The sequence below is a fragment of the Copidosoma floridanum genome, unplaced genomic scaffold (genome assembly GCF_036245765.1).
Source record: "Copidosoma floridanum isolate Cflo_tuat_1 unplaced genomic scaffold, Cflo_Japanese_pri ptg000030l, whole genome shotgun sequence".
Taxonomy (NCBI): Eukaryota; Metazoa; Arthropoda; class Insecta; order Hymenoptera; family Encyrtidae; genus Copidosoma; species Copidosoma floridanum.
This window is the reverse complement of record NW_028321907.1, coordinates 7,630,557-7,702,645: the sequence shown is the minus strand read 5'-3', so window position 1 is coordinate 7,702,645 and position 72,089 is coordinate 7,630,557. Positions and strand designations below refer to the sequence as shown.

Below are 72,089 nucleotides of genomic sequence, written 5' to 3'. Positions count from 1 at the left end.
TTACGCTACTTTACACACTTAATCTTTTGCCTCTCATACTTTGAACAAGATTAATTACAATAAATCTAAAGAAAAAGAACAGTATTTAATGGTTATAATAATAAAACTAACAGTGATGATAAAAATAATAATAATAATAATAATAATAATAATAATAATAATAATCCAAAATGACAAGAATTGGTATAGTATTAGTCTTATTAAAAAGTCAAAATTATTTAGTTTTACAAATGCCCATTTAATAATTATAATTAACATAAGCTTTTACAAAATACCAATAGTAGGTAAAATGTTTACAACCACTCTAAAAAAATTAAAATTTTTATCTAAAATTCGTTACCCTAAAAATAAATATCGATCCATCCTATTAGTTCACGAATGATTCATGAGATGGCAACGTATGATACTTCTCAAAGTCGTAGTATAATAAAACAATTATTTAAACAATTTCACGGTATTTCTTATAAATTTTAGCTTCTCATTAATGTTTAAGCATGAATTTTACAAAAAACCACGAAAATTCTTGAGTTTCTCATATATCGTCCTTCGTAATTATATAGCGATCATACAGTAATGCGGAGGTATCGTTCTTTTTCCAACTTAGCTAATAATGTAAAAAAGAAAAAGCATTGATAGTTCACATACAACTACACAATAAACATAACCTGACAAGTCAGACTTCCGTGAAATCCACATATTGCTAAGAGAACCCGAGTTTTTGCATAAAATGGAGCTTCAAAATAATCGTCTGCCAAGCACCAGTAAACCTAACAAAACTGTTCACAATCATCACAGAAAAACTCGAGAGGGTCCAGTGAATAATTTATTAAGTACCATACACAAGTCCTTCATGGCATCACACAAAAGCCGAAGTGCTCAAAAGTACTTGAGGAGTCACGCCTCGATCGATTACGAGCAGCGCTACCATTTGAGACATAACAGGCATATTATTCACCCGTTCAGTACGTTCAGGTAATTTTGTACCAAAAATAAGGAAAAATAAAAAAAATTTTTTTTAATATAAATATTAATGTTACATATACAGCCTATTTCTGTGCGCAGGTACTACTGGAATACCCTTATGGTGACGACAATGACAGTGGGCCTAATAATTTTCCCCTATCAGGCAGCTTTCGATATGACGAGAAACTACACGCTACCGTGGACTGTTGTCAAAAACACCTTTTTATCGATCTGCTGTGTCGACGTGGCCATTAATTTCATGACTGGGTAAGGTAAATACATTTCCACGCCCATTTCTCCCGTCAACCGATTTTTTCGCTAAAACACTCCCGTAAACCCATTTTTCCGCATTACGTAATCCAATCAATGTTCGTCCACACCAAAGGTTCTTCGACAAGACGCAGAGTCTCGTCGAGATGAAACCCAAGCGAATAGCTTCAAGGTACTCGAGGCAGAGGTTCACCGTTGATTTTCTAGGATCCTTCCCGACGGACCTGATCTTCGTGGACGACTGGGAACACCACATAGTCTCCCGCGAGCTCTGCTCGCTCCTCTTCATCTTCCGGATCTTCTCCCTGTCGACTTACAGCAACCAAATAGCCAAGGAGCTCGAGATCCGCCGTCCGTTCTACGACATTCTCAGCATGACCTTCTCCCTCGTGATGATCCTACACTGGCAAGCTTGTTTGTTCTGGATAGTCCCAGTGGCAGCCGTCTCTGTGACCCTGCCCCAGAAACCGGACGACGACAGTTGGATCAACTCTGTCGGTCTGATGGACAACGCGAGCGACATCAGCAAGTACGGCCACTGTCTGCTGCGAGCCGTCGCGACTTTCATGCACGCGGGCTTCCTGGCAAACTCGGAGCCCAAGACCATTGAGGATCAGTACTTGGTAAGTGCAATACAAACTATACCGAAAATGTCGATTGCAAGTGGTGGTAGATTTTCGATTCAGTTCCGATTTCGAATGCAAATTTCGCTCCCCAGGTGATTACCTTCCAGTTCATTGGCACCCTGATCTTCTGTTTCCTGATTGCAAGGATAATGCAATTTTTCAAGGGCTTCCGCGCCTCGAGACTCAAGTACCAATCGACAGTCGCCCACTTGTTGCAGTACATGAGCCACAAGCAGCTGCCCCGTCGCACGCAAAATCGCATAGTCAATTACTACCAGTTTCGCTTTCAAGGCCATTTTTACCGCAACCAAGAGATCCTGAACGTCCTGTCGCAACAGCTGCGCCAAGAAATTCGCATGTACTCGTGTCGCAAGCTCGTGGAAAACGTCACCTTCTTCAAAAGCCTGCCCAACGCCCTGCTCTCTCGGATAGTCACTCTGCTGAAGTCGGAATTTTTTCTCGTCAACGACATCATCGTCAAGGCCAACCAGACCGGTGACTGCATGTACTTCATAGCCAGCGGAACCGTGGCCGTGTACACGTTGACGGGCAGGGAGGTCTGCCATTTGGAGGACGGCGCGTACTTTGGGGAGATAGCCCTGGTGATGCCCGACGCCAAAAGGGTCGCCAGCGTCGTCGCCGTGGAAACTTGCAAGGTCTACAGGCTCGAGAGGGCGGATTTCGCGAGGACCATCCACCCCTATCCCTTGCTCTGGGATAGGATCAAGAAAATTGCTGTCGAGAGGCACGAGAAGACGACCATACTTAACGCGGAGTAGTTCATAGAACGGATGGATGTTTACTTGGGACGACGTGGCTCATTGGATGTGTATTTTGTATTTTAATATCAGGAAAGTAAATGTCCTTTGCTCGAGACATCGAATAGGTATTAAAAAAAAAAGTATTGTTCGTGTTTTTTTTACAGTCATTTTTCTCCCAAAAATCATTTAGTTGCGCACCTGCGAAAATCTCCCAAAAGTAAAAAAAAAAAAAAAAAAAATGGTATGAAACGAATCATGTTATGGGGTGAATATACGATGCAAGAAGTTAAGGACAACGACGACACAATGGCGTTCAGTACACGGCCGAGGAAGAGGCCGTCCCCGTTTGCGAAAACAATGGTTCGCGCGCATCGACGCATGGGCAGTGAGCGCCGAGCTTCCTCCTCTTCCACAGAGAGACAGGTCTGACAACGAAGAAAAAGAAGAACCAAACGGAGAAAGAGAAAGAGAGACAATACACCCACCGGCGCGATAGGAGGTGGGGCGCGGATGACAATGAGGGCTGCCTGAGAGGGGGTGGCCTTACAACCTCCTCTTCTCATTGTCGTGGGTCGGCGGCAATGCGCGTGCCTGGCTCTTCCCCCTGTATATTATAGGGTTGAAGCGCGGGCTCGTCTCTCCTACGCGGCTTTTGTTCGCGTATTCTCTCTTTCCTTCGGGTCGTGGTCCCTCGCACCTCGTCGCGTTTTGCGTGCTCTGGCGTTGCGCGCGCGCGAGCGGAACACCAGCAGGCCTCGCCTCTATTGTCACGGAGTCGCGAGCTTCAAGTATATATACGTATATGAGCGTGGCTTTCTCTCGGTACGTGGGAGGGACGACAATGCGGAGGCGAACGAGGAGAAAGGGCCTGCCTTGCTGATACGTATATACATACCTATTTGTATCTTATAGGTGTACCTCGTCTAAACGAGTGGGCGGCACCTTTTGCTGTTCTGCGATTTCAAAATTTGTTTGATGCAAACGGAAAGTAAAAAATTTAAGAAAAAAAAAAAATTAGCTGTGTTTGCCGTTGATGTACAATTAAAGTTGGACTTACTTTCCAAGTCGGATGCTACTTTATTGGATTCAAAATGAGCCGTGTTGCTTATGATACTTGTTGAACTTTACAAAGGCAACTTGGAATTGGTTGTCAAAAAATCTTTCCTCAAGCCTACATTGAACAAACTATATAGTCCTTGAGCTGTAGAAAATTTTGTAACAAATTACCATAAAAAGTGTTTGTAAAAATGTTTTGAAAACGTTAATTTGGTTTTAGGAGAGCTAGGGGACAGTTGTGACAATGAAAAAAAAAAAAAAAAAAAAAAAAAAAACTCTATATAATAACTTTTACCGTTGCTGTTTTGATATTAAAACCTGTTGATAACTAAATTATTTTTGTATTACACTCAAACCCTACAATTAATATTTTAACAGTTCAACTTCTTGCGTGATTTCTTTTGAGAATCATTAATTTCTGGCTATGTAACTAAAATTATTTAGTTAGACATTATCTAGTTAAAGGAGACAGAAGTTAATTATAACGTGTTTTCCAAAAAAGATGGTTATTTATGATTTGTTCATCCTTTTAATATACTAAAAGCACCTGTTGGTCGCTTAACTATTCCTTTATTGTAAAAAAATTTATTGTAAAAAAAAAAAAAAAAAAAAAAAGTATTGTATGTAATAGCTAATCTAGAAGTAGTTTGAATGTTGATAACAATATTCTGTCCATTCCACCGCAAACAAAGATAGATAAACGGCCAGTAAGGGTTACATAAAAGTGTATAGTGAAATAAAAATATTACGAAAAAATAAGTACAATAAAATTGAAATTCTTGGAAAAAAAGTATACAAACCTTACGAAAAAAAATACACGTCAAAACTACCATCATCAAATCAAACTCACTTGACAGAAGCAAAAAAATTAAGATAAAACAAAAAACAGAGATAGAAACAAACGAGGGCAGATAACGTGACTATAGAATTTTCTGAACAAGAAGGAGTCCCCCAGCAGGAGTAACACGAGTCTATACCTGCGTTAACGGCTGATGCGTGCTCCTCCCACATTATAGACGCATGTTTTCCGTATATACAAACGGCACTGCACCAACATTCCGCGCGAGTGAGTTAGCCTTGAAAAGAAGGACCCCGTGGATCGTTAATGCGTTTAACAGAGTGTGAGTGCAGATATTGAGGAATCAGCGATGCCCGTTCCCCGTTCGTCCTTTCACAGGAGTATCTCCTGTATCATCGTTTTCCCTTTTTTTTTTTTTTTTTTATTTTTTTATTTTTTAACTCTTCTCTATCATGCATTCGCGTGCGTATCTCTATAGCTGAGTTGCTACCTACATATACATACATGCGAATTGCTCAGCTCACTGGCACTAGTTACTTTAGTTTATTATGCATAAACACTCGGGGCAACGCTTTTAGCGAAGTTAACGATTTAGTTGCGTCATGCATGTCACTGGGCACTTTTTGTATCAACCCCTTTCGTTTACTGGAATCTAAAAAAAAAAAAGGCAATACTGCATTAGATAAAAAAAGTCAATATAGCGTTTCACATCGTGTTTTCGTATTTATTTATTTTTATTTTTATTTTTTTTAACAGAAAAAGAGAGAGATATCTTGGGAAAACTATAATCCTAACATCACTCAAGAATTGAAAATAATTAAATTTGGTCCATGAAAAAAAATATCTGCAGAATCTCATTTTCTGATTCAGAAAGTAGCCACATGCTTTTTTTAATCCCAAGGAGAATATAAATAGTTTTATATGATTACGTGACGGTACCAGAAATAGAAAAGTAGTGACGTCCATACTGTCTTATAAGGAAAGTTTTTTCATATGACGAGAATTCGTAAAAAAAAAAAAAAATTGACGTTGTATTACATCTATACATAAGCAACCATTCAAGTAGGTACCGTAAAACGACTGTCGAGTTTTCCATCAAGTGTGAATATATTTTCTAATTCACATTACACGTTATTCCAATTTTGCTATAAAATAAATCTCAGTAGAACCCTTAATTATTATTAAAAAATCTATAATAAGTATGAAATTCTGAAAATTCATATATATTTTAGAAAAACAGATTTATTTATTTTGTTTTCTACATCACATACGACTCTTTTAAGTACAAAATGAAATCTTCAAATTTAAAATGATTGAGGAAAATAAATTGGTTGGGCATCTGTATCTATTTTATATTTTTAATACTAAAGGTCAGCCATGTCATGAGTATGTACAGATAATGAGCTTCGCAATCAAAATGAAATAAGGTGTCGTTGTACATGAAAAAGAAAAAAAAAAAAAAAAAAAATCGTTTTAAATAAAAAATAAGAAACAAGCACACTCTAAACAATCTGCATAAACGCATCTCGGTGACCCGAGTGCCATTGAAAGAGAGTAGCCCGGAACACAGGGATCCTCGAGGCTAGCTCGAGAGGGTGGAAGGCAAGGCTCCGAGCACCGTACACCAGTGGCAGCAGCGCTTACCAACGCACACACACAAACTCGGGATAGACACACAAGCACAGCTCTTGGGGTAGAGAAGACAGAAGACGCAGAGGAGAAAAGGAGGGCCAGGGAGGGTTGAGGGAAGAGGGCGCGTCCCCTCTTTGACCCGGGGAATATCGGTCGTTGTGTCTCATCTTGGTCCTCCCCCTATCCCTCTGTCTCTCGGGTAAACGAATACGAGCCACAGCCTCGGAGCAGCCTAGGTGGGATGCCCGATGGTAACACAAAACCCCCTGAAGCGGAGGTTCCTCTCCCTCCGAGCACGAAAACTCGGGTCGATACACCGCGGGCCTGGCTTCTCCTTTCGCCCACCCTCCGCTGAGCCCCCTGCCCCTCTCTGTCTCTACCGACCCCGCCTTCCCACCTCCTTTTTCATCTCATCTCTGTCCCTTTCTCTCTCTCGTTTTTCCCTCCTCCCTCTAACAACTCTCCCACCCTCCTCACCTATACGCCCAGCCACCCCACGCCACCCTCCAGCCCTTTTCTTTCGCGCCGCGACTACTCGCGAGCGAGCTCGGCTTTTCCTCTTTTCTTTTTTTTTTCTTTTTTTTTTTTTTCCCCGTTTCCTCCTTTTTCACTCTCTTTACGGACCAAAGCACAGACAGACCCGTCCCATCCTACCAGGCCAACTCACCCCCCGGCCGTCCTCTCGTCGCCGCTACCTTTCCCTCTGTACTTTATCTCCGGCCTTTTTCTTTTCCGACTCGAGTTTGTTTTGCGTTCCATTTTACTCTGTCCGCCTTTTTCCCTATTACTCTGTCCCTCTCTCTCCCTCCCTCGCTCGCTCTTTGCCTAGCTCCAGTTCCCTGGCTCCGTGGCGTTGTTTTTCTCGCTTTGCCGAGTGCACCCGTGTGCTCCACTCTCGTGTTGCTTTCTATTTTGTGCTTCTCGTCTACATTATCCTCCTATCGGGGGAAGGAATCGTACGTCACGAAATAAAAATAAAGTCGTTTTCCCCGTTGCCGCTGGAAAAACGAGTGTGCAACTAAGAATTTGTTTTTAAATTATGCACGGTTAACAAAGTACGGTTGGTTACTGAGGGATGGAAAAAATTATTCCAACCATGCAATTTTTAGATACCTAAAGGAATTTGATTGTGATTAAATCATATTTTTTGACTCTCCTTATTTTACTTTTTTCATCAAACAGTATTATGTTAATAAAAGCATACATTTTCTTGGGGCGTGGCTCTTTAAAATTATTATAAGGAGCTCCAAACACGTACATACTTTATTCCAGGCTGCGGAGGGATGAGATTGAAAAATTTCTGAAACGCACGTGCTTTACGACAATAATTATTGTTCAATCGTTTTTACAATTCTTTTCCGATAATTTAAACACAATAATCATTATGCCACTGAAGCGAGAAAAAATTTGTGAAAGTAACTAAATTCAACTTGCAGGGATTTAACTGATGAACAATGTTACGCTTTTCGTTTTTTTAATTTTAGCAGATTAGATCGAGAAGTTGTTCGGCTTCGATCACTTAAATTAATGTTACAAAATTTCTCGTTTTTAGAAAAAAATCTTTGAAGTGATTTACTCGTACAGTTTAATCGTGTTAATGTACTGTTACCACAGAATATCGATCAGATGGTTTTCAAATGATCTAGTATTCACTGCTGAAGGTTACTTTGGATAAAAACACAAGTAATTTTTATCTATTTTCCTTTGTTAATATTTGTTTATTTTGTATTAACTTTAACAAGTACATGAAAACACTGAAATTTTTTTAGTTTGCAATCATGCCTTACACAAATGCAATTGTCTTTGTTATAGCTTTAATCACTGACTTTACGTTGTGATCAAGGGTTTTCCTCCGTTACTCGTCTCATCACCCTCTCGTCAAAAGATATTGTTGATGTATCTGCTTTGTAACATAGATGGGCCTAAAACCCTGTACTTTCTAAATTTCTATGAAAAAGAATATTTTGTGATCCTGAATGAGCCAAGAAAATTTGAAGCAACTGTTATAAATTCGCCAGCTTTACAAAAAAGAATGACAAAGTTCATCATTTTCTCGAGAATTATTTGTCCTTCTAGGATCACCTCTCCTCCCAGCCACATCTGGTTCACTCCCTACCATTCACCACTGTCCTCTCGGTCGCATCCTCCCCCTAAAACCCTATTCACCACCCCTTCTTTATCCACCACCCCGAACGTATCTCCCTCCTGGGCTGCACCTCATTCTCTCTCCCCCACTTCCACGACCATCTCTAGCATTCTCCTCCAGCCTCTTTTTCTCTCCTTCGCACCGAGCGACCTCCCTTACCCTCGCAGCCCTCCCTCAACCACCCTCAATGTGCTTTCTCGAGCAGGTATACGCCGCACGGGCTCTGATCGATCGTTTATCGATGTGCACATGCCCGAGCTGCCCTGGAATGCACGCCAATGTTCGGATTATGCATTTTATGCGGAGTATTCGGAGCAAGAAGAGGAGCATGGCTTTCGTTTTCAAAAAGTTTTTTAAATGCTCGAGGTATTTTTTTCGTACGGTTTGTAGGGTAAGTTTTCATTTTACTTCAATTTGATTGAAAGAATTTTCGTGTTTTTTTTTTACTTTTGCCCGAATGTTTGGTAATAAATAATAAAACGTGTAAGAATGTATAAGAAACATAACAAAAAATGAAGAAAAAAAAACACTCAAAGTATTACTCGTGGAATTTAAAAAACCGTGGAAACGTTGGAGTATTTTTCGGTGAGGCAAAGCTTTCTATTTCTGGGATTGCGATGGCCAAGAAGTGTGTGTACCTATCGAAGCCCCAAACCGACGCTGAATCCCAATGCACAAGAGATACTTATTGATATGGGTTTCCGCTTGCCATTGACTTTCATATACGTGAGGTAAAATGCGAGGGCCCCTCGCTTTTTTTCTTTTCCTCCCGCCCTGTACTACATCTCTCTCGTGTATTTCCGGGATCGGCGGTGTATCAATTTTTAACGGGACCGAACGGCAGATTTATCGCTACTTATATTCCAGCACTGCTGTACTTTCCTTAAAGTAAGAAAGTGCCTTTGAACTGGGAAATCCTTTTTTTTTATTTCATTCGCATTAAGATACTCCACTCATGTATACACATATACGAAGCTCGACGAAAAAAGTACCCAAAGTTGTATTGTGTCTGACGTAATTAACAAACTCATCATTTAAGTGATTTGTTCTCTCAAAAAATCGCGTATTCAGCAATGAGCCGTAGAAGTTATGAAACATCTCTTTTTTTTCAATGCAAAAGCACAGTTTTATACTTTGTCCGACCAAAAATAGGCGAGAAAAAAAATATTTCTAATCGTTACTTTATTTCTAATACAAACCAAATCTTTATCTTACATCATAAGGACGAATATGACCAGCATGAATCTTAAACGCTCGCTGCTTTGGCGTGACAAAGCATTTATTCAAATGGTCCCAAGTCAGACTTTTCCACCACGTTAGTGCTCGCACTATGTCATGCATCCACAAGGCAATGACAAGCCACTCTTTTTGTGTACACCATCCACGGAAGTGGAATCGTTTGTTGTGGCACTATACTACCCAGCGGGTGGTATCGCAATAGCTTTGAGATAAGCCGTGTAAGCCGAGCATGTCACGCCACATTTATCCTTCATTGTCGAAGCTTACCAAGGGATGAACGTTTTGTCGATCCCGATGATGATTTGTAGCCTTCGGGATGTATGTTCAGCTGCTGTGTGTTTTTTCGTGATTCAAAACACTCGTATTCAGAGCTTCACGGTATTTATTTCGAAATTCAGGCAAATGTTGTATTGCTTTTGGAAAACATCGAAAATAAATGTTGCCATCCATTACATTGTTTTGTCATATCATTGTCTTGAATTTTTTTCAAAGTTTTTCCTAATTTTCTTAAAATGGAGAAAAATGTCTAAAGCTTGATTTCTCAATTGGCTCTTGTAGACACATTTTTCTCGAAATATTCTTTACTAATGACCGACAGTTAAGCTTCTCTGATAAGTCAATCAGTGCCAGCATCAGTTTTATTTAACATGTGTTTGATCCGAAAGCTTATGAGCTCCATAATTTACGAATTTGATCCACAACGTGTGCACACTTTCAATTGTGCGAATGGAGAAAGAGTCGAAATGGATGAACAATAAAGGGTACTTGGAGTATTTACAATTTTGTATGCTTTAAGTGGATTGAACTAACCCATTTTGTTTTGTAGTGTAAGGACTGATCAATATTACTGCTTATCTTTGAGTTTTTCTTTAAAATCCACTTCGAGGGTGCCAATGCTCGGGCTCTCGAGATCTGTGTGAAACGTAAACAACACGAAAGTACATTGCAAAATGATCAATCAGAGACATTTCGTTGGCAAAAAACGTCACCAACAATAATTAATAAGTCGATTGAAACCCCATCACGAAACCATGATCATCCGTATGAATGATTAAAAGATCAGACGAGGAGCTGCAAAGGCCACGGAGAAAATCCTCGTTAGCGTCGGAGCAAAAGCCAGAGTCTGGGGCGCGTTACATACGCCGGGACAATTAACCGGAGCACTTATTCGCAATTTTCGCCGTAAAAACAGAAACTGTCGGGAAGAGGGGCAAGCTCGAGCCCAACCCGCGGGTGATCTGCATAATCCGAGTTTCCTCCCCCTCGCCGGTAGTATTAACGAAGCGACGCTCCCACGGAGGGGTCGTTTGTGCAATTCACCTCTCAGTCGCCCGATTATCTCCGGCTTGTTAAAGCTCGCGTCCCAAAGACCAGCAATGAGAAGGACGGAAAAAGGGAGGGAGGGAGGATCGGATGATTTGCACAAGCCGGCTGGAACGCATTTAGATACGGGCGCCCCGAGAAAGCGAGAGGGAAAAAAGTTTGACACGCGTCGCGTGCTCGCTCACTCGCTTTGACGAGGTGTGAGGCCGTGGAAATGGAAGCAAGTAGGACTATCGAGCCGTTTTTTTTTTCCCCCGTGCGCACCTTCGCTGCTGGGCTCCCGTTTATCTCGGAAGCCGCAGAGTCATCGCTCGATGACGAGCTCGAATTTTCCGTTCTCTTAGGCTTTCTTTTTTTCTTTTCTTTTTTTTCTCACCAGCAGTGGCACGACAAAATGATAAGCCGCTGTGATGAGCACGTACAATGTTTGCGGTGTATTGATTTCCCTAATGCCCGTAATAAATCTCCTTCGTTCACGACAGGTTTTGCTTGTTGTTTTGTTGGATGAACGTACGTTATGGTATATTACAGTTGAATCACTTGTGTTGCTTACGTTTTACAGGAGTCCGTCTATCTTTCTTTTCTTCCCTCTTTTTGTTAAATGGATAAACAATAAACTTATGTTTATGGGTAATCAAACTGTTTTGTTTATTACTGTCTTTTAATAATCAAAGGTGTATCAGGATCATAATCATAGGCCACGATTGTGACAATTTTTTTTATCAAACAGCTCATCCAATAATCTCACACTCTTATCTGTTCTGGCGAGCGACTCTTTGATTGTCATGATGGTAATAAGTTTTTTGCTCAATAATATACGACTTCAGAAGACAGACTCGTACCCGTACGGAGAAAAAACTATGTAAATGTAAAAACTGTTAAAAATTTTATGCTCAAAAATTAAATCGGAAAACGATCTAATAAGATATTGTGATACTCAATGTTCGTTATCATGATTTTTATGAATAGGGAACTGGCAATTGTAATTCAGAGTCAAAAAATTGTAATAATTTTAGTAAAAGTGTATCATCTTTACCGAAGGGTTACTTAAGGCATTTGTGACTGCAAATCTGTTTTTTTATTGGATGATACTGATTTTATTCTGCTATAAATATAGGGAGTTTAAATGATGATTAAACTGCAAGTATCTCCTTCTGTACGATTGTTACGCTTGTATAATGATATGTCATATCGTAAAAAAACTGAATTTTTACTGATATTTAAGACTATGCAAAAATATAAGAAAATAAGTAATTCAACAAATAAATGAGTATCTTAAATTATGGATAGTATTAATATTTACTAATATTATTTTGTCTTTGCAGTCATCTTGGAAACTATAATGCATGGATACGCATATCACAAAACTATGTCTCTAAAATGCCTAATACAAGCTTTTTTTAAAAAAAAAAAAAAAAAGACTTTCTCAAAAGCACGTAAGTATGAAGAGCTAGTACGATGACGCTAAAATAAGGTCAAGCACTTAGAAAATTCATAAGCTTTTGAAAGTGCAGCTCTTAGCATGCGCACAAGAGAGGAAAGGCTTGCGTATACGTGCAAGTACGTGAGTGAGCTGCAAACAAGAACCCGCGTACCTTTGGAAAACTATGACTTGGCAGTTCGCGAGAAATGAAACTAGATAGCCAAGGACGAAAGCGAAGACACTTCAGTGCATTTGCTGCTGAACAAACAATTTGCCTTTATAAATGAGCTGAGTTTCGAACGAGTTTTGGCTCTCGGCATTTAATATCATCAAGCTCGCTTCTTCAAGAGAGAACCGACGATGAAAGAGAAAAGAGTGAGAGAGGGGGAAAACTCCAGCGCTGGCATGATCGTTTGTCTTCACCAAGTTTTCAACTTCGACTTGCTTGCAGGGTGCCCTTTTTTTCGTCTTCTTCGGGGGAGCCTTATCTTGTGTTCTCTTGCTAATTGTGCGTGAAAAAAAAATTTTAAAGAAACCCCGCCAAAGACTTTACCTCGTTAGTGAGCGTAAAAAAAGTTAAAAAATTATTTTTGTCTATCAAATGGTACACTAGAAGCAGTCCATTGTCTTGGGAATATGTACTTTTTGCAACACAATTTTCACTATACTGGGCAATAATTCCTACTAAACTATCACACAACAATAAAAAAAAAAATCTGAGTTTAATACTTTTACATTTCGTTTTACTTTTTTAGATAGTTGATCAATTACCTAAAAGTATAACTAGTAATTCATTCATTTGAGCAGCGAGTTAGGACACGTTGAGCTAGTCTTTGTCAGAAGTTTCGAACAAGACAATTTTGCATGACAAGCTGACTTCTATTCGTAAGAAGCATCAGTATCATTCTGTCTCTTTGTACAAAAACAATTTTAATAAAATTTTTTTCTAGAAATCGAAAGGTAAATTTTAGTATAAAATAACTATTACATACTTTTCCAAATCGGATTCTCACGAAAAAGCAAAGCTAAAATTAGATGATTCTACGAGGAGTGTCAATACTCTTTATATTGCAAAATTCAATTGTTGAATCCATATTTTTTATTGAAACAAGGCTTGCATTAAATTTTAAACTTTGTGTTACATTTGTTTCACAAAATATTTAAATTATCATTTTGCCGATTTTCGAGTTTCAACGTGTTGATACATGTATTTCATAGATTTCCAAGAATTTCGATTAAAATGTAAAAGCATTGTGTCCACGCACCAATGCCAAGTCGAGGCCTCTACACTTATTACTGAGCAATTAAGTAGCTATTAGAGTGTGTTGAGGTGCCAACAGAAAAAGAATTCGCGCTGGCTTTTGATACATCGACAGTCACAGTAATAGCACGTAGAGTGTATTGATACGACTATAAAGTTACCGAGATGTCCGACAAGGTCGTGAGTTGAAACTGTTGCAGTGTAAATGCAGTATATAGTTCTTAGTGTCTAAGGTGTGTCTTGTATTGCTGTAGACAGTTACAGCTTCACGAGGATAACCACATTACAGAAGTAAACTTGAAAATTTTTATCTCACTGCTAAAAAAGAGGACCAAAGTTGATAAGTAACTATTTGCCTATTAAAAATTGTAATTTTATTATATTTTTAAAAATTTGAGCTCATACTATTAAAACAAATTGTTCAGTGCTGGAAGCATTCATATTTAATGATTTTGTAGTAATAATGAGTAATCTAATTTAAGTATCATGAATAGTAATTTGAAAATTTTTTTAGAATAATCACTGATACGTAGAAAAATGCAAGCCAACGTGTCATAACCAACAACTTCAAAAAAGGTTAGTTCAATACAATTCCATTTCTAAATTATAAGTGATATTGTTTATGATATTAATTCATGACAAAATTCCTGCATAAAGATATGAATTTTGAAAACTATGTTAAAGTAATGACTATTTAATAATTATTCAATGTAGATCAATTTATACTAAGAAAAAAAACTCCGTAAGTAACGAATTCCACGCTAATATAACTTGCTAAATATTGTATTTCTCTCGAAAAAAGTTGTCAAAAAAAATCTTTAAAATCTTTTCAATTTTTCTATCGTATATGAAAAAAAATCAAATAGGTAGCTTATCACTTAAGGCATGATTGAATTTTCATTTCTAGCCCTTACAGAGAAAAGGAGAAGGAAACTTTCTTTGTTGTAACAAAATATTTTGGAAGGAACTGGACTTCCAAGTACAGCAAAAGCTACATTACGACAACTAAAGTTTTTCCTCAAGTTTTGGTTGATTCTCACTTGTGACATTGAATAATAACACCTGCGATGGAGGTTACTCAGCATAACAATGGACAAATCTGGACGTGCAAAAATTGTAATGATATATTTGCTATTAAAGCACAATTTGATAAGCACATGCTTGTATACAAGTGCGGGCAACGCCATAAATGCAATTATTGCAATAAGTTTTTCAATCAAAAAAGTAATTTAACAAAGCACGCTCGTACTCACACAGGCGAAAAGCCCTACCAATGTGATGTCTGCGACAAAAATTTTACTCAGTCATACACTCTACACATGCACACTCATACCCATACACGTGAAAAGCCATATAAATGTGTGACCTGTAAAACATCTTTTTCCAATTCAAACAGCTTAAACATTCATAGCTGTGTTCATTCCGGTGAACGGACCTTCCAGTGCCATGATTGTAGTAAGTCTTTTGCTCGGAAAAGCGATCTTAGACGACACACTCGCACCCACATGAGTGAAAAACCATACAAGTGTGATATCTGTGGCACATCTTTTACCCAAAGTTTCAATCTAAAAACGCATACTCGCATCCATACTAGCAAAAAGCCGTACGAATGTAAAATCTGCAAAAAATCTTTTTCTGATTCAAACTCCTTGACGATTCATAGTAATGTTCATACGAGCGAACGAAATTTTAATTGTCATCATTGTAATAAGTCTTTTGCTCGAAAATACGATTTTAAAAGACACGCTCGTACTCATATGAACGAAAAGTCACATAAATGTGAAATCTGCAAAAAATCTTTTGCACACTCGTTTAATCTAAAAACGCACTCTCGCATCCATTTAGGCGAAAAGCCATATAAATGTAAAATCTGCGGCAAATCTTTCACTCAAAATTTTAGTCTCAAAAGGCACTCTGGTCTCCATGTCAGCAAAAAGCCGTAACAATAACAGATTTATTAAATTTTTTTTCCTGTATGTTTCCCTTAACACGGCACCATCGTGTTAGAAGAGCTTATCACTATATGATATTGAATAAATTTACAACTGAAAGGTGGCATACTAAAAAAGATTTGGTCTTATATCGACCAAAAACTCTTCAAACGTAAATAAATAATGTAAAAACGTTAGGCAATATTATAGCCAACTTTTCATTGCTGCTAGTGTCTTGCTCAAAAGATCAATGTTATAAGATAAACTAAAATATATGTAGGTAGAAGAGCCTATCACTCTATGATGTTAAATAAATTTATAACTGAAAGGAGGCATACTAAAAAAAATTGGTCTTATTTCGCCCAAGACTCCTTAAACGTAAACAAATAATGTAAAAACTATGGACAATATTATAGCCAACTTTTTAACGATGGAGTCCACATTTTGTTAACAGCTTATGAAATTGCAATAAACGTCAGTGAAAGTCTATATTATTGTGCCATGAGAAGTCTAGAGTTAGTTGAGAAATAACAACTACGACTATTCATGTATACCAACGCTTGTACGAAATGATGCTACCATTGATTCATAGAAGCAAAACAAAGTTTTTTAACTGGTGCGCTTAATTTTGATTTTCTTAAAAATAAAACTAACAACTTTATTTTAGAGTTAAACAATAGTAGAGTTGTATAGTAAGTACTAACTCGAATTTTATTTTTTTATAAATTCGTGAGTTGTAATTTTTTTTTTTTTTTTTTTTTTTTTTTTAACACATGAATGTTATTATGTATAGAAATATTTCTGATGAAATTGTTGTAACACTGTTCTTGTCTAACGCAGCAAGCATCCTATTATGAAACTTTACTTACTATTTTTAACAGCGTTTGTACTTATTTTTTAAACATGAAGTCTTCGACTTCAATGTATATTATGTTTTGCTTTTGATGGTAATAAAAAAAAAAAAATTCAAATAGTTTAAATAATATTTCTTGAAACCATAACTTTTTAATGCTAACAGAGAATTATAAAATTCTGTTGAATTTTTCAACTAATTTTTAATATTAAATTTTATTTTTCACACCAGTCTTAAAAAGTTGTCGAAATTATGCGTAAGGATTATTTTTTTAAACTTAATTTTGAATCTATTTCTTTTGTAGAGTTTTTATATGTAACGGCGATGTGTAAGTGCGTATATAGTCCCTCACCTTACTAACTGCTCAAAAATCTATCAACAAAATATGAAATGACGATTATCAAGTATTAATTAAATTATACTTATCGTGTGAGTTAAAATGGTTGCAACTTTCATGATCATTTGTTAGTGCGTTTGATTACATTTTTTAAAATAAATAAGTAATAATTTAGATGTAATAGATAAATCATAACGCTCGTACACTACTTTCTATTAAAATGATTTTTACGTTTTCTAAAAATTTTCTAAAGAAATAATATAACTACGTGTATTTTAATAATTTTTTTTTTTATATTAATGATAGTGATGTTTCAAATTAAAAAAAAAAAAATTGAAAAAATGCATTACTTTCAAAACCTCGTTTAATGTGAGCTCTTAATCAATCAATTTAAAAAAAAACTTGGCCATTTTTATGGTAAGAAAAAGTTTAAGATGTAACTTGTTGGAAAAACTTAGTATTAACAAGAAAATATACTTTGTTTGGATTTCAAAGTTTCCAGACATTAATTTATTTAGAAATTACATTTTTATAATATTTACTGCTTCATATTCTAACTCTAATATAAAACTAATTCAAGAATAAGCTGAAAAATTTTATCTACCATCCACCTAAAAGTGGAAGAGAAAGAAAAAGGGAAATTTCACTTCTTTTAAGAAAATTTGACTTTATGGCCGTTGGGAGTTGATGTTTCGTGATTTCCAACTTGAAACGAGACGCTCCAAGCCTCGTGTTCTTCGAGTTCAGTGATTCATCGAGCTCAGGCGCTCGTTACTGCCTACAGTTACACATCACAATTGTAAATAAGACGTTCCAGCTTATTCCTGAATTATTGTTCTACCAACATGGAATCAGTAGACATCTTAGCTCAAACAAGGCAAGACTAAAGTTAGTGCCACAGTTCTTAGTGCGCCTAGTAAGGCTGTAGACTACAACCTGTTCACAAGAAAACGTCCAAATTTTTCATTTAAAATTCAAGAATAAAACTGAAGCCAAAAATTACTTACTTAATCTTGAAAATTGTGGATTTAAGTGATTTTAGTTTTTATTATCAAAATTTATTTGTAAGTGCTGAAAGTTTCATGGTTGAAGCGATGTCTTAGACTGAGTGAATTATTTTGAAGTATCACAATAACGGATTTTAAAAATTTTTATAAAACCATGACTAGATGTTACTGGGAGAAATAGTAGCCAATTTCATAACTAACAACAAAACAAAAAGGTAAGTTTTATTTGAATGTTTCTGTAGCGTCAAGTTAGATGAGCATGATGTATTTTAACTGAATTTATTTTTTGAAAACTTTGATCTATTTCCGATGAAATTCAATAATAACAGTTTTCATGCATTGAATTATTGAACTTTCAAATTTTATAAATATAGTATCTATACAACAGTTAGTTAAAAAATTACTAACTTGTAAAAATGTTTTGCTAATCATTCATTCTGCACTCACTTCACTTCTCTTTTACTGTATTTCCTCAACAAAATGATTTAATTAATACTTTTTAAAGCTTGCACGTATACCTACTGTTAGTGTAAGCATTTATTCCTTCTACTTAACAGCTAATTACTTAACATTGGACTGAATTTTAATTTTTAGATTTTGCAGTGACAAGTGGATAATACTAACTTTTTCCGTGTCATCAAATATTTATATAAAATCGTACTCACCGAAAAGGCATTGGCTGTGTTTCTATCATCAGCGTTTACTTATATTTTTGGTCAACATTCACTGGAGATATTACATAATGACACGTGCAACAAAAGGTAATAAAGACGAACGACGCTGCATATGCAAATATTTTGGTAAAACATGTTCATGTAAGAACCGACTTGATGCACAAACACCGCGCAATACACGTATAGATGAGAGTAAAAAAAGATATGAATGCAAACAATGTGGCAAGTCTTTTTGTAGTAAATATGATTTGAAAAGGCATACTCGTATCCACACCGGCGAAAAGCCGTATAAATGTACTATTTGCGACAAATCTTTTGTTCTATCATTTCATCTACAAAGGCATAATCTCATACACACAAGAGACCAACTTTTTAAATGTCACTTTTGCGGCAGGTCTTTTACTCGCAGATTAAGTATTATATGCCATATTCGCATGCATACAGGTGGAAAGCCACTTAAATGCAAATTTTGCGACGAATCTTTCTCTCAAGCAATTCATCTGAAAGCGCACACTCGTGCCCATATAGCCAAAAAGCCCTGCAAAGATAATTTTCAAACGCACACTCCTTCGTCCACAAATGAGCAAAACTTCAATTGTCACGATTGTGATAAGTCTTTTATTCACAAATCTAATCTTGTAGATCACATTCGCACCCATACGGGTGAAAAGCCATACAAATGTAATTTTTGCGAAAAATCCTTTACTCAGTCCTCATCTCTAAAATCGCACACTCGTGTCCATACAGGCGAAAAGCCATACAAATGTAAAATCTGCGGCAAACGTTTCGCCAACTCCTCTGGTATACACTCGCATACTCGTAGCCATACAGGCGAAAGGCCATTTACATGTGATTTTTGTGACAAATCTTTTACTCAGCTAACTATTTTAAAATCGCACTCTCGCATCCATTTTGGTGAAAAACCATATGCATGTAAAGTCTGCAACAAAACTTTTACATATTCGTCTGGTCTACAAAAGCATGAACGTACCCATGACCCTATTAACCTTATAAAAGAACGACGTTTGAGATGCCATGATTGTGGTAAGACTTTTATTTTTAAAAATAATCTGATAATGCACATACGGGCTCATATGAAGGTGAGAGACCACTAGGGATCACTCAAGCTTCTCAACTGAAAGTAACCTTCTATTTACACAAGACAATGACGTTTCAATTGCAGTAAGTTTTTTCGCTCTAAAAAGCTAACTTACAAGGCATACTTATGGATATGTACAGGTAAAATGTTATTTAACTGTAATTTTTACGTCAAGTCATACTAAAAGTTAATTCTAAAAAGACTTTTGAGCACTTGTTCTACTAAAGTTAATATTATGTTGATATTTGAGGTCTTTGTAATGTTTAAAAAATTGATCCTATAGGGTATAACTACTCGTTGCCAATCTTGTTTTAAAGTGTAATGTAGAAGTAAAAAATTTAACTCATTCATTCATTTCATGGATATGAATAAATTCTTTCATTTAACACATTACTTTTAAGTTAGAAAGTGACATTTGAACATAAAATGACAGAGCATATTATTATGATGTGACGGATACATTAAACCACTGATACAAAAAATCATGTAAAAATATCTATGACCAAATAAATATTCACTGCAAAATTTTTTGTTAGCTTAACTCATTTCTGACACACCCAGCACATATTATTAGAAATTTGAATAAGAATGTCTTTAAAATTTTATTCAGATAGAATTTGTGTAAGTGTACAAGATCTTACATTAAAAAAGCCTAAATTAATTAAAATTGTTGGATAATATTTAATTATCAATACTACTTTATATCTCTCCTGTATCTGTTATGTTAGAAATTTCTAGTTAAACCATATCTATTCTGAACATAAGAGAAAAAATCACGTACTATGTATAGTACGCGGCATAGATACATCAGTCATTCCATATTATTTTATTTTATCAATGTTGACAGTATTTTTAATACATGGTAGATTATAATAATCTATTAATGTAAGATAGAGTTGATGTAAAATAAAAAAATAGTAAAGCATTTTTTCTGTGTTTATTACGTTTTTTTTGAAATAATTAAATCATTTATCTGTTTTCAAACATTATTTTTACCCATTAGGACACTGCTAACGTATAAATAATATTGTTGATACCTACAAATTGATAAGCCGTTCGAAAATACAAGTTGTAATATAAACAGTAGTACTTATCTTATAACACGTGAAATTGTTTTTGAGAATTTCTCCTTCAGGTTTCTACTTATACTTAACACTATCTGATTCTAGAATGTAAAAAAAAAAAAGTTTTTCGAGTACCTTAAATACCCCTTTCCTATATAATCAACTTGATATTAAATCTTAACGATAGAATTTATTAGTTTTTTTTTTTTTTTTTTTATGTATTCATGATAAAACTGACTGAAAAATCGTATTGTTTCCTTTCGTTCTTCTGCAGACTCTAAGTACGACGTCCAAATCTACAACGACATATGTACACACGTACTTACTTTACGGCTGTTTTGTCGTATATGTATATGTGAGCAAATATTTTTCACATCTTGTTTTTGTGAGCATAATTCTAGGAAATGCAGGTATACGTTAGTAGTTTATTGAGATTTTATATCCGGAATTGAGAATCAAGACGTAATTCTAAAGATTATTAGTGTAAATAAACAGTGAAAACTGTTTCAAGACGTCACTCATTTGAGAACCTCGTTTTAACCGGAAAATATTCCGTGTATACTTTTAATTTTCAGAACTGCTAGTCCACCATTAATTTGTTAATTAGATTGTTACAAAAGTTACTGCTACATATCAAAACTTTTCCATAATAACAATTTTTAAAAAAGCTGAAAAATTGTATCTACCATTTACCAAAAAATTCAGGAAGATAAAGAAAAACAGAAATTTGACTTCTTTTAAGAAAATTTCCATCGGAAATGATACTAATATAATTGAAATTTTTTAATTTACAGTTAACGAATAAAACTAAAGCCAAAAATTATCTACTTGCCCCAAAAAAATTGTAAGTACAAGCATCAGTTAATTCATAAAAAATACTTATGTACACAAACTCTTGGGGCCAAGGACTATTTTCTTAATTGTTAAACCTCGCAATCCTTGTATTCAAATATAATTTATAGTGCCAAAAATAGTAATTAAAATAGTGATCTTAACTATTTTTCTTAAATAAAATTTTTTTAGTGTGTTTTACTAGGATTTTTGGATTAAAAAAAAAAAAGAATAATATTTACAATGTAATGAATAATTTATTGCTACTTGATACCAATCCAAACCAATGACGTAACGAATAAAATGGCTTTAGTCAGCTGACAACAAAATAAATCATCCAAACAAAAATTCGCAAGCTCAACTCTGGCGTCTGCCAAGCTGATCACGAAAAAATGTCCACTTGGCGAGGTTGTACTTTTTCAAAGACTATGATTCTTCACTATACACTCGGAACATTAGAATCCTAAAAGATTGTCAGGAAAACCAGCTATAGTCCCTCGTATTTCATCCACCAATTAACTTTTCGTTATTTTCTTTAGTCTCCCTCATTCACCTAATTGATAGTACCTGCATATTCTTCTCTCCTCAAACAATTATTAATACAAAATCACGCGGTGGCCAGAGAGAGCGCGCGCGCATTAAAAAAAACTCGCGAGCCCAAAGATAAATGCTCGTGGGCATTAAAAAATTAATGCCCAACAATAACTCACGCGCTAAAAATTATCTCTCTCCTCCCGAGCTTGGGGCACGTACGTGCATAAACAGCCCGGCTTGTACACTTATCTCGATCGATAATTACTTTTTAGCCGTACCCCGGGTGTACGCAACGAAGATGCATGGTCCACGCGGGTTGTGCACGCAGACGCGCGCGCGTGGCATTATACGCTCGCACGGTATCCGCTTCCAGAAACCAAATGAAACGGTCAAGTGGCCCGATAAATCAGCCGCTAATGTGCGAGCGCGCCGTAAAAATTAAGAAAAAAAAAAAAGAAAAAAAAAAGAAAAAAATCTTGCCACAGTGTGCCCCGGAGAAAGGGATTCTGGGTTTCTTCCTTTCTTCCTTCCCCCCTACATTATGCGCAGTAAAATCTTCGTCACATCCAGTGCTTCATCATTCGCAGGGAGCTTCTGCATGTTTTTTTTCATACATATACACACAGGGAGATAGAAACTACACCTCTGATGCCCGTTCCGGAGTCAAGGCGCGCCACGACACCAGCGTGCGTGCCCCTTATTCCCATCCCTCTCGCAAGGGAAGACCCAGACCGTGCGTGACGGCGTATGCAGAGTAGCACAGTAGCATGCGAGAAACTTCAAACCACGTTAATTAGGAATGGTCGAGAAAAATTAGCCATTTCTGAAACCACAATCATTCTGGAGAGTCTATGTATGATACAGTGAGCAATTGAAAACGCTGATGGTGCATTGTACTTTGCATTGAGCATCGGATAACCATCGCGGCCAAGCTAAAAGCTCGCCTATACGCGCGTATGCTCGCGTCCCACCCCCCGTTCCCTCGTTCGCGGGCATACCTGAAAAGCCCAGCTCGTTACTCAGAAGCAACGGAGGAGACAGTGTCGCCGTAACAGTGGGGCGGCTATACAGATATCGCGCAGAGCCCTGGTACACACGCGCGGGATGATACGGTGCCAGCCGGAGGGGGTAGGCATATATATACGTGCTTTAAAACACAACGCACGGGAGCCGAACGCGAGGGACCACCCGTCGCGAGTCCCGTGCACCTGAATTAATTATTTGTTTTAATATATAATCCGCGTCCCGTGATTTAGTTGGCCCCAAGCTGGCGCTTCCCCCCTTTTTTCCCTCTCCCGTGTGCGTTTTTGTGTACACGAGCACGCGTGAGACTGTACTCCGTTGGTCCCTCGCGCGACCGAGCAACTTTGGCGTCGCCGTTGTTTGAGGTGTTGCAGCGCTGCAAAGGTTGCACGAGAGGAGACAAGTATACACCAACAAGTTATGCCCAGAGTGTGATAATGTCCCTCTCTCCTTTTCCATTTTTTTTTTTTTCTTTCTCGTGGGGCTGCGCCGCGTTTTTCGTCCTCTTTTGCGAGCTCGTTTGCGCCCCGAGACTGCAAATTGACTAATGAGACGGGCCAAGCCCTCTTTGATCTGACCTGCGGGCATGTGTTTGTGCAGGGCTTGAGGGGAGTGCGACGCGCCAAAACACTTGGTATATTTCATTCGCAAAGTTATACGCGACGGCTCGGGAGCTGCTGTTTCAACTCCCGCGGGAAGCTGAAACCGAAGCGCCGCTCCCGTTGTGCGGGCCACCGGAGTATTTATGAACTTTGGGACAGTGGGACCCTTTTTTCTCTGCAATAAACTCTTTCTCGTGGATTCTTTTTTTTTTCAACTCTTTATTTTTCTTTCGTTGTGTCCCTTTGATACGGACACACGATCTCTCGAGTACCTTGTAAATTTTCTGCCTCGTCTAAAGTTCAGAGATGACTTTTTGTGCTCAAAAAGAAGAAGAAGAAGAAGAAAAAACCGAGTAAAGGAGCTTTCAAATGCGAGAAAACGCGTGTATGGAAAAAATGAGGGATGTTTGTTTGTATATACCTTTGACTTTGCGATTTCTTCTTCCCACTCTGAATTTTTCTTAAAGATGCTTACGCGCGACAATTATATACAGCTCGTGTCTTTGGTTAGGCGTTTCCATACATCGAGTGTAAAAGGCATAATGAAGCTTGAATGCGAACAAATCAGGGCTTTTTGCGTCACGTTGGTGGTTGTGCACCCCTGAATGAGGAAGTACAATTTATCCGTTCTCTCGTGCAATTCAATTATTCACGAAAAGATGTTTTTTTTTATTACATAATTATACTTTTCAGCATAATTTGGGATTATATGTGTATATGGCCATCATTTTAAATGTCGGATAACAGCATCAAAGAGCGTAAGCTGCAAAAAGGTGTCGTTTTCTTTACTTGGTGCAAATTTACTACGAAACTGTCGTGAGTTTGCGTTTTTTAATTTTAGACTATTAGTTAACGGTTGGTGCCCAAGTGCCTTTTTGTGTCATTTTTTGGCTTGTCTGGAATATCGAGCTTTTATGAAAAGTACATGGTAATACATTCAAAAAGGACAAACTTCTATGCGATTGATAGTTGCAAAAAAAAAAAAAACACTTTGAGATCATTTTATGTTCGTAGAGCTCTCATACATTAATTCTCCATGATTTCTAGCTGCGAAAGAGAATGTGAAGAATGTGTGGTGAGTTATGAGAGTCCAAGTTTCCATTAAATAGCCGAAAATACGCACTTGAGGCAGATTAGTCTAGTCCATGGTTTATTACGAAAAAAAAAAAAAAAAAAAAAGAATATCTTTAAATTCTCCTCTTCTTTCTGTCCTCAAAGACGAAAAATCAGCAGGCATACCTACCACATAGACACATTAGTCCATTTAAAAACTCATACGTGGGTATGTAAATACCTCAGCTGATGGCGATAAGATCGAAAACAGCGTAAAATTGTCAGGATGACAAAGTAAAGCTTAAAGTCAAAAGTCAGCCGTCCAAACCGCCACGCACGGTCTCGTTTTTTTTTGTTTTTTTTTTTTTCCCCTCTTCCGCAAATCCCCGAGGCCTCGTCCCCCCTGAAATTCCAGAAGCCGCGAGAAATCCGAGAAAACGAAGAACGGAAATCCTCCTTCTTCTCCCCCGTCCACGCGCAAGAGTTCCCGAGTGTCCGCAGAATCTCGTTAATGAATGGTACGGGCGAGAAGAAGGAGAAGCGCGGCCGTGTCGGGGCTCAGCACACGCGGGCCTCGCTAATCACCACTAACGTTAATATTATGCAGGAGGCCACAATACGTGCTGCTCTGCTGCCGTTACCCGACGAGCCGTGTATACCCGCAGTCCATCCCCAACCCGCGTTACGTCCCTTTGCCCGCTTCTTTTCGCCAAAGGGGGAGTAGTCGAAGAGATGTATGTACCTCTCGCATGCAATCCTCTTGTAGAGGGACGCCTCGTGCCTAATAGCTAAAACTCCGTCGCGAGAGGAAGGCCTTTGGCTACTGCCGTCGCTGCGTCTCTCCCTGACACCCAGGGCTGTTGCTGTTCCTCATCCTCGCGAGAGGCACGTTCTCTTTGGCACAACATGGGACAACTTGTTATCCGTATACTGATTCAGCTTTTGGCTCCTCCCTCGTCTTTCTTCGCCGTATATGAGGTTTACATGGATACTGTGACATCATACCTTTGTGGATCGGTTTCCAAAGTAGTGTATTTATAGGAACATGACTGTTTGACATTGGATTGATGATAAATTTTTTATCTTATATGTATAAAAATTACATTAGGTCAAATCACGGAGAAAAAAATTTTTATTTTGGATATTACTGAGCCTAGGAAGATTTTTCGTTAATTGTCAAATAGAGATAATTTTTTTAATTTGTTGAATTTACGCAGCAATAATTTTATGCTCAAATATCAATTTGCTCTCAAATTATGAATAATTTAACGAGCATTTTGTGGTGTATTTTCCTTCAGTACATTAAAGGGCATTGCAGCTATTATTTAATTAAATGTGTGAAAAATGTAAGGGATTAAAAAACAATCCTTCTGACAGTTTGTCTTGGAGTACAGTTACAGCGGTTCTGTGCATACTTTTTTGCCTATAAAAAAGTTATTTTTTAAATACTTGCAAAACATGTGACCTATAAAAGTAATAAAAGAATTAAAAAAAAAAACTTAACTTCAGCACATTATTTTGTAATTACTTTATAATTCTTCTTTAAATAAAGCAAGCTTTAGCAGTTATTTTCTTATGTAATATGCTTCTTATCATAGAAAATTACGAGTCCTTTTTGTTTTCATATGATTTGTAAGTACTTATACCATTTGAATAAACCACATAATCTGAAGAATAATCGAGAAAATTTAAGAAATTCTTTGAAATCTTATTACACAAAAAACAAAACATTTGCTACTTAATGCACGTATAAAACTAATTTCAACCGTTTTGTCCAAAAAATATAATTTTTCAAAGAATTTTTTTCTGTCTCCATCTCTCTGCAGACCATTTATTAACTACAGGAGTAGCATAACATAGCTGGAAAAAACATTTTTTTTATTGTCATTACATGCATTGGGTATTACGTCAACAAACGAGGCGAATTGCAGTATAATCAATAGCCTAACTCTTTGCGATCAGTGCTAATGACAAGTCACTTGTTTTGTAACCAAGCGAATAATAAAACCAAAGTAGTTTGTGATTGAAAGCTCATAAACATTCCTAGCCACAAATTTACGCAATGCCACAACAAGTGAACTACAAGTGAGAATAATTATAGTAGAAGGTGAGAGCGTTCAAGGATTATGACTGCCAATGGAAAAAAAGACACGTGAGATATTATTGGAACGAATATCGTGTGGATGACGGATTGAAAGTTGCAACGACAATATCTAATTTTGAGATCATTTATAGTTACGTATCATGGAAAGATGCAATCTGAAATGTCCGTACAGTTACAGAGATGATATTACACAACATAGTTGCAACGAGTTAGACTCTAATATTTTATTTCTAAAATACAACCGATTGAAATGTAACTCCAGCTTTTAATAGATACGTTAAAAGTTATGGAATGTGTACCTCTCAAGGCAATCGAGGAGTCCTATACCTTGGATCTTTTTTAAATAAATATAGATTTTTTTTCTAAAATAAGAAACCATCATAAAGATCCGAAAAAATTTAGTGCCAAACACGGTAACGAGATATTATGTTAAAAGTTCAGCACGTGGAGAACTCAAAAACAAAATGAATCTCTAAACGAAAAGTCGAGCAACTCATTTTACAGCACAGCGAGTATTGTAAGCAATTCGTTTGAATGTGGATCACACGATACGGTAGCTAAAAGATTTCCACGCACGCAGTGGCAGTGGTAACGAGAAAAGAAGAACAAGGAGGGGAATGAGCAAAAGCAAAGAGTACCAATACACGTCGTCCGTTATCCGTTTGGCATCGAGCAAAAGCAGGTCTAGGGCTATAATCAGGGCGTGAATTCCAGGTATTTAAGTGTCCGCTGCAGGAATACGAAAGAGCTCGAGCTCCTCGCGCGCAGCACTGCTCTTTACAGTAATGATCTCTTTGTCCGGGCGGAGATGAGCGTTTGCTCGCGACTTCGATTCACAGCCGGCGCGGTGACAATACCTCGTGCCTGGAATATATATTGCCCTCCCCTTTTCTCCACCTTCTCGATTGTGACAGGGAGATAAGTGCGAGAACTGCCCTTTTACGCTTCCTTCCGTATACGTCTTGCTTTGACCATTCCAGAATATTCCGAAACGTTTCTTTCGTCCACCTTCTCTTGTATAGAAGTACAGTTTTGTGTGCTCTAAGCACAGAAGAGGAGGATCGAGATGTTTCCCACTTATTTTTCTGGTTGGGCCAATTTCAGAAAGCGACCAGAACTTACGACATTGTTGTCTTTCGAGGGTGTTTCGAAAGTGCACAAGTGTGTATCTCTAAGTTTTATCATTGAGGAATTCGTTGTTTCATACAGCTGTAAAATTAATTAGCAGATAAGTGCTTGAGAGTGGTGAGAAAGTCCAAAACAATTCGGACGAGGAATGGTGTGGGAATGCAAGGTAGGTGTTTATCTACTCGCAGTGTCCGACCAAGTAATGGCTGTGACTACTTACTACAGCTTTCATTGCATGAAAGTGCAATCATTTGGAAAATTCGTAATTTTTCCTAGTGGCAACGTACATAATTACGATTTGACTGTATGTATTTCAGGTGCAGGTTTTAACGCTTGGAAAAAATTTTTACTTTATCGTAAATTGTGCTTTTTTCTCAGTTATGTAAGTCTATAATGTAGGCTGGTTGAAGAATTTTATGAAATGAAAACTCATTTCCAGTACCATGCGCTTCGCAAAAGATCAGCCCATGTGGCTGTTTCTTATTAAAACTTTCTGTTAAAACGATTAAAAATATATTTTGTTATTTTGCACTGTGTTGAAAACCTTTCATCAACTTTAAACCTTAATGTCATCCCCATCATGTACTTATGAAACAAATACTAAAATGAAGTTTCAGTGCTCAGTACACTGAGTCATGATTTTATTTAAATAAACCACTCTTACAGTGCTTATCTACGGTCATAACGGTGCTTATCTAAATCATCTTCAAGAGTCATCAGCTCACCGATATCTTGGATTCAATCGCTGCTTTTTCTGCCTCTTGATCCGTGCGATGATTCCTGCATCGTACGCGCAAAAATGAATAGGAGGTGAGAAGAGATTCACTAGTTTTACTTTGTGTTTTTTGATATCTGCTGAGAATCTTGAAGCCTGTGAAACTTTTGGGAATAGCCAGACTTTTTGGCACGATTAATTTGAGTTTGATTTTTGGTGTCACTAAATAAAAACAATGTATATCCTTCGGTCACTTTCACAGACACTTAAACTTGAGATGTAACTTGCTCTAATTAACTTTGTGTTGATATCGAACTCATTGACTCATCAATAGTTCAATCCAAGTGAATGATAAAAAAAGCTTTCATTCGATTAAAATAAACATAAAAATTTAATTGTAATGATGAGTAAAAATTGTTTTGCCCACTCCAGAAAGTTGTTACCACACTCCAGGTTGATATTTCCTCCTCTTTATCTTTGATTTCACAGCGATGCATATTCAATTGAAATAATTCCTTAACCCTTTTGCTTTCACCCGAAAACCGTTACCATCAAGTAAGCTCGACTTCCTAATTTGTCTTATATTATTCGACCTCGAGTTTCTTCTTCGAGGGTTGGAGCGATGAGAAATGTGAAAGCGTGCCGCAAGTGATTAGTACAATGTATATGTGTACGTGTACACGGATGTTGTGAAAAATTATCCAAGTAATGAAGTCCTATTAAAAAGTGCGCTCGAGAAGAGAGTAGGAGCTTTGACGAGCGACCTGAAACATGCGATTGCGCTGCGAAAGGCGTCAAGTTGTTACTAATCGAGAGGGTGCCGTGTCGTCGCGATGAAGTGACTTTTTATTTCAAATGACGCTCTTTATGGAACACTTGAGAGAAAATATCGCTAGGGTCGTGTCTTCACGCTCAGCCGAGTGAAACGGGATGAGGTTTCGGGTATTTTTCGTTTCCGTGGACTGATGAGGGAGTTAAGAGTTCAAACGTGTGAGTGAAATTGCAACGCACCTTTTTAGTAAGTCCTTCAGGAGATGTATGGATGCAAGGAGATAAATGGAAGACTCAAATAGCGTATGCAGTGAAAATACTAAATTTAGTTAAACGTGATAAAACCTCACCATAGGAAAGTAATTTCAGCCTCACGGACTTTGTCCAATATGGAGCCTGAACTGAAAATGTGAAGCAGTGACAAACCTCAAGTCCAGTCTAATAAATAAAGCAACAGTTATGAGTGTTATGTTATTGGTTTCGTGATAATAATTTGCTCAACGAGATGTAGACCTACTCACCGCCAAAAACGCATGTATAATCAACTCGATCGATATTATCAGTAGACCCCTGATGGGCAATCGTAGCTTCGACTGAGCCACTGAAGCTGCATTATTTCCGCTTGATCCTTTTCCCGTGCGAGCAAAATTTCTGCAGCTGCAATACGCTCATATGCGCGGAGAATAGTGGCTCAGCAGGAACAGTCGGTTCATCGGGGTCGCTGACTTGAACGGTCGCCGATCCGTCAGTCGATTACTCGGCTTGGGCTCGCACTCGAGGGATCTTACGCGAACAGGTTCTTGGAATCCGGTTTTCGATTCTACATACGACTCTAATCAACGCCACGCGGCTAGATTGCTGCCACCACTGTACATCGCTGGCTATGTTCTTTCTTTTTTTTTTTTTTTTTTTTTTGTTCACCCCCTTCTTTCTTCCCTATCCTTCTTCGTTTCTTTTTGTTATTGGCTACTTGTCTGTCTTTAGTAAAATATACCTGTGCGAACTTTTTTTTTCTAAAAGTGCCAGTTACGGTAGGTACACAGGCGTGAAGCTGATTACGGTCTTTGCTTTTTTGGGAATCAACTTGTCACCTTTCGTGAAATAATATTCTTCCGATATAACAAAGCTACTCTTTTGTACTAAGTAAAGAATAATACATAAAAAACAAATATCTCATTTTTATGTGCTATGAGGCTTACGATATTTTTAAATTTTAAGAAATTCGTGTTTTTTAAGGAAGACCGTCAAATCTGAGAGCAAGGAGCTCCAAAATGAGGCTCACGTGAATGACCGAAACAATTATATTATCACATCAAATATCGAGAATCATTAAATGTATAACTACACTTTTAATATTTCTTAGTAAAATAAGATTTTAATCTATCAGGTTTCTTTTCCGGTGGCATGATCCAAAAAAAAAAATACCTAAAATACAGTATTTCATGCTGCAAGGTCAATAGCTCACGGCTATGATCACACCTCTGAATACGGAGCCTGAGACTAGCTTGTTTGAAAATCTTTTTTTAATATCATATATACTTATAAGTCTTTTTATTCACATTGAATTGCTAAAACATGCTAAAACATGATATTTTTATTACCTTTAATCTACATAGTGGCCCCCTAAAGCTTTGAGCTGGCAATCGATTTCTAATTTTTCAATAAAATGACTGACAATAAAAAATAAAAATAAAAACAAATCTTTGGTGCAAAAATCAAACATCTGTACAGTTTGGATGTCAATGATTCGCGTGCGTCTAAAATTCCAGGGAGATATTCCATCCACGCGAAGAAAAAAGTTTAGTTCTCACGCACAATCGAATGCAGTTGCATAGCTGTTTTTCGAAAACATCCATCAGCTCCTATTTCCCGCAGCCCGCTTTCAGATTAGGAAAGATGCCTAGCGCAAAGTGATAATCAGCAATCAATTAAGCTCCTCTACTCTCTGGCATACTACGTCTCTTTTTCCCTTGAGCAAGAGAATCAGCGATTTCTGTGTAAGCACCGTCACTCCGCGAATGCCCATAAGTACATTCCGCGAGAGCTTGAAGCTCGCTTTCTTTCCCTCTCATTCTCTCGCTTTTGCCGAGAGTTATCTCAATCGGGGCTTCGCGCGAGCCAACAGAAGCTGCTGCCGCCGCAGTGCACGGACGACAGAAAAGAGACGATCGGACACAAAGATCTCTTATTGAAATTCCAGCGGAACCATTTCTTTCGAGCCGCGGCTCGCCACTGTCGGCCGCTCCGCCGAGAAAGAAGCAAGGGAAGGAAGAGCCAACGGCACAACCGTGCACGTGTGCTCTTGTGCAGCCGCGGCTCTCGCTTTTCGGATCTCAATTAATGATAATTGGCAGCTACTGCCACTGCTCGATTGCGTCCCCCGTTCTTTCATATCCGCGCAAGTGGGCGCACAACCGCGTATGGCTCTGTGTACCTCAAGGTGACTTGGACCTTACACGTCCCTTACAGAGGCATACTTTTCTTTCTCTGTTTTGTGCACATCATATTTTGGTACTAAAAGTACGTGGAACATTGACATTTTTATTTTTAATTTTATTTTTACCAAAGAAGATGATGCGTTCCTTCATTTCTTCATTATATTCTCAACGAATCATATCTTGGGGTCAATTTATATTACCTTTTGTTACTGTCTTTCCTGCATCCCATTATTTTCGAACAAAAGACAGTAACCCTGTTTTTTAGCTGTCGTTCACGTACTTTTAATCCTCCAAAGAAAATAGTGCTTTACGTGTAACTTCCTATATGCAGTTAATTTTCTATAAAGAAGGCTCAGTACCTTTTAAACGAATGGAACATAATATCGAATTTTTCATGAATATCTCATCAACTACCGGGTACAATTTACCTATAATTTAAGTTTTAAAACAGCCTGTATACTAAATATCTAGGAAGTGTTATGTGAAGCTGGCTGATTGTTTCACATGTGCGACGAATTAGTACATGGTCGGTTTTGGAGTTTTTTTTTAATGAAATGTAGCTTAAACTTTTAGTTATTAAAACATTTTTACTGCAAAACACTACTTATGTGGAAAATTATGTATTTATTTCAGCTTTCCTGTTATAATATAAAAAAAGTAAACTCTGTGTTACAAGAGAATAGTCTATAAACATATATTTTTTGAATTTAGAATGAGTCTGATAATACAGTTGGTAGACCCATGGCTGATTAAATTAGTTTTTTTAGGCTATACAGCTCTTATACTTGCTTAAGTAGTAAAAGTAATTTTAATACAAAATGTTAATTTGTTTTTCATAATTGCGAACTGTTTTAATTGAAATTCCATTATCAGTATTTCCATCCGTATTAAATTAAGAGGTGTGTGCAAACAATTTTTTTTTTTCTTTTAAGCACTGAATGATTTTGTAATCCGTTTTGTAATTGATAATAAAAGTAACTATCGGTGTACCAGTCAGTTGCAATAATGTCTTCTTTTTAATATCAATGCCCAATGTTCTTAGGTTATACTGCAGATATAAAATTTTTTTTTAAATATTGTATTGTGAATAGTGAAGAAAATTAATTTTTTGTAGCGAAAAGTATGGATTGTATTCGAGAAAAAAATTTTTTTTTTCAAGTGTTTGAAAGTCCATTAAATAATTGTGCTCAAAACTGTTTAAAGGTAACGATGAAAAGTATAAGTCCTTAGGAGCTTATTTTTCTAATAAATTTATATTTAGTAATATTTGTTCAATAAAAGGCTTCTTTTTTCATAAACTTTAAAAAAAGGTAACATTTATACCATAACATACTTACCCTGTAAAAAGTAATAAATAGTGTCTTTTGTTTTTTGTGTTGATAATCTGATCTTTTATATATACTTTTAAAATTTTACTTCGGAATGTACGTTTTTTGTGGAAATTTCCACGATCGTTATACTTACTTGATTGAAATACAGTCGATTATCGAATGACAAATAGTTCCTCACACACCAACACACATATCTTAAGCATGAGCACAAAACTATACAGAAATAGATGACTATACTACAGACCACTCGATAAGCACTAGCTGGTAAGCTTTAGCAGTCAATACATGCAGCTCAACCTGTTAATAGTACAGAGCTCATTTAAGTATATTCAAAATGAACCTTGACAATGGTGAGAAAATCTATTACTTATTTTTTTAGATATTAAACCTACAAAGTATTGTAGTATTACATAAAATTGTTTTTGTAAAATTGAATACTGATTTTTTTCTTGGATGTAAGTCAAGTATAACTAGCTAGTAACGTGTAAATGATTGTAAGATATGAATCCGTTTGTTTCAAAAGGTCTTCTTAATTTCAAAAAGAGACAAACATTTACTCAATTTTTAATTTTTGTTAGTACAACGCACTATTTTAATATTCAAACGTAAATATTGAGTTTGCTTGATTTATTATAAAAATATATATCACCTGATAAGTAGTGTGCTAGTGATCTCAAAATAAAATTGCTGGAGTTCTACTTTTTATGAGAGTTTTACTATCTTCAATCGTTGTAAAATTAAAAAGTCGATAGTGCTTCTTTATGAAACTTTTGGTACATTGATATAACAAAAGCAAACGTTGATAATAGTATTTAGATTAGAAAAAAAAAAATAAAGTAAATAAATAAAACTTAAACGAAATAATAATAATTTATATAAATTGAACACTATATTAGTTCTTCCTTTAATTTATTTTCTGAAGTAGGTATCATTGTACGAAAACATTGCAGATTATACTTATTTAAAAAATAACTGTCACTGCAAGTTAACTATAATACATTAACTGTAGGCAAAGTATCTCTACCCCATTAAGTAATTAAAAATAAAATTAACAAAATATTTGATTGCACAAATATAGTGACAAACCGATTAAGACTCACAAAATTGTATGTTGCAATAGGACTGCTCATTATTACTCTGTTGATTTCTGTACTGGTTTCTTCGATTGCAATAGGTAAGAAAAATATTAAAGCTCAAAAATACTTATTTATTCATAGTGAGCTACTAAGCATTATTTCATCTGCTAATGCCACTCAGAAGTTTTTGAAGAGCTCCAAAAATATACATCTATGTTTCGATCGTTTTGCCTGCATGTAGAGTAGCTCTAAAAGGCATTGATTATTCACATAAAAATAAATCAGAAACACAAGTGCCATTTGTATTAAATATGAATAAAGTTTAAAACAAAAACTATGCAGTCATTAAATTACTATGTGAAATTTGTAGATCAGGCATTAAATAATCCACCTCACAAGGATGATTCAAGTGTCAGTTTTTATAATCAGCTTATTATTACCGATGGAAATAAAATAATCCTGTTTAACCCTGCAACCTATCAGCACTCGATTTTGCGAGAAGTAGATAAGAAGATTACAGCCTTAGATGTGAACATGGATCAATCAATATTTTGGAGCGAAGAGAATACCCCAACGATAAAATCACTTTCCAAAAATTACAAAAACATTATGCACACGGAAAAAATGGAATCTCAAGCAATGGCTGTAGATTTCATAACAGAAAAGCTGTACATCATTGATAAATCATCGGAAACACTTAACGTGTTTGATATGCAGGGAAAATATCATGGCATTATATTATCCGATCTTACTCGGCCACGTGATATAGTTTTAGATCCCCTCGAGGGTCTTATGTTTATTCATCAGGAACGCGATTCAGTAAGCAAAATTTTTTTTCTCAGAAATATCTCTGTTTCTGAAATTGTGTATACAGCTAACTAGCATTTTTTCAGATTATCAAGGCCAGTATGAATGGTATGAATCCAACAAAAATTGTTAACAGCAGAAAATTATCCGCAATTACCATTGATTGTAAAACAAAAACAATTTATTGGGCTAAGGTTGAAATTAATAATGGTTATAATATACAGCGTGCAAATTATATGGGAGAAAATGTAAAAACTCTAGTTAATTTCAAATCGGAAATAAATTCTAAAATAAAAAGCTTAGCTGTACTTGGCAGTCAGCTATTTTGGATTGAGCTAGATTCTGGAAATTATGGATCAGCTTTGAAATCATGTTTTATCGAGAAAGAAATGTGTAAGAATTTTATGTATTGGCCAACACATTTCTTAACAAATCCTGAATTAATTAAAGTCAACAATATTCAAAACTATAACGAGTTAAAGGAAAATCCGTGCCAAAAAAATAATTGCAACTGTCAGGAAATTTGTGTTCTAACTTCAACTGACACTTGCACTTGTGCTTGCGGCGTTGGTAAACAGATATCAGACGACTTGAAGACTTGTCAAAACGTAACAGAATATCTGATTTATATTCAAGAAGATTATATCAGAGGGAAACTCATTGATAATCTTCAAAATGAAACATTTACTGATGCTATTTTTCCTACAAAAATAGACAAGGAATCACTTCAAAAAAGTGCTATGGACTTTGATTACAACTACAAAAAAAACGTTGTATACTACAGTGATGACAACAAAATTTACCAAGTCAGTATAGGCCCTGAAAAAAAAACGGAAGTTATTTTCAGCAAAACTGAATCCTCATACAATATAGGAGATCTGGCATTTGACTGGTATACAGACCATCTGTATTTCATCCAACAATCAGAATCAATACACAAATATCATGAGGTACGAAAAATTAATACTAATGATAAAACATGGACTGCTTCAATCAAATTTTACAAGTATAATCATAACAATTGGGAAAACGAAAGTATATATTCCTTAGTACTTCATCCTAAATATAACTATCTTTACTACGTATTCGATGATGGAGACCATGACATACATAGGATTTCTCTAACTAGTGCTGTCACAGATGACTTATACACCCTGTCTTACATCGTAAGGAGCAAAATTATATATATTGATTATGAAACCAATTATATTTATTTTATGAATAAGGCTCCTGTACAAAAAGCCACAATTAAGAAAACTGATCTTAATTTTGCTGAGGTAACAAATTTTTACGAAACAGAGTTTGAACAGCAGTGGCCAGTAACATCTCTGTGCATACACAAGCAAAAAATTTATTTAAGCAATTACACTAGCGTTTGGCAGTTCGACAGACGAACTGGTGCTAACGGAATTAAAGTCATTCCAAAGTTTAACAAAGAATTAAATAAAAAAATATCAGGGGCCAAAATCTTCAGTTCATCAAGACAATCAAAAAATGTTTAGATTACACAGATGAAAAACAGAGTAGAATTTTTTAAAGATGTAATTTTTCTAGGTCTCCAATGACTCATAGCAAATAAAATGTTAAGGATTGATCATGCCTTACATGTGTATTTATCACAATATAATGTTGCTTATACAATTAGTTAAACAATTATGTTGATGGCTTTAATTAAATAAAAATATTACAATAATTATAAAAATGGCAAAGTGAGTTTTTTCATTAATTACCCACTGCTATTTCAACTGCACTAGTTTCATCATGTTTTCAACTATTTCTTCATAGCATTGAATTGTATCAAAAGAATGAAAGCAATCGCTACCAATTTTAACAAAATTTTTATTTGTCCACTAATATTAGTAATTCATTTTTCTAAATTTCGTACTCAGTTTTCATTATCATTTTTGTCAAACCCACCGAGAGTCGTATACTGTCACATTATTTAAAGCTGAAAATTTTTTTATTACTTAAATGAAGGTGTACCGTACAAAACAATAGAGTTTTAATTTTATGTACAATTTTCATTTCTATTCGTTCAATTTTCGTTTTTATTTCTGATCTCAAGAAAAGGGCTTGTTTTTTGCTTATTTCACAAAATATTTCTGAAAACAGATTTTAACATTTTACATTAAACAGACGAATGGATCTATAATCAGACAAAAGTTACTCGAAAATCACCCACATAATGCACCACATGCAATTAAGGGTGAAAATTCGTTTTTTTTCTCCAACTAGCCAGTTAACTAGTTAGTATTAAAAAACCGATTCTTGTGAATACGGATCCAGGATACGCACACACAATAAAGGTAATAACTGCATGTTCTACCACACATCTATACCACATTGTAAACTCACGTAGCAAGCGAAGCTGATGAACAAATAGAAAATTCAAGTGCGGAGAAAGAGGGAGGAAATATCGAGTTATGGATATTACAGAAGCACAGGCCAGGTCTTCGGAAAGCAAAAGATGCAAGGGCAGATGAGGACGCTTGCTTTCGTTGGCCAACTCCCCGCAAAAATTATACATCTCCACTTTATTCAATATGCACTTAATTACATTTACAGTCGGTGCAAGGAGTTGGAGGTTTGGAAGGGGGGGTGCCTTTTCTTTCCCTTTTTCATGTACGGGTGCATACGCTCCCTCTCTTTCTCTCTCTCTCTCTCTCTCTCTCTCTCTCTCGTTGTACATGCAGCTGGTATGCGAGACTTGGCTCTATCGCTTATACTTTATGGCTCGCTTCGCGAAAGTATAAAGAGAAGAGGTGTGCTGGTGTATATAGCCTCTTTCCTTTCTTCCTCCTCTTCCTCATCTTTTTTCAGAGAAGAGCCGTTGTATACGAATACTGCGTGGACACGAAGTGACTGCCCATGTACCCAAACGTGTACAGGCACGAATAACTTTTTGCTTTATTAGATACATACAGATACACCCAATATCAGCCTCTGTGGATACGCACGTATGACACTTTTCTTTGGAATACCGGTGACTCGCTGAGTACGTTTGTGGATTATTATTTAAATAAATTGACGCACAAGGTCGATTCGGGAGGAAGATTGTGAGAAGATATGATAAATTTTGCATACGGAGACGAGCTCGAATTGTGTTCGTATGTAAGAGAACAGAGAAAATTTCAGCTGATTAGAATGCAGTAAATGACAGATATTGGCATAAAGAGCTTTTACGGGTAGGTATTTATGGTCATTGGATTTTCAACTTGAATGGTCTGACTACGTTGGTACGTTTGATTAACAATTTTATTAGTATTGTAAATAACACTATAAAAACAATTACAACTTTTTATTCTCTTCTTTTTTGTTTGCTTTTTTTATTGCAGTCAGAGTCTTATATGATTTGTTAATTTTACTTTCAAACTTTTCGTTAACTTTGTTGTATGTAAGTAGAGTAATACGTTAGTTTTTCTATTTGTCTTTACCATAGCTACTGTATTTCAAATCAAATAATTTTGGTTTTTTTTATTCCTTTAATTTTTTCTGGTGGTTTTTGAATTTTTGTATCTGTAGTGTATCTACAAACGTTGTTATATTTTTTTTAATGTCTTCTTAATACTGTATCTTTTAATAAGTGTAACAACGTTTTTTCTCTTTATCTAGATATTACGATACTGTTAGCTAAATTTTGCCTAAACTTTGCCTAAATTTCGTTAATCCTTATATCTCTTGTTCTCAATCTCACAAAATATACGTATAAAATTTATAGGATTTATGAAATTTTCTTGCCAATTGTGACATTTATGTGATGGAAAACAAATTGAAATTTTATTGTAGGGATTTAGATAGAATCTCTTGACATATTTCATACAAATCCATTCTTCAAAAGATGTTTTCGGTTTTTGTTAAGGCATTTGCAGTAATGAGCTAAAGAAATTGTTTAAAATTATGTATATTATTCACCTTTTAATTGAGTTTTAATAGAATTTTAGAAAACCATTTCATTTCCTGCTTGAAAAAAAAACTAGAATTATTCTAGCCCCTCCTAATAGGCTCTTTGTCATGTATAAATTTAAACGCAGCATTGTTAGACTCAGTTATTGCTTTATCTTCGGTTCTTAACAGTGAGTTCAGGAATCTCAGCTAATATGTGCGCTGCCTGCTCAGCAATAACATAAAAGTGGAACCACTACATCGCCTAATTGTATACAGTTGCGTTATGCTTGTTGTGAAATTTCATACGTTGTTTGTCACTCGCTTTTAACATATTTTTGTTTAACATTGTTAATTCAAACAGAGATTGTTTACCCATCAATTCATTGTAAGAAAAAAAAACATTTGTCAAAATGTCTTACAGTTCTTCACTTCTTCAATTGGTGATATCTTTACTGCTGATTAACTGTTTTCTTCAAAGATGCTATGCAAGTTTCAAAACTGTTAAGGAAGTGAATCACTTTGGTGAAACAAATATTGGTACAAAGTTCGTTTACAAGTGGAGGATCAATTACTTCAGCTTTTGGAAACGAAAAAATCATCAAAGTGTTTTTTCTCCATATTATAGAATAGAATTAGATGGAAAGCCATACAGAGTTTTTCTTGAGCTAAAAAAAAAATTTATGAATAATTACGTATTCATGAAAATATTTCAAATGAATTCATTGGATGGCGTCGTTGAAGCTGTAACTAAATTTGCCGCGAAAGCTTCGTTAATCACCAGTAATAATACAAAAAAACTAAGCAAGTTGGATCAGAACAGTAACTGGCCGAATTTCGCGGACATAAATTACATCTTGGATCCGAAGAATGACCTTCTTCAAAATGATAAATTAACTATTCTAGTAGAAGTTGTTTATGGGTCTCACAAATCTGTAAGGGCTAAAAAATGTACAACACCTGATAGGAAGTTATTTGACGAAGAATCTGAAGATGCCTGCAATGCCTGGTAAGAGTAAAAGTACTCAAGTGTAGAGTTTATCTAAGACTTCTAAACGTCTTATGTATGATAAATCATTCAGTTGTAATAAAGAGCAATTGAAACATATAAAAAAATTTTTTATCACTTTTAAATTTCTAATAATTATTTACCTTTTCCAAGATGCAGCCAGAGCATAATATTTTTCCGCCTTCTAACCTCAAAATAGCACCTTCGCCGCTTGATTTTGGGTTCTCAGGCGGAAAAGTAGTATACGAAACTCGTTCGAAAAGGCTTCTTTAAAAACCTCTTTACGGCCTTCGCCTTCGTGCTCGTAAACCCCTCGGTTCGTAAATCGAAGCCTTTGCTAACTCGTACGCAATATACTATATCTAACTCCAATTTAATGTAGTTATTAAAACCATGATTTTATGGAAACAGTAAAAATAATAGTAAAAAATATTAATAATGAAATTATGTAATTATTGGATGTACTGTAAATTACAGATTCTCTGTCGTTATTGTCTGGAACTGTAATGAGAATTTTAAAAAGAAAGACATTTTTCTTAGTTGTACTTTCAATTGTACAATTTTTTTTTTCAATACAAATTTACTATCTCAAATAGCAAAATGAAGTGTTGTAAGTTTGATGGCCTCGGGTTGTTTAAATAGGTACGATATTAGAGGAGGTAATATTAAGCTGAACAAAACACCTCACGTAGATTTTGGAAGCATGTCAAAATGTTTTTTTTTTCTAGACAATCTTATGAAACAAAATTGTAGTCATTAGTATATCGATAGATAAACTTGAAGAATTTCAAGACAAACAAATTAAGAAACCATTATGTTATAGTTTTGTGTCTGACATTTTTTTGTTCTTTTACATACCATACATATATATATACTTTAACAGAACTGCTTTAAACCAACGAAAAAAAATTTAACTACCTGCCTTCAAATGAAAAAAAAAAAAAAAAAAATACTTGAAAAATTTAAACGCACTGAGTTTCAAGCAATAAAAGTTTCATAAAAAATAAAAAAAAAATTTTTCAATTTCATAAATTAATAAATTAAATGCCAAAGTTATGTCTGAGAAAGAAATAAATAATATTTCATTACATAATGAGTATTACAATCGAATGTAAATACATTAAGTTCTAAAAAAACCTTCGATAAATAAATAGACAGAAAAGTTCTGTGACTAAAATCGTTACTTATTTTCATTTTTAATTAATTAAATTCTGTTTATATTTGTTTTTCAAATTACCTCTCTATCAAAGCAATAAAGTCAGAAAAATGTTTGTACGATATGAGTCTCAGTGGTAAAAAAAATCGTAATTTCCCTACGCAAGATTTCGTCCCAACTAGTATACATGTATTCAACATGAGCTCCAACATCGATGATAACCGTATTTAAAATCAACACTGTACAAAATCCAACTCGTTTAAATCGATATCTGCTTAATGATTATTCAGCTATACGATGGACATTAACCCGAGCATTAACCGGATGTGCCTATTACCAAAAATAAAAAATTTTTAATTGATTCAAAGACGTGCCAAAAGTCGAGAGACGAAGTCACGAGACAAAAAGCTTGGTAATGCGTGCAAAACCTCCTGATTGTTTGAAAAACAGTTTTGGCTTTCTGTACTGAAGAGCCAGGAAAAAAAAAAGGCAAAAAGTTGAGGATGAAGAAAAAAAAAAAATACTTACATCAGGCATCAACATTCCACCGGGACGCATCCGAGGAACCGCGAAAGATGCGAAGCTCGGTATTTAAGGGCCCCCCTTTCTCTCCTACCCTCGAGGGTTTGATGCGCTGCATCGCGAATGAGGCTATTTTACACAATACATCTCGCTAACTCCCGTAATATCTTTTGAGTGCTCGATTCGTACGTGTGTATGTGGATCCTTACGTGAGTATAGCAAGAGCTTCCAATACTCCTTCGCTTATGAGAGGGCCCAGTGTACATGTATACACAAGAGGACGGTAAAGGGGGAGAGAGAGGAGGAGGAAAATGGTTTCCCTCAGGAGGATACAACATATATATGTACTGTTGCAGCCGGCATGCACTACCAGTCTTTGTTTCATTTGTTTGGGCCAAACTTGGGCCGTTCATCGCGTGCACGCGCTCATCGGCTTCTCCTCTTTGTGCAAAAGCGCGCGGCTCCAGCTCGGCATGTTCGCTCATGTGCTTACACGTCTACGTGTGTGTGTGTGTGAGTGTGTATACGGACGACCCTGCCGGGCTCGCTGACATGCGGTGTACGCGCGCGAGCAAGATCGTTCTTTAATGAGAAACTTTGCGGTTTCGCCGCGAGAGCATTCCTCCTGTGCTTTTCTTCTTTCTCTCTCCCTTTTGCTCCCTTGGGATCATTACGGAGAAAAAGAGAGAGACTACACAAGAGGGAGAGGGTGTATACACGGCAAACACACATACGGGAGGAGAAACAATCCGCTTTTGTCGAGGAGGAGTTTGTAAGCCGGTGTGTCGATGATTAGTCTAGACGATCGGCAAGCTCGAGCTATTGCTTTGCGCCCTTGGTATCATGTATGTTTCATGTTTGGGTACTATGAGAGATCGGATGATGGGCACTTTGCTGGTCCTTGAGATTTGTTCTTTTCATGCGTGGTAACCAGTTGTTTGTATGATTTTTTTTTCATTCGATTACATGGGAAAATTGACACGGCACTTGCGTGTTCGTCAGAAGAGATCCATCTAATTCAAAATATGGCACAATATTGACACTAATTTTCTCAGTGTTACGTACTACACGTGTCTAAAATTATTCTTCGTTTTGAACATTTCAATACAAGATTATTTTGCTTTACATACCTGTAAATTGTATTGAGTGAGCTTATAAAATTGTGTACACATCAAGTATTGTAATCCTACGAGCTTTGCTTTGATGTTTCTGCCAAGCACAATCTTTGCAATCAAAGCTTAAGGATTTTTTGCACCCTATTGAAGCCTTTCCACTTAATAAAGCATTTTTATGAAAACCATAAATGCACCAACTGTTTAACAGAGTCTGACGTGTTTTATGCATACATTTGTTGTAGTATCCACATGGAGATTTGAGTTGATGAATTGGTAGTGATTTGATGCAAAAAATGTATCAAAAGGTGCTTATTGCATATGGTGGCTTGGCACAGATAATTAACAATCAATATATTTTATTTAATACATTTTAGAAAAATATTTCATTAACTTCAACGATTGCATTCTTCAGCAAAACTGTTAAAAAAAGTAACTCTTTACTTTGATGGTTCATTTTTCTCGAATATTGCATTCCACTCGACTAAAAAAAAGGATTTTTTTTTTAAAGAAAAATGAATCACCCAACCATATTCTGTACTGAAAAAATGCATACATTAAACGCTAACGATCCTCGAAAAGATCGCAGGCCACTATACGCCACGGATCTCTTCCACTCAATCATTACCACCAACGAGAGAGAGGGAGGAACAATCCGCTTTGTCCCGAACAGCAGGGCGCAACTTTGCAGCGTACGCTTACGTATAGCCACGCGTGCCCCGGATAGCCTCGCTTCCAGACCTGGAATGCCTCTTTTTTTCGCGCTCGACGTCAATCAGAGCGCGAAACGAGAAAGGCGCTCCGAGAGATGCAGAGCATCGAAAAAGAAATTTAATTAGCTCCGAATGTTTGCTGCCTGTCGATTGTTTCGCATCTGGTGTACACGTTGGGGTCTTTTTCATCCTCCTCCTCTTCCTCCTCCTTCTCTTCTCTCCATCCGTAAGGAGGCTCGTGGTATGAGACGCTGCTCGTACATTTGTGCGATATATGCGCGTGGTGTCGCGAGACAAATTAATGCGCCGCTCAGCTTGATTGTCGATTCGCGGAGATTAATGGAAGAAGCTGATTTGTAATTAGTATTCGATGCCGGGGGGTACCCGTGAGTTATACCGGGGAAATAAAACAGCGACCCTTGAAATATTGAATTGCCGGGTAACAGGAGAAAAACATAGAATCCTAGTTTTTGCTCATACCTTTTACTCGTGTACCTTTACGTACTTTGTTAGAATATCTTGCGCGATGAATTTTTCATGATCTTGGGCTACTTGGGCAGTTACACCCTTGTCCACTAAGATCACTTCTACACGCAAGTGTCAGATTCATAAGCATATAGTTTACGAACAAACATCATTTCCAATAAAATTGATCAGTGGATACTTACGAAGCTTCGGGATGTTGACACGTAAGTTAGAAAACATGTTAGGGCAGACTTTCGAAATCGACCTCAAAAGAGCATCGCAGGCAGAGATGCCACATGGAAATAAAAAAAAAAAAAGGAGTCCTCGATCAATTTGTAAACAGCACGTACCCTGTCACAGCGACAAGGGTCATACAAACTAGTGCGGCTCATCAGAGTGTATATGCACGCAGCGTGTGTGCAAAAAAAAAAAAAAAAAAAAAAAAAAAAACAAGAAGAAAAGAAAAGGGAAAGATCTCCGAATTTCTCCAGTACCCGTACGCCTGGGGTGTAATGAAAGTTTATAGCTTGTTGATTTAAGAGGACAAAGATCGATGCAAGCGCGCGTGCACTGTCAGGCTGCCGCTCTCTGGCTGCCCCCAGGTAATGAATGAGTCCTGAGTCCACGCCATGCAGGTGCATTATACGTGTTCACGTGTGTTATGTGCACATATATATGTAGATGCAGGCGCACACATACGCATACGAGTCTCACTCACGATGTACGTACAGGATTAAAATGAGACGGCTAATGGGTCTCGTATACGTATATGTACAAACTTGAGGCACGAGAGCAGCGTTTCTTGATATTCCTTTCACATACGACTACGGATCACGCTACGTCACGTATAATAATATATATGTTGTAAATATAAAAGTGATAATATTAATAATAATAAGAACTCTTGGTGAATTAAGTCCTGTGCTGCAATGATAAACGACTCTCGGTGACAATGTTTATTTGTCAACGTGCGTATAATTCCTCGCCCGTCTCGCTGTACGTGAATGCCTTTTCGTTTTTATTATTATTGATTTTTCGAGTCTAATCCAGCAGTGCGAAAGATCTCACAGCGATATTGAACTGGTACATCTTATTTGCTATCAAACCGTATATATACGTCTCAATGCGTAGAGTATCAAGTTGCGATATTTCAAAATCAAGCCAGATCAACCCGTATTACGTGCAGCACTGAACCCATGCATTCGTCGAGAAGCCGTAAATATATGCATGGCTTGCAGTGTACAATCAATTATGATACTTTTTGTTTTCCATTTCGTATTACTCATAAGTACACGTGTGCAGTGATTGCTGTGAGTGGATTAAAGTTTTTTTTTTTTTTTTTTTTCCTACCAAAGCCACCGAAGGCAAGATCAAAGGGTGCGACCAATGGTATCGGTAAAATTTATACGCGACAACCACAACGCACTGTATAATCTTTTCTTGGATGCGGCCAAAATATGCGAGCCGATTGTTCAATTACGGTGCTGGGTGCACGTAGTACTGGCCCATTTATCAAGTCACGTAGAAATTTCGTACGTAACTATTTTTATATTGCACAAGCGCTTATTACACGTGTAGAGGAGGAGCTCAGTGTTTTTTGAATAGTCGTCGTAATCGATTATCTTTGGAATGATGTGGATACGTCGATTGGTCATCAATCCTACATTTAATGTCTGAGAATGCAGACTCTTATTTTTCAGGATAAAATTTGTACACAAGTGGGCGAGTTTTGCATGACATGATTTTTTCTATAAAACAAAGGAGGGTTTGAGAGATGAGTACGCTTGCTAAAAGAAAGAATTTTGAAAGCTTCGATGTGCATGATTATTTATCAATCAATTAAGTACCAGGAAAATCTGGACGGATTCTAAGATAAGTGTATTTATACTCATAAACTTAATATTGGGTAGTAAACTTCTTAAAAGGTCATCTGAAAAATTATCTTGCTTCTCCCCGTATGTTGTTTCTTGCAAAGCCATATTTTTATCTAGTAATTGAACAGTTCTGACGTTCAAAGTGCACCAAGATCTCTAGATAATACAAAATGTAAGATTTCAACCTGCAAATGGAAAATCCGTGATTTGGATTAGTATAACTTTATAATTATAATGGCGCATAAAATGGGCTATTTTATTTATGTATGATCACCAATAAGTAACGTCAGTGAAAGTTTTGTCGTCAAAACAAAAAAAAAAATAAAATAAAAAAACGCAAAGCTAGGTTGTTTGCCTGCTGCTTAATTAATCCACGTGCACTCACTTTCTATTCATATAATTATAGTCATTGCCTTACGAAAAGAAATTATAATCGTTACTTTAAATCTCATTATCCCATTCTATTTCCTCGACCAAATATTATGCATTCATATTCAAGACGTGCTACGAATGTGTAAAGTTGTTTTGCCTGGAAATCAAATAATTGAAACAGCATTTGTTACGCCAAATTTTTTCCAGACTCACCTTTGTACAGTTTCTGATTGTATATGATATACGAAAAAATGAAAAATGTTGCCCACACTTAACTAAAAAAGAAAAAAAAATCACCGCATGCCTGAAGCCTAATTATATGGCAATTAATTTTGTCTCCACGATATATTTGCATGGTATCTCTTTGACCGACGTCGGAGCAAAAGAGCAAGAGGAGAGAAAAAAAAGGGGGCAGCAAAAGAATCCAAGGATCGCGGGGACGTCAATTACCGCGTGCAGCTCGTATAGCTCAAAGCTTTGCGAAGCCGGGGGATGTCTAATCGGAATTACGCTAATTGACAGAGGGCCACAGCCGAAGGCCGAAGGCGTCGTCAATCTGCACCAATCATCTTCCGCTCTCGCACACGCGTGCGTGCATCTATCTTCTTCCTCTCTTTCTCTCTCAATTGCTCGTCCATGCGAACAAGAGGACAAGCGTATATAATATGTACCACGAGACACGCGCTCCTCGCTGGCTATCGAGAACTCTCGGATATGTGTGATAAAGAGCACGAGAGAGCGGAGATATTGAGGCATCAATCAATTCCGGGCCTCGCCGCTGTCCGCGAGGAACGTGTCGTGTATATGTGTATCCTCACGAGTGCTCTCGATGAGCGGAGAGTTGGAAGACGACGTTTATAAGTTGATGACCCGGGAGGGGGACCCTTTTTTTTCTCTTTCTCTCTAATTCCGTGCTAATTTCGTTTGTCTCTCCGTTGTCTCTTTGGGATAAGTGGCCCGCAAAGATGGAGATAAGATATCAAAGTGTCTTTCTCGCCGTAAAAAAGCTGGAGATGTGTACATTTGCTCCAGAGTCTCGATCGTGGTAAAAATATTCTGATTACTTTTACAACTTGTGATAAATTTGATCTTTTTGCGTGTGGTCACCAGGTAATCTATGCCATGACTAAGTTATGTGTTATAAATAGTCTTTACAGAAAATATTAATTTAAAATCGTGTTTCATACACTTGAAAAACCTAAAAAATCCTTAAAAAAATAATTTCATCGTCCATTGATCTAACACCCTCTTCCTCACCCCGAAAACAATTTAGAGCTTTGTTTGTCCTCTATCAATTGTTATTATGTGAGTGCTTTATTTGCGACTGTATACATAACACTACAGCCATTGAATGAAGTTCCATGCGAGGTTCCTTCGAAAGGACAACTGCACCGCAAGATGCATCGAGGGGCTGCGCACTCTTAAAGTCATTAGAAAAAACTTCGTAAGTAAGTCATTTTAAGTTTTTCAAAGATCTCGGAAGTCTCCAAAAGACTTCAGAGTGCGCAGCCCCTCGAGATGCATGCAAATTGAAGCGCATCAAGGCTGTTAGTTACATCCGGTATTGACAAAGAAATCCATGCAGATCATTTGAATTAATTGAAATGGAATAAATATTTGATTTCTTTTTGAAATGTACATGGATGGTCGTCTCTGTAAAACTATCCCGAAATATTTTCCAGTATTGGTAATGGCTCGTCGAACGATCCTCGCGCGTCCTCGTTATTCCGCGAAAGATTCCCCCTAAAAGCCAAGTGACGGCGAAATAAAGACTTGTCACGGGCCGACACGAGAAGACACTAAAGAAGATGTAATAAGACCAAAGCAGGAAAAGAAAAGAAAAAAAAAAAAAAAAAAAAAAAAACAACGAGGTAGGTAACAAAGCAAAACGAGAAAAGGAGAAAACAAAGCGAGAGAGAGAGAGAGAGAGAGCGTGGACGGGGCTGCAATCGACGGGGACATCGTTTAAAAGAGGAGCGGGGCAACAACGGGTCCGATAAAGGCGAGCGAGAGAAAGAGCCCGCGCGGAGCAGGAGGAAGGAGAGCCCGTTCGATCGGTCACGCGTAAGAAAAAAGACAAGCCGGTGGAAGGAAGAATAAGAGAAAAGATCGCCGACTCGGTTCTCCCTCGGTGCTCGCTGCCGACGCCGCCGCGAGTGATACACACACACGGTGTGGGAAAGAAGGGAGAGAGAGAGAGAAGTGGATTGAAGATGTAAAGGGGCCCGTGCATCACCTGTGTCGGTGCCCACGGGTATCGCCGCCGGCGCGTATATACGTAAGTATGGTTTTGCCGACGGCACATGCAGCCGTGGAAAAAAGAGAGAGAGAGCAAGTGCCTTTTCGATCGGCGAGCGAAGCTGAAAGACAAAAATAAGGGAAAAAGAACAAGGGGGGAGGCGAGATGATAAAGGAAGAGAGCGAGCGAGAGGATAGTAACGAGAGAATGCAAGTGAGAGGAGAGATGGATAGAGAGATGATGAGAAAAAAGAGGAGGAAAAGCGAGAGAACCCTGGGAAGGAGAGAGGGAGAGAGAAAAGGGAGGATTGGAAACTGCTCTCGCGAAGAGTGTGACAAGTGAGACTTGCTGTTCTCTCTTTTTCTCTCTCTCTCTCTCTCTCTCTCTCGACTGGTAGAATCTTCCCTAAGCAATGTCAAGTATATACGTGTGTGTACGTGCGTGTGCGTGTGTATGGTGGTAAAGTACAGGTACAGGTATGGTGTATCCTTTCGAGGTCGTTTGCACTCGAGTGCAAATATGTATGTATATATTTATACAGGTACCTTGTTGCGTTGAGCCAACACGAGGGAGAGTCAACGAGCAATTTGCTATTTTACGTGTGAATAAACGATCCCTCGACATGATTTTCCTTTTTTCCATGTACAACGAAATGATTTTTTTTTTTTTTTTTTTTCTAGTACGCTCAACAAACAAACTCAACTATCAAGTTAAAATCGATTACCATTCAGATTTATTCGGCTCCGGTAACTCTAAGAGTTTCAAACTTACACATCTACAAATAATGGTAATAAGCATAGCTGGTTGTTCGAAGCATTATTCTCAGTATCTGCAGTTGCACCAGCTGGGTGAATTCCTTTCATCTAAAACGTAGAAAAAGCTACTTTGTTGGACTCTATCATTTTTTTTTGTTAGAAATATATGTCCTATCGCGATATTAGGATAAAAATATTTTTAAAGAAAAGCTTAGGTAACATTATTGCTTCTCAGAAGGTTTAAACTGACTAAAAATTACCCTCCTATTTCAATTTTTTCTCAGTTAGTATTCTTGAATATTTCACGATATCAAGATACAAGTGCCACAAGTATAAATCAAGTACTTTGATTGGTACGTTTCTATTTTTTCACTTATGTTTTTCACCTTAGAGCGGCATAATATCTGGAAAAATTGTAAAACTGCATAGTTAGGCCAACCTAAAATAATTAATATTCACGTAATGCCACGCGTGTGAACAGGTATACAATAATCCCATGAATTCATTAATCGCAAGAATCAAAGTGAGAGCAGGTGAGCATTAAAGGATTTAAAAAAAAAGAAAACTTGTATTGTCATTGTCTTTTAGGTGCAATTTATGATCTTGTGCTGGGATGCTTCGTTGTCTAATCGCGCAGTGCTGAAAAAAAGAGAGCAGCATTGGCTTAAACGTACAGTACTGCATCGCACCAACAATCACACGATCGTACACTCTCGTATAGCTACCGGACACCCTCAAGCGCTAGTCTGACGGCATTCTTCGACTGCGATGGCTACCACCGCGCACTGCACTCATCCTATCGTGTCTTTTCGTTCTTTCCATCGAGAGACGGACTCTTTTTTTTTTATATATCATCCGTTCGTTCTCTTATCTCCGTCTCACGCTCTCGTCACCTGCTGCGGTTGCTTTTGTCACGGGCGGCGCAACGCGAATGAAAACTACTAGCCACCACGTACCGATTTCAAATCAGCAGGGCACAAGACTAATGGCTCGAAATAACAACGTCGCGTGAGAGATTATATTTTCACTTTCAGTCCAAAGAGCTCGTCGTGATGCGTCTCTGGTCTGTAAACTCGGCGGCAATATAGGTGCAAAAACGTATCGCTAGTACATACCGTACGGTGAAAAAACGAGAGACAAAACGAAAATTCGAATCATCTTTAAACAGCGTACGGAGCCATTTACTTAATGAACGTCCTTATTCCGTCCTCCAGCCTCCGACCAAGATGCTTCCATGCAATATCCGCGAAGTGAGTGACGCTAGCTGTAAATCACTCCGGGGACCAGCTTATCGCTGAATGAAGCTGCCGAGCATTAGCCACCGCACTTGAGCCACATTCATAATGCGTGTTCGTATACGCGCACGCAAATGTATATATATACACGAGCGCGGGCACGCGAGGCTACGCGGCAAACGCGCCCCGAGAAATCGAGAAATAAGTTACGAGGGGCTTTACTCTCTTTGCCAACAGGTTTTCCGCGCGGATTGTTTATTTCTTTGTCAATGTAATGGCAGTACAGGAGCACGGCTCGTTCGTTTGCCGTGTACTTTATACCGGGCACCACTGCGGCAGCTGGTTATATTCCGTCGTCGATGAGGCTGTTGTGTTGCGGGGCCGGCTTGAAAAATTAGTCAATTTCAGCTTCTGCCTACGAGTCGAGAGATTGTTTTTTTTTCTTTTTTGTCGTGGAGTGCCCAAGGGCTTAGCGCTCACATTTTACGTTCATTTGAATAATTGAATCGAGTGTCAACAGCCGATTCGTGTTGGTGGACGGGGCTCGTTATACCGAGGCGCGCGAGCGTTGGAAAACGCGTAGTCCGGTGAGCTTTGGGTTTTACATCAAACGTGCGTTCGAGTGACACTCTGAATGCCACTACTGTAAATAAGTACAGGGGAGCTTTAGCTTTGGGAGGAAAATGATTTGTTTAATAGCTCAATATGTATCTCAGTTGTTAGTTTTCTTTTTTTTTTCTTTTTTTCATCAGATCAGATCGTCTAATCGTAATTATCGGTATTACCGGTACTGTCGTTGTACAGAGAGTCATTAGACATATATATGTATATTCAATCTTTTTCCTTCGTATCGAATGCTTCTGTAACTTTATTATCAACTCGCGATTAGTTTAGGATATCATAGCTACGCGTGTCAATACACATAGTGACGATTAATCATCGACGTCACCTTTTTTTCTGACGGAAATCGTTTATTTTGTCGCTACCTGTTGCAAAAAAATCGTTTGGAATGCCGGTAAAGCCATAGCTCCTCAGTAAACAATCAAACTGAGCAACATAATATGTAAGTATGTTTTTTGAAACAGGAGCCTCTAAAACGGGATAAGCTACAATAGATTTTCAGAAATGTTTGATTTATATTCTACAAAAACCATCCCACGCTCTCATCAAATATATGATATTCATTTCATTAATCCCTTGAAGTTAACACAAGCCTTGTATACAAGCACAATGACCATTATCCGATTTGTACTGGTACAAGTAAAACAAATCGGTAAGAAACGCAAGAAGACATGCAATTAAAGCGAGTCGAAATATGGATCGGAGAACAAAGGGCCTAGGTTGAACCTCACCGGGAGTCACGTTGGTGTACGCCTGTATAAGAACAGAAAAAAAGAGGGGGATGAGGAAGTGGGAGGGGGCAACAAAAGCGAAGTGAATAAGGTACATATACGCGAAAGAAGAATGTAATCTGCGGATGGTCAACCGGATCGCACAGTAGAAGCAGTAGCAGCGGAGGCTCCTCTTAGCCTTACATATTCATTATAGCTGGAGGCTGAGCGGGTATTATCTTAGACGCTTGCCTCGGAGTTGCAGCCCGTGCGCGCCGTGTAATTTTCAGGGGTCCCCGTGTGTGTATGTACCTACGCATTCGATCGTTCTCTTTCTCGAGATCCCTCCCCCCCCCCTTCTCACGAGCTCATTTTTTTCGGTCTCGTCTTCTTTATCTCTCTTCCCTTCCACGTGGGCTTGTTCGCATCTTTCACTCGCGCTTATTACCTTGTCTCTCGGAACACTGTGTGGCAATTGTGCTTTGGCTTCGAGAGCTTCCAGGATGGATAGGAAGGGACTGATTTCTCGATGTTTTCTTTGTGCGATCAAATAATACTTGATTGTTCATAAGACCATGCAGCTTCGGATCGTAGTTACGAGTAATGAAATACCAATTCAATGCTTCCTGGCTGATACTCTTTTTCGTAGAATCACAAGGAAAGTTATTTTGACTTATATACATAAGAATAATAATTAATACTCGCAATCTCCACTCGATCAAGATTCGCATCAAGGGATACATAGCATGAACGAGTTTACTTTTTTGGTTTTTAATTTTTTTTTTTTTTTTTCAATAGTAAGAAAGTTATAGATGTTTCAATAAACTCTACCTTCCTAAGATGTTGAGACTTACAAGGTTTCATTATTTATTAAACGTACTTGTTCATATGTCAAAGAATAATTATTTAAGAATTTTATGGTACAGTCCCAAGGATTGTTTTAAGACTTCCACTGGCTAGGAGCCGAGTTAAAAGTCCCAAATTTTCTCCAACGACTGCATAACTGTAGATGATACTTTTTACAATCTTTGAGAAGTTATTTGAGAAGTCCCTTGCGTTATCTAATTGAGACAAGTAAAGGATACTGAGGAAATCCGACCCCTTTCGTATCACCTTTTTGCACAAATTAGTGTCTTTGATGGAATTTTTACAATTACTTACCAACAAAATCTCTAAATTTATCAATATTACGAATCAGAGCCTTTTTTTTGGATTACAATGTGCACGCATTGGTCGAAACTTTCCATGTTTTCTGATTTCGCAATGTGACAGACAGAAAAAAAAAAATTTCCAATGCGTACACCAAGCAAAATAACAATCTGGTCTCATTTTGGTTGGCGCAAGCTGCAAAAACTCCTTGCAATGTTCATTAAACCCCTTGAAAAATTCGATTAATAAGCAGCAACAGCGACACATGGTCTGCAAAAACAAAAAGTAAAAATGAAAAACGATCGAAAGAACAAGCTCCGGGTGTTTCTAGCGCAGAGGCGGTAAAGAGAGCCGAGCAATCAAGTGGATAATGCGGGGAGTTTTGCGAGCGGCAAGTGAGGCAAGTGCTAGAGAGAAGTGAAACGCCTCTCAAAGTGTCGCGCTGTTAACGAGCCCGCGTGCACGTCACATATACATGTATAGCGACGCGTGGCACGGGGTGATACGCTTTCTAATTACTCGCAGAGGGAGAGAGCTTAGTCGCGAACGCTCGTCCAATGGAATTGCAATATTATTTTTGTGCACATTATTACGCGTGTAGCTCGCGAATTTCCCAGTCAAAAAATAGCAGGACTAGTCGTCGTTGACGTGGGCTACTGTGCCGGACCAGTTGGGGGGGGGGCTCAATGTGCACATTAACAAACATTTGAGTTTGGACGTTTATAAGAGCGCAAGAAAAATACAAATAAATTAAATGAGAGGCTGGAAAATTGCCACCTGCAAAGTGAAAATTCCTATTAGCGCGTTTTTTTTCCCATGGCTAATGTTCGCGCATTGAAGTCCGTATCCTTATTACGACTCGGGCGCCGATCTGCTGCTCTTGTTCATTTATTTGTTCATTTATTTGCAATTTTTTTTTTTTTTTTTTTTACATTAGCTTTATCGCCGCACGCCACGTCGAGTTTGCTGGAAACTATGCTTTCCGCGTGCAAACACGCGTGTATGCCACGGTGGCGAGGTATTTTTACTCGGTGGGTTGGAATTTATTCAAAAGAAGGACGATAAAAATGCGACATTTTGCAACACACGGAAGGAGTAATGGTCGCGAGAAAGCTACGTAAAAAAATCAGCGCTGAGTCGAGCACAGACGCGTTGGATAAGTTTATTTATCTTGGGTCATAAATTATGCGCAGGTGACAAAACAGACTGGAGTTATTAATTTGTGACAGCTAGTTTTTTTTTTTTTTTTTTTTTTTTTTTCAATTTGTCAGTAGACTGTGATTTTAATGATTGATTTTGGAAAGGTTGTCAGAGAGTTAATCATTAATTAAAAGTTGGGTTAAGTATGGATGATTTATTTAAATTACAAATCAAAAATTGTATGTTCTCGAGTGACTTACATCAAGTTTTTATTTCCGTAATACTAACTTTGCATGTAGATTGTTACGAGTAAATTTAACGTAGCAGTGCCAAAGTTACGTAAAATTTTATCCAACACCTACTTTTATAGTGTACAAATGTCGGTAGTATTTTATAACCGTTGTATAAGTTGTTTAAACATTTTAAATTTTTCAATGACTATTTTTGACATTCTGCACCACCTTCATGATAAAGTTAACAAAAGTTCATCAAGTGAAGTCGTATCTACACACACGTCTTTGCTTGTTTTTCAGCTCAAACAGAATGTGTATTACTTTTCACAGTATTTAAGTGGAAAGGTTCTATTGTTTGACATCTGCCTTCGTATATACGTCAGGTGCTTAATATTAAATATTGCGTAATACTTGGATTTTTTTCGAAAAAATTAATGACATTCCGAAAAAGCTGTTCGAACTACTGATAAGACAAAACTGTTTGCATGACCGAATTAATATAGAATCATCGTAATTTATCTAAAAATCTGTTAAACTCTGCGTAGAAATGATACATTAATTTTCGTTTCTGTTATAACATCTGGCTTGTGAGGAAATAACGGAAGTGTACAAACATTTTTCATAAATGTGTCAGAGCAAATGCGTTTTTGTGAGATACTTTTTCAAGCCACGAATAATACGTATAATTTTAACTCAAAACATCACCAGAAATGGTGAAATATTTGTCAGATCTTGCAATGTTTAGCAAAGTTACAATACTTAAGTAACTGATACTAGTTGAGTTTTAAATAGTGTTATAAATAAATAAAAATAAGTTTGAATAATTTACAACATAAATGCTGTGTATCATTTAGTCTTGTTATACACATGAAGTAAGAAGATACTGTTATATTAAAACTGTTTGATAAACAAGAAAACAATGATTGACTTTCGAATGTCACTTATTCATACGAATTTCACACTTAATTAACGTTGGTAACATAAATGATCTAAAATCGGACAAACCAAAAGTTGAGAACTGGTCCTCCTAAATTTTCTCTTATAATTCTAATCATAAACTCGAAAAATAAGATTTAAAACACAATTTTACCTATTAATAACTCCATTATTTTAACAAATTTTTTTTTACATTACTTTAAGCAGTTAACTTATGCAGAATAGGCCCATGAAATACCAAAACAACTTGAACCAGCACGTGAGAGTTTTTCATCCTATAAAAATCGAATGCAACAAGACGAAAAAGCAAAACGAGCAAATAAACGGGGATTAAAGCAACGTGAAAGTTTCGAGGAGCAATCGGCTTCTTCAGTAGCCAGCTCGTCGATGCATTCCCAATGATATTTTTAAGTGGAAACAACGGTGCCTGACCTCGGGGCAGAATCAAGAATGAAAAGAAAGGCGAAAAGAGGTCTGGGGGGGAGAGGGAGCCAAAGAATGCACCAGAAAAACAAGACAACAAGGAATACGAAGACGAGGAAAGGGAGAAAGAAGACAACGAGAACGAGAGAGAGAGAGAGAGAGAGAGAGAAGCAGTGTAGTAGCCGAAGGAAAAGAAACGAGGGGGTTGGGTGATGAGGGAGAAAGGGTACATAAGTGTATGTGTGGGGGGGGTATGGGGGGATCAAGAGGAGATTGACCCTCATATGCACGCTGGACCCACGACTTTGGCTGACTCCTCTTTTTCTCGTTCGTCTTCTTTCTCGCGCATACGTGGCGACCGGTTTGCTATACATGCTCACCCCTTGGATGTTGAACGCAGTCTTCACTGGAGGCTGTATACATGTAGGCTTGTACATTAAACAGTCCAGCAGAGAGAGGTAAGGGGCATTGGGGAAGATCGGGGCAGACAGCTTGTATATATGCACCGTCGGGCCACTTGTTGCATACCAAGTTACACGGTAATTGCTCTCTAAGGCATCTCCCTCTGCTATTAGTATTTCCATTGTTGACTACATTTTTTTCCACTTAGTCTCTCACCCACTTTTTTCCTCTCTTCTTCTCTTTCTTACTTTTACTTTTATTCTTCTTCTCTGTTTTTGGGATAAAGTTGAGATTTCTTAACTTGTACACACTGGACTTTTTCGATGCACTTCTTGGTGGGCTTTCTATGTTAAAAAAAAACGTCAAATTTATTTTTCATCTATTACTGTTTCAATCCAAACGAGTCAACAGATTATCAAAAATATTCATAATCATCGAACATGAAGCTTATTTGTTATTCCCAATGTAAATTTTATCTCTTCTAACTATCTAACTGTAGTTGTGTAACTTTTTCTGGTATATTGTTCATTGATTTCTCATTTACAACTGTTACATATTCATTCATGTAATAAAAATAAAATATCCAACGTCTATTTTAAAGTAAATAGTAATCAGCTACCTCGTGATTCTTTTGGTTTTTACGTATTTATTTAGTTTTTTATAAATGTCTTTGCTAATTAATTCTATACACGGCCATTATCCGGATAGTAATAATACAGAACAATTTATAATTTCCCGACATGAACCATCGATTTAATCGACCACTTACTCAGGTACTCAAATTATCACCTCTTATTCCTTAGATGATTACACCTCAATCAAATCAGTCTCTTCTTTTTCCAATCCAGTGTACACTCGAGTGGCACTGTATCAGTTCCTGATTCTTTTTTTGATCAGTATACTTCACAACGTATTTCTTCTGAATGAGGACAGATATAAAAGTACTCGAAAACACAACTTACATAATTAGTGACTCTTGAATATTCTTTTGTAATTTTAATAAGATCTACAAGGAAATAAAAACTTTAAAGGTAAAAACTACTTTGGAAGTTAAGGAAGACGACTTTCTATTTATTCGTTTGAGAGAAGCATTCATAAAATAAAAACAAGAACAACAATATTTTAAAGTGAAGTTTCAATAAAATTTCCTCGCAAAAAGTCCAAAAACACTACTTCTTCCATGAAATTAAAATAACGAGATCTCCGTACAAAAAGAATACAGCGGGATATTGTCCGCACAATTTATAGGGAGGAAGTCTCGGCGAAAATTTCGGATGGAGCCTCGAGATAACGCACTGGAGAGCACATTCCTTCAGCCCTTGAAAGCCCTGACGTAAGATCTCCCACCTCGCGGCGACGCTCGTGTTCTCGCGGATTGCGCAGCGCTCCCGCGAGTCAGTGTCTAGGAAGAGAAAGAACAGAGCCACCCGATGCCCAAGCGGGATAACGAAGAAGGTCCCGGGGACGCGCGAGGAAGATGCATATTCGCCTACCCGCGACCCGAAGGAAGGGGGGTGGGGGGATACCGCTGCATGCAGTCGGGTCAACTGAGTTATGTTTCCGTCACCATTAGCTCTCCGGACACCTAGCTGGCTCGGATTACTCGGGGAGGGAAAAGCGCGGCGCTGAAGTTGGCTTCGCGTGGCCGAGCGACGCGTGGGGCTCAGGTGATGCAGTGTAGGGTATACACAGGAATCTGAACTCTGCCTTGCGAGAAAGAGCTTTGTTTGGCTCTTTTTCACCCACCCGTGGCTTCCCGGATTGTTGTCGCTTGTCTCGTCGCGCTCGCCGCTGGAAATGGATATTTTTCTTCCTCAAAAGATAAGACACTTTTGTGGAAAAATACATATATATATGCGGAGTGCGTCGTGTGCGCTGGTTCTGGAAGAAGAGTCGTAATTTTTTGAAATTTATGGCGCCCGTTCTGCCTAAGAGTTTCCTAGTTTTCGGAATTCTTATGAGCTATCACTGCAGGTGCGAGCTTTTTGTCGATTTATGGCTTTCAGGCTTCATTGAGAAAAAAAAGGCAATAATCGATGTTTACACACTCCACGAAACGGCGTTACCTTGAGGGTACAGGCGTGAAAACGGTATGGGCTGGGGGGAGGAAATACACAGCTCAGCAATCAATACTGACCGAATATGGATGGCCTTTCATTGAAATATCGAGGATGAATTATTTTTAGATGTAGCTGTAGCTGCAAAAACCCATGCGTGACTCTCTAAACTCGCTGGCTGTTCACGATTGGTTTTAATAACTCTTCAAGCACGTAAGCACGCGTGTCCTTCAAATTAATCATTAACTGGTATTTTTGCAGGGTGTTAAGATAAATTAAAATTGAATTCTTTATTTTCCGCTTGCACTTGTTTCTGTTTGTGTACTCGAGGATGTATCATCTCCTCAAAAGGAAAGAGAGATAACCCAGACCTATAATGAAATTAGCAGATCACTTGTTAAGGAATCCATTCAATCTATCTATACTAAAGGAACAACTGTATATATTAGGTAAAATTCAACTTAATTTAACTATGATGGAGCTCAAACTGTATTTTTTTCCCCACACCAAAGCAAAGCTTCATTACCGTAAGTTTTTTTTAAATAATTTTAAAAGCATGACAAAAAAGGGCATCTACGACCACTGTATCTTGTAAACTAATTCTAGGGATGTCATGAAACTTTGACACTATCGAAAAATCTGATATGTAAACCATGGAAATGTAACGCCACCCTAGGAACTTGTTGGGAGCAACGAGCTTCTTTATTTGACAATTTATCATACATTATTTTGGTTTATTTGAAAAAAGCTGTTTCAATCATAAAACGAAAGTAAAGAATTGCAAAAAAAATATCACCAGGCTTTTTATTACGTGCCGTCTTCGGATACGTTAAAAGACTTTGAAAGCCTTTCTTCCCTGACACCAGGAAAGCCCTCTCGTATGCATCGACGGAAGAGATCGAAATCTGGGCGACCCGACAAAACGGCGAGGCAATAAAACCCATCGACGCGACAATAAAAAGAAATTACTGGAAGTTGGAGGGTGGAGGAAATTTATCAGAAGAATTTCCCTTGCAAACATAAATCACACCAACGGCACGGAACGCTGATAAAAAAATTAAATAACCTTCGAAAAACAAGAAAGACACGGAGACGAATCGAACGATCGCTGGTGCGCGAGAAAAAAAGAGAGAGAGAGAGCTCAAACCCCATGGTGGTGAGGGAGGGAGGAGCAGGTTACAAGTGTTCATCGAGAAAAAGGACCGAGATAAAGGAAGGGTTAAAACACGTGTTTCGACGCTCGGGCAGATACATCGCACCGGAAGTGTGCACACACACACACATACATACACCAGGGGCGCAAGCCCGCGAGAGCGAAACATAAATTCCTCCTCGGCACCGGTCTCGCTATCTAGCCCGGACCTTACATCATATTTCAATTCCATCCCGCGTGCGAAAACGCTCTCTCTCGCGCCTGAGAGCCGCGCCACGTGTGTATGTATCTCTTTTCGCGGGCGAAAGAAGTACCCTAACCTCTCGAATCGCTTGTGTTCTTTTTTTTCCCCCACACACCAAAGCCGGGGGAAGCAATAAATAAATAAATTCCGCGCGAATTTTCTCGATCCTCTCGCACCAGCCTCTCGGACGGAGCTCCATTACCGGGGCGAGGGAGGACGACTCGGCCCACAATGGGGACACCTCGGCGCCCGTAAAATATGCGGGCCCGCTGATTTACGCGCCAATTCTCAGGTACAAAGAAAGCTCGCGGAGGTCGAGCGAGCCCCCCCTCCTTTCGTCCGTACAATGGGACACTTGTATCGCTAGCTGCTTCATGAAGGGGGGGGGGGATTGTAGGTCACAAGGGGTTACACGCGTCCCGGAATACGTCAGCTAATTGCCGGCACGCATTGTTCGCCCCGATGCTTTGTAGTACGGATACCTGCACGTAATATGCACGGGGGGAGACGTTTGAGCGCGTGCCTATACGTGCTTTTCTCTATACTATTCCTCTCTTCTTATTCTCTGTCGCTTCATTAGCATGACAATAGCTGCCGCGTGTGTGTACAGGTATACCGCGCCGGCCGGCAACAGCCCGTGCCTATGTACAAGCCGTTTCGATTTACTAATTGAAGCATAACCCCAGACCCCCTTGAATTATTCATGCCCTGCGGGCGTCAGCTATTTCGTTCTTTTTTTTTTTCTTTGCAAATTTTTTGTCAGCGCGCTTTTGCGATTATCGGCCTATAGGATAGGTACGAGGGAGCGAGGGATGATTCTCGATCGGTTGGGAGTTTTTGTTTTTGTTTTCGAGAGAGTCGATTCGGGGCTTTTATAATCGAGACCTCCCCTACGGATATTTATGATGCAACACGTTGCTCCTCCACCAGTGTTTATCCACGTTTATGCTGCCCCCTTACTTTCCGACGAATTACACGGGCTGATGAAAAGGACGACGACGCGCATGGCCCTCTTTTTTTTTACGAAAAAACGCGCTCACTCGAGTGCTTTTTAATTTGCCTTATTATTTTCGGTAATGACAAATAGTTTATTTTGATTGGAATCTGAGTGCGCAGCAGTAAAGGGCATCATTGAGCCTTTGAGAAGCTTTTTGTGCGGTGCTTTGAAGCTTCGTTGTTTGTAGCTCGATATTTGCGTTTTGATACGAGTTTGTCTCCTAGATGATTTTTTTTTAAAAGTGACAATAGAAAAAGAAATGATTTACACCCCGAGTTGTCTCCTTTTTTATCATCCACTGTTCGTGCGGCTATTTAAAATTCGGAAGGAGTCTCGGCCCATGCTCTTAAGAGCATCGCGACAAAGTGAGAAGCGAACAATGAAAACGGCGGTACGAGAGACAGGCGTTTCGCAGAAAATAATGAAACTTCGGTGCTTACGAGGCCGAAGAAAGAGTCTCTCTTCCCTTTGTATTCGGCATTATTTATTGAGTGCGGTACAATGCGAACGAGGTTCTCGAATCCATCTTGTCCTTTCGGATAATGCGAGCTGTTGGCTTGGTCTGTAACGCAATCACCTGGATTCGGCTACCTAGCCGACGACTCATCGTGAATTGGGAAAAAAAAAAACACGCCACTTCAAACTCTCTGCGTGCTCTGAATTCGTAACGGAGCAGTTCTTATCTTTTCTTTTTTTTCCTGGGTAAGCGGTATTGACTGAACGCGGACGGTTATAAATGGTAATGTACGTTAGGAGGATTCAGCTTGTTGTACAAGCATTGATGAACATAATTTTTTCGATATTTTTTAATGTTGCAGTTTTTCATATTTTCCTTGTATAAATGAAGAAGAGCAATATTACAACTTTACGAGTGTACGTACTGCCAGACTCACGGAAAATGTAAAACAAAAGTTGTCTACTAGGTCTCTTTAAGATTAAACTTCCTTGGAAAAGTCATACTTGATGCTTTTTGTGACGTTATAATATTGATAGATTTTTTACTAATGAAATATAGGTAGCTGCAAACAAAAAGTTAAATTCAACTCTTTTTTACACTTTGTTTCTGTAAGCATACTTTATAAATTAATAAGAAAAAGGTCTAGATAACTGTTTCTCAACTCAAACTCGAAAGTAAATTTTTTTCTCGTGTATGAACTGGAGAAGAAAATTTCTTTGAGGTATCGAAGGATATAACTTATTTAATAAAAAAAAACCCAATCATTATTTTTTGTAAAAACGATTATTCATTAGGTATTTATTGAATAAATTGAAATTCTAGTCAATTTTTATGACTAACGATCCAAGAGCTGTAGTCTAGTGTAGATTATCGGTTAAAAAAAAAAGGCTCAAATAACATTAACGAGTGCAACGAAAGCCGCATCAATAATGCATCGATGGTTGAGAGCTTTACTTTACAGTCTTCCATTGCCTAACGCAGTCGGTGATAAAAAACCAACTGTGTGAGCGGCTAGTATCAGGTTCCATTTCTCTCTCTCGGAAAAAAAAAGAAAAAGAGAATCAACGGTAGCTCCATCCATAAATGAAGTATGAGAAGTGGCTGCGAGGGGATGACAGTGCTGCTTTAAATATATCGACGCGTGCCGCAGAAGCAATTTCTCTCTCTCTCTCTCTCTCTCTACCTCCCCGGGGCTATGACAACAGTGACTCGGCTGAAAAACACATTCGTGCCATCATGCATACGGCATGTACACTGTTTGCCCTTAGACTTGGCCTCCCCCTCCACCCCCCACCCAACTCGTGACCACAGCAAACAGTGAGCCTTGCTACTATCTGCTTTTTAAACAATCCCAAAAACAAGTCCTTTGATGCACTGCTGAATAAAGTATTCTCGTTTACTGTTTTTCCCCCTTTTTTTAGCATCGTGTCATCGTTCGTATGGACAAAGTTTATCTTTGTCGAGCTGCGTATTGGTGGTGGTGACATTCGTGGAAAACTAAAACCTTAGACCACTGTTATTGTTGCAAGAAAAATATTGTCAACAAATGTTGAAATCAAGGGCAAGCAAAAAGATTAAAGCTCTGAAAGAAAAACTGATTCTTCAGAGTGGGTAAAAGTTCAAAAAAGCTCAGCTAGCAAAAAAACCATCTTCTCTAAGCTCTGGTGAACTGTACGTTTTCCTAATTCAAAATGTGCACGTGCAAATGAAGATTTTCCATCAAATTACTTACATTTGAAGCTGCAAAGTAAGAAAAAACCCCTACCGCATCATATAGTAAAGCGGGCAAAGGAAGCCACAGCTTACGTCTGGAGGATCGTTTAATCAGCGCAGAAACACCACATGTGATGAAAAATATGAAAAATGATGGAAAAAAAGATACATACGTACGCAAGATGACACGTATGTACACGTAAAAAATTATGTGGTCTTAAAGTGAGGAGTGTCTGGGTGAGGGAGGGATCAGCCTCTTTGCATTTGGCGCTGGAAGCTATAGAGAGGGCATCCAACCGTGACTGCACGTGTCTGACCGGCTATATGTGTGTACTTCTTTCGCTGATTTTGCCTCCAACCGAACTTACCTCCTATGCTTGGACTGACTGCTCATCGTGTGCGTAAAAAAATGTTACTTTCGTAATTAATGAGATGCAATGTAGTGAACGGCAGAAACACGTTAACTTTACCACAAGTTCTGATTACTTCAAACATAGAGATTTTTTCTTAAAAATCATGAATTGCTACATGACTAACTTCTCTCCTTGTAGTGGGCACGTTCGACGGACCTACAGATTTTTGCAGTTTCGCTAAAAAATTAAGAAATTGTTTAATCCCAGATGTAATTGTACACATTCAAATATGGATAGGTTTTTTTTAATAATACCCCCTCGGTGACGTATAAAACTCACAAAGTCTCATAATACAAGGACATACCATCCGATCCCCCTTCTAACTATCAAATTTAACACGCGTCGACCAAAGCAACAAGTTGTCCCACCGGCAATAACAAATTCATTCGGTGCTTTTTGCACTCTCTCGGTGCTACATCGGCTGAATAAATCTCGCGCACCTCGGCCGAGCGGTGCTGATTAATTCGTCGAGCTCCGAGTGGTAATTCTCCGGGCTGCGTTATAAAATCCGCCGTGAAAAGACTCGCACGTATTACATACAAACGCACACGCGTAGGTATATGCAACCGGCTTGTAAGCGTCGTGAAATTAGACATTTACAAGGACACTGGCACTCACACTTGCGTTATGCAAAGGACCCCAACCAATGGACTAACAACCTACCCATATACTTGTCACTAAAAGATAGAGGGAGACGGAGAGCATTATGAAAGTTTGATCAGGCCTCGGGCCTTGTACACAGCCTTTGACTCGCGCGTCACTCGTGAGCAAGCAACTGCGCGTACGTTGCAGTATCTTACATCCAATCCCTGAATATCTTATCCGTGCGCGCGTAAGCTGTCTCCTGCCCCCGAGCGATATTATGAGTTTGTTGGCGTGGAACGTCTTATAATTCTAAATTGATACTTGCAGGCTTTCTTCCATCCGATACGTCTTTCGATGTAAATTGTTTTGCAGTGCAAACAAAATATAAAGCCACTGTATAGTGTCAAAAACTTTCGTGTCTTGAGTAATCGTATGACAGACTGAATAATTTTTGGTAGAGTATGTAACGAAATGTTTCAAAAAGTGATGTATGATTGCCATTTCAGTTACCTTTAATGCAGTCAGTCAAAAGTATATTTTACCTCAATATTTGGAGAATGTTACGAAAAAATTACGCACTTTATATTGAGGCCGAAATCAAGATAAAACAAATGGTAAGTCTTTATCCGGATACCAAAGTTACAACATGTCCCGTATCATTACTTTGCAAATGAATCGTAGAATTACTAGGCTAATGATGTTTCAAAAGAATTTGGTTTCCAAACATCTATCAATCAACCACTGCTCGATGGTGAGATACGGTGAATATGACACAGCTGCTATGGAATTGAAAAGAAGCAGCTGTTTGTAAAGATAACGTTCGTGTCAAGAATGTTTTACCAATTGGCCTTAATTCCATATCCATCACTGAACTATTTTATTAGATCACATGTTTGTTCTTTTAGTATCGAGAACAATATGGTTTATTTCTTGTATCTGTGACTTGCATCACAGTAAATTACGTAAGCCATTAAACTGACATGACTGTCCCATTCTATCACCCAAATATCGACGTCTAGGAATGTAACTATTATTTACTACCTCATAGTCCATGTTACTTAACTTTTAATACTAAAATATCAATTGGTACATAAAAATGTTACGTAACATGACACTAATCAAAAAAGGTTTGGAAAATTGTACCAGTAATATAATAAATAGTCTTTATACAATAACCGTTAAATGTTGAAATGACAACCAGAGTCTTTTAAATAACGAAGAAAATAGAAGATGTACTTCTGGGTAGTAGAAGAAGGGGTTGTTGTCGACCGAGGAGAAAAGCTCCGTATGAGAAGATGGGGGGTGGCTGCTGGAGGGACGTTCGATCGAAGTGGCGCTTACTTATATATACGTACAGCCACTCGCTGGGACTGTACAGTGCGCGCAGCGAGAAGAGGCGCCACACCCTAACGCTGCAGTGGAAGCGCCATCGATTATTGTTGCCGATGCACTTTCCGTCCGCAGCCAGCCGCGCCTCGACTCCTCCATGCACGCGCTCACATCATGTTCCTTTCCTGTCTCCACCCCCTACTCCACCTTCTGCCGTTCCTTTCGCGTTTTGCTTCCCAGCCCTATACTCTCTCTCTCTCTCTCTCTTTCTCCTCTCCGATTCGCTCGACTATCCCCGTGGCTGACAGGTGTATGCTTCCGTTTTCCCCCGAGGGGGCAGGAACAGTGGTGGAGGTGCACTAGGTGCCTGCATACACGCTGCCGCAGTAACGCCTGCTCGACTGGATTAGAATTGTAAATTCTGACCCTAACAGACGATGCCACTACTGTGATGCTGCTTGGGAACAAATTAGTTATATGTATTGTGAGGGCTATGCGAATCGGTTGCTGGATTTATTTTGCTCTTGATTAGGAGTTTTGACGGATATGGCGTTTTAGTCAGGAAATAGTTGATCTTGTTATGCCAATTGTTTTTTCTTTCACAATAAAAATGGACCCACAATATTGCAAAATAACAAAATTCTATTTTAACGATTTTTCGGAGTATGTAATGACTATAATCATAGTTATTTCGATAATAATGTCCTAGAAGAACATATTCACTTTAAGGTGCCAAGAAAAACCTTTAAATTTTATATCATCACCTTTTTTTTTTGTTCAAGCTGTACATGACATCAAACTGTGAGGACCAATATTTTACTTTTACCTTGTATTCATCATACTTCGTACAAGTGAGGAAATTAATAATACATATTAAAGTGCCAAGCCTCTATTGGAAAATTATTTGATTTAATGTGTAGAAACTCATCATGGTGTTGTATACATACCATCGTATTTCAGTCATACGTACAGTTGTGATTTTTACTGTGATTTAATGTAGATCAACGCTAATTGGAATATAAATAAAGTCTTCACATTTTGTAATCCTAAATTTTGACATACTTACAAATATCAGTTTCAAATACAGCTATTAAAATAAAACTTACGTGGTATGGTATTGTGAAGAGGATTTTAGTATGTTAAGATTACAGGAAATATGATTGTCTAGTATTTCGAAACCTTTGAACAGATGTGTTCTACTTCGACACCCATGGTATTGCTTTTCCGTAGCTGTCATAGAAATTATGCTTGAATCATAACTATAGGTCAACTTAATTTGAATAACTCTAGAGGAAAAAAAAATTATTGACTTGCCTCTTAAAATTTATTTTTAAAGGAATTTAAAAAATACGAAAAATACATGTGCCAATCAACGAATGTTAGTAACTAATGCTTGGATTTTTTTAATTTAATTTATGTTATCACATAAGAATTACAAGTTCTAAATTATTCATTTTTTAATATGCTAGTATAAAAAGACAGCAGGTACTAAAAAAATTGAAAACAACTACTCTAGGATTAAATTTAATACTTGCACAATATATTTTTCAAGCTCACATTGTATAAATATGCAAATATCGTTGTGTTGAAAATTTTATTGGAAGTACCTTCCAAACGGTACTGCTAGGACTTTTAAACATTTATCTATGTTTCCCTAAGAGCCAATATCTAAGAAACAAAACTTAGAGATTTAACTTTTTTAAATTGTATCACTGGTCCCACAGTAATTGTTGTGAACAGTTTCAACAAATTTATCTGCAAAATTTTGTTTAAGAACTTGTCAACCACAACCAAATCTAAAGCACAAGCTGAAGGATAAAAACTTATTCTTTTATATAATTGATTTTTTTTTTTTAATTTTTTCATTTATTTATTTATTTATTTATTTATTTATTTATTTTTATTTTTATTTTTTTTTTTTTTTTGAGAGCATAAAACAAGTCTTAAAAAATAATAAAAATAAAAAAAAAAAATCCATAAGGTCTACAAATTCTTTATTTACATCTTCTTAGTCTCATGTCAAATTTTTATTACTACTGGCAAAAGTATTTCCTTTTAATTTGTTTTAAAAAACATTTATTGCCTACAAGACCATCAAGATTACAATTCTAATAAAAGTATACAATATGTTTCAGTAAGACCTAACAACTTTATTTACAGAAACATCTCTAATGAAAGTTATAAAAAAAAACAAAATCACTTATTGTTTTTTTTCTTTCTAACTTTAAGTATGAAGGTGTTGCTGAAAAAATAAATAAAAATATCGAAATAAAGTATTTTATAGAGACTTACAAATTTCTCGGATCATTGATGAAATTTTCTGCATTTCAAACTCTCAGGTTGTGATAGAAAAGTAAAGCTACGAATCAAATTTTAGTGTAATCGGGTGTAAAGTTACGAAGGTAGTCGATTTACATGTCCTCATAAGCGGCTGATTCTGGTAAAAGGCACTCCTGTGAAGCAGTCTAAAAACTAGTAGAGAAAAATTAAGACTTTACAAAATGAATCTTGAGCTATGGATTATGTCTAGCATGTCTTATTTAGCAAATGATGTTTAAATATGCAAAAAAATGGTACAATGCCGCAGTGACGACTGAAAAGAGATTTTTTTCAAAGCACTATTTCTTGCGTTCGACACAAAAGCCGCGACTCTTGAGACCCACCAATACACGTAGGTACTGTATACACATGTAACATTACAGTTGACTCTGGCGTGAATTTTGCATACGCTATTACAGCGTCTTTTGTTGGTCGCAGGCCTGCTCTCCGCGCACAATGGAATCTCTACTACCTATTATGTTTCTTTTGGCTCAGCCAACGCTCGCACGCTCCCTGCTTACCATCGCCTTGGACACGTGCGATTTTAAACAGCCATAGTCCCCTCTGTTTTTACTTGTCAAATTTCCCAAATCGTAGTACCATCTCACGAGATGGACGATCATGAAATTGCACTTTTGTATTATATGGGTATTCTATGGATACATACAAGCTGATAGCATTTTGTGAGCGTGTAAATACTCATTTCTTCTTTCTGACGTCTTTTATGGTCTCTCATGTCACGCAAAATTGATTGCGAACATGAAACTTGAAATATAATGTTGCAATGGTCAGACTTCATGAATAAAAGTTATAAATAATTAAATTATGCCTTGAAGAAAGAGTATTTGCTAGAACGAAATTTGGTCTATGCAACGTGAAGGAATAGAAAGGCTCATTAAATCAAAGAAAACAATCAATACGATGACCTTTTTTAGGTGCATTTTTCTTACTGAAACAAAAAAATTATATAGGATTAACTCTAATTTATGGTAATTAATTTAAATAACTTATTTTTTGTAAGTGATTATCATTTGTTGTCTCAGTAAATAATTTTTAGAAGCACAAAATCACAAATTGATAGTTTTCATGTTTACAGCATCCATTTTTATATTTGTTTTTACATCATGAAATCCTTTTGTAAAACCTGACACTGTATTATAAATTATTGCTGTGTGGAGAATGATTGAGATATTCGATTTAATATTTTCTTACTATTTTACCTCACTTTATCATGAAGGTTTTGCGTACAATAAAGGTACTCCAATGAAAAAAGGACTATTCACAAAAAATTAAGCTGATAAATAATTCTTACCTGCTTATGAGTGTAGCTGGTTATTAAAAATAATAATGTGGATTAATTTTGAAAGATGCTCTTAATGTGATAATTTTCATGGCAACCATCGGTTGTGCATCAGTTTGGAAGAACACTTGTGTAAACGGTCGTACTACAATCACTGATGTAAGGCCCACAGATGTTTGGTAGGCATTTATCATAGTCTTGCGTTCACCTGCATTATTTCTTATCTCAAAATTTTAGTATAAAAGGAGAAGCTAGTGTAGCATCAAATCACTCAATACCTTCAGTTGAAACAACTAAGTCGCTTAGATTTCTCCACTGAAATGGCTTCCAAGCTTATTTTGTTGGCTGCTGTCGTCTGCCTCCTCTCCAAGGAAAGCTTCGCTAAACACGACAAGCTTTTCGGCATTTTTGGACACCACAATCCATCCTCTCAGACAACGGGACTGCAAGTTGGCACGCCGATTTATTCTGGACAACAAGGCGTCATATACGTACAACAAGGAGCACAACCGTCGTATCCGGTCAGCGGTGGACAGTCAAACGTAATATACGTGACACCAGGACAAAAGCCCAACACCCAACCACCGACCCCCACTGGTACTGGTGGACAGATTGGCATCGTTACCTCTCCAGGACAGCCAACCGCCCCAGCTCAGCCTTCTTTCATTGTTTTACCATCAGGTGAACACCCACAAGTCAACCCAGGCGGTGGTATGCAGATCAGCTCAATATTTTTACCCAATCAGCCTCAGTTATCACACAATCAGCAACTAACATGCAAAGTTATTTGTGAGGAGCCTCCTAAAAGTCTATAAGTAAGTAAACAATTTTTTTTACAAGTATCACAGGGAAACTTTGATTTCGAATAAGATGTTTCAAGAATTTGGATATTTTTTTGCACCTAAAAACAAAAATATCACGGGAAAATGTATCTAGTAAACAATTTTATTTTTTCATTAAAAATCTCTCCGCATTATATTTGCTGCTAGGAGGTTGAAACCTTCTAAGTAAAATAAAAATTTCTGCTCTGAATGGAAGGCAATATTAAATATACTTACTCAGATTGAATAAAATTGTACTAAAAATAGTTTCTACTAGATACAAAAACTTGTGATACAATTTTAAAAATAAAATCATTTTTTATGTGTATTAATATAATTGTGTAACCTTTTGTATTGTGTGATTGTATTTATTGAAAACTGATCAATTTCTTCTTTTTTTGTTTCAGATTACACAGCCAAAGTCAAGAATCAACCAAGAACTTATCACTTTTTTACCACTGCACTTAAAATGTAGAAAATTTACTTCTAGTTAGTTTAAGATTTCTAAAAAAAAAAAAATAAGAAAGCAATTCATTATTTCTGAAAAATTATAACCAAAGATGTTTTCTATAAAAGTTTTATAAAATATTATAAATAAAATCTTTTCAATAATATACAGTCTTATAAATGAGTAATTTCCCAAAAACCACAACATCCCATAAAGCCAATATTCAAAATATCAGTACCATAATGCACAGTATTCATAAATTTCATTGTGACATTAACCTGTTAAAACATCGCAAAAATACTAACCAAAATTTTCTCAAAAAAACGATTCCCAAATTCTTTTTCTCTCAATATTCCGAAAATCCATCACCTGACACAAAATCTAATGCGTTGTGAAACGGAACAAATGCGTGTTTATTTCAACAGCATGGAATCATAAAGATATACTGTGAGATCAATTATCTAAGGAACTGTTGTGTGCAGAACCACATAAATTTCATACTTTTCATCAACAAGAAACCATAGAGGTAACATCACGCCTACTCCCACTGCTTCCACGTTGCTACTGACATGCTGTTCTTTAAGACACATAAAAATAGGCTTGAATTCATCATAGGCTATTTCATCCTTAAAAAGCTGTAAATGTTGAGGAATATTGGCAGAAGGCAATCAAAGTAACGCCATAGTCATGCGTGTTCCAAGCCTGACTTGTACGATTATTGGGATCTTTGTTACTTTGCTGTGGGTCACCCTGTTACAAGTATAATATTAATGGACTGACAGAAGTATAAGTCTCAACCAGAGTAACATATATAAAGAAAAACATCTGAGCAAGATGCAATGATCCCCATTTTAGTCTCCCATAATACGCGTTGCCATGAAATTTTCGATGTCACATGTAGTCGCAGCTTTCACGGATGGATTGGAAAAACGTCACATATTGTAATTTCTCCTTGGCAGATGGAAACGCGTTAATAAGAAAAACAGTGAAAAATTTCGTATGCTCTCCAAAACCTCTGAAATTTTTGATACCCATCCCCATGATACTAAATTACTGAGTGAACATGTAAGAAGATACCTACAAAATTAATTGCATTAAATGAAATTCTACAATCAATATTGCTAAGAAGAGGACAGATTTCATACGTACCTTAAAAGTGCCGTAGACAAACCATGTAACACTTATGGACAAAATCTCCAAGTTTTGTCCAATTCCAAGAACTCATAGTCTTCGTCCAACAAGTTTACATTAACAATTTTAGCCATAATCTAAAAAAGATTACAAAATAAACACGAGCATGAAAAATGTAATGCAAGATAAGCATGACGATAAATTTTATAAACAAGTAGTAACAATTATGCAACTGTTGGAATCCAACATGAAAAAACAAAATAAATTTGCAGAGCAGGTATCAGAGATAGTGGTTATCGAGAGATTTATTTTTTCTTTATAAATATCGTATTGGGAATATGGTTTATCTGTCAAATGGATTCAGAAAATCAAGTGAAAACTGTAAGGAAATCAATCCGCAATAGGCGGATGATCACCTGAGTAAGGCTTTCGTTAAAAAGTTAGTTTAAAGTTGTTTATCAAATAATTTGAATGATGGCTGTATAATCATTCATTTTATTTTATTTTCATTTTATGAAAAAACATAAATGGTTTCATAATCTATTTATTAATTAACTATTCAAATCAGACAATCGACCACAAAGGCATTTATTATGATTACAACTAGAGCAATTATTGTAGAATATCATCCTATTGGTGAAAAATATTGAGATGATAAATTACTATATAGGAATAGTGTAATTTAAATGGTATGTAAGCAGTTAATTAATATTTATAATGTCGTGTACAAAGTTTATCTTGAAGGGGATATTGTTTTTTCGCTTAATTGAATTTTTTAATTAATATTTTTTATACCTGTACATCTTATAACGATAGATATTAATTAGTAGTTTATAATATTATTAAAAAATCAATAATCTTGTATGAAAATGATAAGAAATTTAAATGGCACTGGACTGTTTTAATGTGAATTGTATGCTGTTGCAAATTGAAAAAAAACGAAAATCGATAGTATCTATAAATAAGAAGTATCAAAATAAAATACATTGAAATATGAACAATATTTAAAAAAATGATTGTATGAAAAAGTCTGTTTTCTGTAGAGCTTAGTATTGTAGTTTTTGAGTAAGTATAAATATTAAATGTATAAAATTTTATGTACAGCTACAGTAATAATTTGTTTTCCCTTTTTTGATTTTTGAAAACCAGTATTTCTATTCTGGGCAAGGGTAAAATATTTTTTAATTCTTCATAAAGGTATTGTATAAATCATTTAAGTACTTCTATTTCTGATTTTGGAAGAATTTCATTATTTAGATTTGTTTGTAGACAAAACTGCTCCGTTTGTATATATGCC

General features: G+C 37.2%; 4 protein-coding genes across 4 annotated transcripts; all 4 read left to right on the top strand.

Moving 5' to 3' along the window:
* The first annotated feature begins 727 nt into the window (after positions 1 to 727).
* Positions 728 to 2,638, top strand: LOC106640561 (potassium/sodium hyperpolarization-activated cyclic nucleotide-gated channel 1). Its single transcript, XM_014354672.2, has 4 exons — positions 728 to 972; positions 1,063 to 1,230; positions 1,349 to 1,856; positions 1,952 to 2,638. Exons 1-4 carry the CDS (start codon positions 728 to 730, stop codon positions 2,636 to 2,638), a joined length of 1,608 nt encoding a protein of 535 aa, XP_014210158.2.
* Positions 2,639 to 13,613: 10,975 nt separating this feature from the next.
* Positions 13,614 to 15,582, top strand: LOC111644010 (uncharacterized). The gene is made up of 3 exons (XM_089596614.1): positions 13,614 to 13,843; positions 14,014 to 14,075; positions 14,407 to 15,582. Exon 3 carries the CDS (start codon positions 14,567 to 14,569, stop codon positions 15,440 to 15,442), a length of 876 nt encoding a protein of 291 aa, XP_089452740.1. The 5' UTR covers positions 13,614 to 13,843; positions 14,014 to 14,075; positions 14,407 to 14,566; the 3' UTR covers positions 15,443 to 15,582.
* Positions 15,583 to 17,470: 1,888 nt separating this feature from the next.
* On the top strand, positions 17,471 to 19,912 carry LOC106647040 (uncharacterized). Its single transcript, XM_014363294.2, has 2 exons — positions 17,471 to 17,842; positions 18,222 to 19,912. The coding sequence occupies exons 1-2, from the start codon at positions 17,790 to 17,792 to the stop codon at positions 19,414 to 19,416; spliced, it is 1,248 nt and encodes a 415-aa protein (XP_014218780.2). The 5' UTR covers positions 17,471 to 17,789; the 3' UTR covers positions 19,417 to 19,912.
* A 13,378-nt stretch (positions 19,913 to 33,290) lies between these two features.
* LOC149373461 (low-density lipoprotein receptor-related protein-like) lies at positions 33,291 to 36,532 on the top strand. The gene is made up of 4 exons (XM_089596607.1): positions 33,291 to 33,344; positions 34,115 to 34,168; positions 34,441 to 34,889; positions 34,964 to 36,532. The coding sequence occupies exons 1-4, from the start codon at positions 33,329 to 33,331 to the stop codon at positions 36,377 to 36,379; spliced, it is 1,935 nt and encodes a 644-aa protein (XP_089452733.1). The 5' UTR covers positions 33,291 to 33,328; the 3' UTR covers positions 36,380 to 36,532.
* Positions 36,533 to 72,089: the final 35,557 nt, after the last annotated feature.

Coding starts and splice junctions, on each gene's coding strand:
- LOC111644010 (XM_089596614.1), top strand. CDS start 14,567: ATGGAGGTTACTCAGCATAACAATGGACAAATCTGGACGTGCAAAAAT.
- LOC106647040 (XM_014363294.2), top strand. CDS start 17,790: ATGTTACTGGGAGAAATAGTAGCCAATTTCATAACTAACAACAAAACA. Junction 17,843..18,221: donor ACTAACAACAAAACAAAAAG/GTAAGTTTTATT, acceptor TTTAATTTTTAG/ATTTTGCAGTGACAAGTGGA.
- LOC106640561 (XM_014354672.2), top strand. CDS start 728: ATGGAGCTTCAAAATAATCGTCTGCCAAGCACCAGTAAACCTAACAAA. Junction 973..1,062: donor CACCCGTTCAGTACGTTCAG/GTAATTTTGTAC, acceptor TTCTGTGCGCAG/GTACTACTGGAATACCCTTA. Junction 1,857..1,951: donor CCATTGAGGATCAGTACTTG/GTAAGTGCAATA, acceptor TTCGCTCCCCAG/GTGATTACCTTCCAGTTCAT.
- LOC149373461 (XM_089596607.1), top strand. Junction 34,169..34,440: donor GGTTTCTTCGATTGCAATAG/GTAAGAAAAATA, acceptor TGAAATTTGTAG/ATCAGGCATTAAATAATCCA. Junction 34,890..34,963: donor TTCATCAGGAACGCGATTCA/GTAAGCAAAATT, acceptor GCATTTTTTCAG/ATTATCAAGGCCAGTATGAA.